This window comes from Eubalaena glacialis, chromosome 19 (assembly GCF_028564815.1).
Source record: "Eubalaena glacialis isolate mEubGla1 chromosome 19, mEubGla1.1.hap2.+ XY, whole genome shotgun sequence".
Taxonomy (NCBI): Eukaryota; Metazoa; Chordata; class Mammalia; order Artiodactyla; family Balaenidae; genus Eubalaena; species Eubalaena glacialis.
Window position 1 is genome coordinate 44,768,573 of NC_083734.1, and position 71,144 is coordinate 44,839,716.

The 71,144-nt window shown below is 42.6% G+C and overlaps 3 protein-coding genes and 1 non-coding gene across 6 annotated transcripts; 3 read left to right on the plus strand and 1 right to left on the minus strand.

Annotated features, from left to right (window-relative positions):
• The first annotated feature begins 7,109 nt into the window (after window positions 1-7,109).
• ORMDL3 (ORMDL sphingolipid biosynthesis regulator 3) lies at window positions 7,110-12,727 on the plus strand. Of its 3 annotated transcripts, none has more exons than XM_061175467.1 (4): window positions 7,110-7,226; window positions 10,545-10,739; window positions 11,457-11,608; window positions 12,031-12,727. In XM_061175467.1, exons 2-4 carry the CDS (start codon window positions 10,566-10,568, stop codon window positions 12,164-12,166), a joined length of 462 nt encoding a protein of 153 aa, XP_061031450.1. In that variant the 5' UTR covers window positions 7,110-7,226; window positions 10,545-10,565; the 3' UTR covers window positions 12,167-12,727. The 3 variants fall into 3 exon arrangements, with proteins under 3 accessions (XP_061031450.1, XP_061031448.1, XP_061031449.1); XM_061175465.1 differs by having other exon boundaries at window positions 7,139-7,300; window positions 10,540-10,739; XM_061175466.1 differs by having other exon boundaries at window positions 7,142-7,226; window positions 10,540-10,739.
• A 2,952-nt stretch (window positions 12,728-15,679) lies between these two features.
• On the plus strand, window positions 15,680-26,546 carry GSDMB (gasdermin B). Its single transcript, XM_061176063.1, is given in 9 exon segments — window positions 15,680-15,917; window positions 18,967-19,144; window positions 20,956-21,127; window positions 21,850-21,938; window positions 24,458-24,614; window positions 24,719-24,790; window positions 25,469-25,535; window positions 25,896-25,966; window positions 26,403-26,546. Coding segments are annotated over 9 exon segments (1,188 nt in total).
• A 13,032-nt stretch (window positions 26,547-39,578) lies between these two features.
• Window positions 39,579-39,651, plus strand: TRNAS-UGA (transfer RNA serine (anticodon UGA)). Its single transcript has one exon. It is a non-coding gene; the product is annotated as a tRNA-Ser (tRNA).
• Window positions 39,652-46,331: 6,680 nt separating this feature from the next.
• On the minus strand, window positions 46,332-52,457 carry ZPBP2 (zona pellucida binding protein 2). The gene is made up of 8 exons (XM_061176287.1): window positions 52,409-52,457; window positions 52,212-52,277; window positions 50,849-50,974; window positions 50,028-50,189; window positions 49,140-49,358; window positions 48,502-48,584; window positions 47,469-47,649; window positions 46,332-46,426 (listed from the first exon to the last, which is right to left on the minus strand). Exons 1-8 carry the CDS (start codon window positions 52,455-52,457, stop codon window positions 46,332-46,334), a joined length of 981 nt encoding a protein of 326 aa, XP_061032270.1.
• Window positions 52,458-71,144: the final 18,687 nt, after the last annotated feature.

Genomic DNA, 71,144 nt, shown 5'->3' on the forward strand with positions numbered 1-71,144 from the left:
CGCCTACCTCTGGACTCACTATGTGAGAAAAATAATCTCCTGCTTCATTCAGTGCTTCTCGACTTGGCTGCACATTCGAATATGGGAGGTTTTGAAAATTATGGATGCCTGGGTCCACCTCAGAGATTCTGATTACATTGATCTGGCATGTGTACAGTGATGGGACTTTTTAAAGATCCATAAGAGATTCTGATGGCAACCTAGGGTCACAAAAATTCCTTTGCTTGGGTTTTCTGTTGCTTTTAACTGAGAGCATTCCTACCTGATACACTAACTTTTCCAGGATATTAGGGAAGGCTTTACCAAGGAGTAGCATTTGAGCTGGGTCTTTAAGGCTCAGTTCATCAGGTGAAGCAGCAGAGTATGTGCAGGGTCAAGGGAGCATGAGAAGGCTTCGCTTCTCCTAGACAGTAGAGCAGAAGGGGTGGTGTCAAAGGCTGCAGTTAAAGTGGAAAGGAACCAGATCCCTGTGGTCTTATACACCATGTAAGATTTAGGACTTGGTTCCATGGCTGATGGATTGAAGGTTATTTATTTATTTATTTATTTATTTTTGGCTGCATTGGGTCTTTGTTGCTGTGTGCAGGTTTCTCACTGCACTGGCTTCTCCTGTTGTGGAGCATGGGCTCTGCGCCACGAGGGAAGCCCAATTGAAGGGTTTTAAAATTACCTTTGATATTTGGATCATGTTGCTGGCTGTGTGGGGGATGTATTGGTGGAAGAGAGACCAGTTACTGCAACAGTCCAGGTGGGAGGTGATGAGGGCCTGGTGGACGCCAGAGCATGGGACTGAAGGAGCTATGCCTGGAGGAGCCCAAGATCATCAGACATTTGTGCCACTGGGCATATCCCTTCCCAATTCCCTTGGGCCTTCGATTCTCTGGACCTCATGGCCTCTGAGATCCCTGCCAGCCTGATGTTCAATGTGTCTATGATGGTGGCGCAGGGAAGAGGCTGAGGCACGTTAGGGCCTGGCTCCCAAGTTCAGGGTCCCAGAAAGTAGGTCCTTCAGGCCCCGACCCTGGGCGGACTGAGTCACAACTCCTTCCTCCAAGGGGAGTAACTCCATGCCCCATCATGGGATCTACCATCCCAGATCCATCATGGGTAGAGGGGGATCGAAAGGAAAGCAGGAGGGCTGGCTACTTTACCCATCATGTCAGCCAGGGACCCATCTAACGCCAGTCTCCTAGGCAGTGTGGGCTGGAGGGGCAGCAAAGGCCTCTGCCATTCCTGTTCCTTGCGGAAACTGACAAGGGTGTATACACCTCCTGCTCCCATCCTCCGATGTACTCTCTCATTTGTTCAACACACACCTCCTGGGCTCCTTAGGCATTGGGGATGCAGAGAGAAGTAGAACAGCCCCCAGACAACGGTGAAGATGGATGTGTGCACAAACACAGCCCCCTGATAGCCTAGGGGTGGGCTGTAGTTGAGGTGTTTGCAGGCGTCAGAGGAGCCTAGAGGAGAAGCAGTGGATTCTGTTTGGACAGTTGGGGAAACCTTCACAGAGAAGGTGACAGGTGAGGGGTGGCCTTGTGGGACAAGTAGGAGTCTACCAGATGGACAAAGGCATTGTAGGCTGAGACAAGAGCAAGAAAGAGTAAGGTGTGTTCTGAGAATGGTTAGGGGCTTGGTGTGACTGTAGTTTGGGATGTATGGGTCTATTACCTCCCTCAGCTAATGTTTACTGAGGACCCAGTATATGCAGGAAATGCAAATATGAGTAAGAAATATGAAGCAAGCAGCCTCCAGGGGAAGCGGATGTGTAACAGATAACTTAAATACAGCACCCTCAGTGTAGGAGAGAAGTCTTTACAAGGCACCTGTGGAAACATGAGGGACACATGGATGGAGGAGTGTTTGTGTCCAGGATTGGCTTTTGGGAGAAATGCCACTTCCTAGTTGTGTGACCCTCGGCAAAATATTTAAACTCACTGTACGGCAGTTTCCTCATTTGTAAAGTGGAGATAATAAAAATACCTACTTTGCAGGGCCGTTTTAAAGATTAAGAGAGCTTATGTATGTAAAAGCCTTTGCCCAGTGCCTGGAACACAGCAAACGCTGATAATGTTGGCTGTGATTGCCACTGAAGGAGGAGCTGTGTTAGGAGGAGAAGGAGGAAGCTGATCTGGGGCAGTGACCGCCCAGAATTTCTAAAGAGGTGGGGCGTGCTAGGGGTAGAAATGCGACTGGAAGCATGTGAGGGGAGCTTTTCTTGAAGCTACTGTTTTTATATCCATTGCCCTTTTGATCTGTAATATTTACAGTTTTCTAAACTGTTTTTTTAAAAAAATTTAATTTAATTAATTAATTTATTTTTTGGCTGTGTTGGGTCTTCGTTTCTGTGCGAGGGCTTTCTCTAGTTGCGGCGAGCGGGGGCCACTCTTCATTGCAGTGCGCGGGCCTCTCACTATCGCGGCCTCTCTTGTTGCGGAGCACAGGCTCCAGACGCGCAGGCTCAGTAGTTGTGGTACACGGGCCCAGTTGCTCCGAGGCATGTGGAATCTTCCCAGACCAGGGCTCGAACCCGTGTGCCCTGCATTGGCAGGCGGATTCTTAACCACTGCGCCACCAGGGAAGCCCCCTTCTAAACTGTTTTTATTTCACGAGAGAAAATCTCAATTGTCTGTATCAGAGAATATGCAGATTGAGGAGTTCCTAAAGAACAGCCCGCTCTTGGTTCCCAGAGGGAGGTTCTGGTTCTCTGGCCTTGGCTCTGGCCCTGGAGGCCCTGGCAGGCTTGGCTCTTTCCCTCTGCAGCCCAAAATAGCTAACCACAGGGCTGGGCGAGGGGAGGAGAGCGGAGTGCCCACTGGCAATGCTGCCCGTCCCGGCACCTCTTCCTGTTTCTCATCAGCTTGGTGGCTCTCACTCAGTGCTCTGTCTGTTCAGCATCACTGCCCCCTCCCTTCTGCTGCCACTACATGCCCAGGGTACCCCCACCCAAATGAAGACAACTGCCAATGAAATAAACAGCTCCTTGCTTCCTCGCACTTGCTCTGGGTGTGACCTCAAAACCTCCCCTTCGGGAAGGAGGGAGGTGAAGTGGGGGGAGCCGGAGGGTAGCAGGAATGAATTGGAGCGGAGTAGGAGGTGGTAAGAATGGAGGGGTGCCATTCATTCCCCCAGGGGTCAGAAGAAGGGGCTCTGTTTCTTGATGCCCCACCTCCTCACTTCCCACCACTACCATCACCCCAGGAATGTACTCCCAGCTTATTACCCTGCCCGTGTTTGCTATCTTGGCCCACACAGTGTATCTATGGCAAGCAGAGGCCACACCACCCTGCCAGATGGAAATACCCCAAGGCTGGGAACACTGTCTACTTGAGCAGACTAAGGAGCTCCCAGAGGGCAGGGAGAGCCTGCAAAGGTGACTCACTCTGTTTTAAAAACACAAACAGTTTTCATAAAAAATTTAAAATGAATAATCTCACATTACACAAAGTTTGAAACTAGAGAATGAAAAAGATCACCCCCAACCCCTCCATCCTAACACAAGATCTGTTTTTATTTTATTGAATTTCCACAGCCTAGTAAAGTAGATGCTCAAATATCACTCAAATGTGGAACGGATTAACAGAAGTTGATACATATATAGAGTACTCACTATGTGCCAGGAATTGTTCTAAATGCTTCACACTTAATGACCCATTTAATCTTCACAACAACCTGAGGTGGGTATCACCATGATCATCAACATCCTTCATTTTTAGGAACTGCAGCACAGAGAGGTTCAGTGACTTGCCTAAGGTCACACAGCTGGTAACTACAGGAGATGGGAGTTGAACCCTGGCAGTCTGGGGCCAGGATCTTACCAGTGTTACTCTATTTTGTCTCATCATAATCGTTAATGCATATGCAGGTTTATAAAAACTTATTATGGACAATTTCAAACACAAAAGAGCAGAGAAAATAATATAAGGAATCTCATGTTCCCATCCCCCAGTTTCAATAATTATCACCTCATGGCCCAACTTGTTTCTTTTATTCCCTTCCTCCATCCCCAGCCCAGATTATTTTGAAGCAAATCCAGTCATCATATCATTTCATCCACACATATTTTAGTATTTATCTCCAAAAGATAAGGAGGTTATTTATTTATTTATTTTATTATTATTATTTTTTAATGTATTTATTTTATTTTTGACTGCATTGGGTCTTCGCTGCTCTGCGCAGGCTCTCTCCAGTCGCGGCGAGCGGGCGCCGCTCTTCGTTGTGGTGCAGCAGGCTTCTCATCGCGGTGGCTTCCCTTGTTGCGGAGCACGGGCTCTAAGCACAGGGGCTTCAGTAGTGTGGCACGCGGGCTCAGTAGTTGTGGCTCACGGACTCAGTAGTTGTGGCTCACAGGCTTAGCTGCTCCGAGGCATGTGGGATCTTCCCGGACGAGGGCTCAAACCCGTGTCCCCTGCACTGGCAGGCGGACTCTTAACCACTGCGCCACCAGGGAAGCCCGAGGTTTTTTTATTGAAAAAATTACCACAGCACCATATCATGCCTTAAAATGTATATTTCATTAAGATCATCAATTTGAATAGTTAGTATTCAAATTTCCTCAATAATTTAATAAAATATATATTTTTTAAAAAGTTGGTTTGCTTGAATGAGGACCCAGATAAGGCTTTTGGTTGACAGATTGCTTAATTTCTTTTAAGTGTAAATCTCTCCCTTTCCTTTTTTTCTTCCAATTTATTTGTTAATGAGGGAATTGTGTTTGTTTTGTTGACTGCACCCCTGGAGAATGCTCAGGCTATTTTTTTTTTTTTTTTTTTTTGGCCGTGCTGTGGGGCAGGGCTTGTGGGATCTTAGTTCCCTAACCAGGGATTGAACCCGGGCCCATGGCAGTGAGAGCCCCAAGTCCTAAACACTGGGCCGCCAGGGAACTCCCAGCTCATGCTATTTTGTATCCTGATCTTTTCATCTAACTTAGCAAACATTTTCCTATACTGCTTATTATATGGCTTCCTACAATGCCACCCAATGGATATAGTACAATAATTTTTTTCTTGGGCATTTGGGTTGCTTTCAGTTTTCCATTGTTATAACTAATGCTGGAATAAAGATCTTCACACATAGTGCATGGTACGTACTTCCCTAGAATATGCTACCAGAAATGGAATCATGGCTCTGAGGCCTGAACAATTGTTCAGCCTCTTGGCACAGATCACCAAGTGTTTGTCCAAGGGGTTATGCATCCCCAGCACCACACAAGAGTGCTGTCACTCATTCTAAGTACTTAGGCCTATTCAAGGCTGAAGGATGTTTGGTGAAGACATGGTAATTATGAAGGCAGAGAGCTAGAGGAGAAAGATGATGACACGGACTCGGGCTAAATTAAGCAGAAAGCGAGCCACAATTTACCACAAACCTAGAGTGAGTCAGTACTCTGTTCATTCCCATTGTGAAAAAAAAAAAACCCAACAAAACAAACCCTTGATAACAGGAGCTATTAATAGGGCATGGCATGTCCAATAATCTTTCTGTTAAGACTATGCATTAGTCAGACCCTTATTTGAGACGTGGATCCAGTCTGGGTCACTGAACTTCACAGAGAGTGAGGAAACTGGCAAAGATCAGAGAGCTTGATCAACTTCGGGGAAGACGGAAGAATCCCAGAGAAAAGTCGAAGGAGACAAGTAGGCTCACTTTGGGAAAAATAAGAGACATTTTTTTTTTGCCTCAATACCGGGGAGGCTTCTAAGGAAAGGACAACACTCAGTTTTTGCTTATTTCTTCACAAGGCTGACTGTAAGGAAAGGGGCCTCTCCCAACCAGCAGGAACTTCTGTAAGACACAGGTAAAAAATTTTCAGACTCTGGGGTGACTATTTAGGTCTTGGGCTGAGTGCTCTTGGGCTACTGGCCCTGGAAATATTTGAGAAGCTGCCTGTTCTCCTGCGATGAGTGGTTCAGATATCCACCTGCTTGGTGCCCACTAGGTGCCTCTGGGGGCCCCACTCCTGCTTTGTGACAGCTGTTCCCTGGCAGCCCCCTGGGGAGGGGTGGGTGAGGTCACAGAGGAGTGCTCCCCAGGTTCCCTGGGCCAGCATTCTCCTTTTTGTCTCCTCACCTTCAGTGTGTGTTTACAGCCAGTCAGATTGGCGTGTCATGACATCACCTGATCCTGCTATTCCAGCCCTGTTGTGCATAGAGTGGACTTAGAAGCTGGGTCGGGGGAGTGGAAACTCCTCAAACAAGGCACTCTTGGTGACATGGAGAGTGGGAGTGACCCAGGAGACCTCAAGAGCCATTTAGTTCAACCTCCTACAGCAATAGCTTCCTACCACGCAACAGTTGCTATACATACATTCCTTTGAATTCCCACAACCTCGGAGGTAGGTTTTCACAGGTATGGAATTGGAGATTAAGACAAGTTATTTGCCCAGGGTGACACTGCTGGTGAAGCAGTGCCTGCTAAGTCTACCTGACAGGAAAATCTGTGCCCTTGCCTTTAGAGCATGCAGAGGTGAAAAGTGCAGATCCGAGAGCCTCCCACCCAAAGCCAAACAGCTGACCTGTGGCTGGGACTCAGGGTCTTGGCTATTCATCAGGTCGTCTTCCCAAGTCCTCTTCCAACTTCCAATGTGGGGAGGCCGAGGATGTGACCTGGCCCAGGCCAGCCTGGGTCAGGTGTAACTGAGGAGCACACAGGCTGTGGACTGAGTTCTCTGCCCTCCAGACTCTCATCCTAACCAACGTTGTGAAAAACCCGCTTCCAGGAGGGTCCAGCACCGGCTGAGCCAGTCGGTTTCTGGAGGGCCAGGGCAGAGACAGCGAGGTGTAGATGAAAAACTCTGACTTGAGGTCAGAATTTCTGGGGGGACCCAGCGGGGGGCTGTGGCAAGTTACTTAAAACTCCAAGTTTCCTCGCCAGCAAAACAGGGCAAGAGTAAACCTCACATGCAGCGCGCAGACGCCGAAACAGGCACTGCTATGCGCCAAAGCGATACCATCTGATCTTTGTTTCTCTTGCTATTGAAAGCTCCGTGCGGCCCCAGCGAGGCCTGGGCTGGAGCAGGGGTTTAAAAAAAAAAAAACACTACAACTCCCAGGAGGCGGCGGGCGGGCAGGCGCTGGGCGGTGACGTAATGGGGGCCGGCGCGGGGCGCTGATTCGGCCGGAGCTGCCAGCGGGGTGGCTGCCGCCGCGGCTTATTACAGCTGCTGGAGCAGCAGCGGCCCTCGCCCCCGGGCAACCCTCCCGGGCCTCGAGCTGCGGCCCCGCACGGTGAGCTCGGACGGGCGGCCTCGAAGTGGCCAAACCGGGAGCCTCCTGGGGCTAGAGGCGGGACGGGAAAGGAGGTAGGGGCTGCTGGGGAGGCGCCCGTGGCTGGAGGGGACCGGGACAGGGTGAGCGGAGGTGGAGGGGGTGCATCAGCCGAGGCGTGGGGGGCGTGCATCAGTCGAAGGGATGCCCAAAGGGGAAAGTGCGGGCGGGAGGCCCGGGATGGGGCGTAGAGGAGGAGTGCTCTGTCTGGGGGTGGGGGGCGGGGAGAGGCTGGGCTTCGGGGATAAAGGTTTGTTCGCTTCCAGGGCTGGGTGAACGCGTGGGGGTGGGGGTGGGGGTGGGGCTCCGGACCGGGCCAGGCTCCGAGTGCGAGGTCCCAGGCTGGGGAACGGAACGGAGGCCCCCCACTTCGGCTTGAAGTCCCACTCAGAAAACCCCAACAATAGTGAGAACTCCGCCTCCTCATTTCACCCTCTCCCCGTGCTAGTGTGGGTTCCCTCCTGTACTCGCCGTTTTTCCATTCCCACCGCTACCCCGAGTCCGGGAGGCAGAGCCGGAGCTGCGAGGTGAACGACTGTGGCCCTGCGGGTTACGGGGTGGGCGGAATGAAAATGGCACTGTGGCGTGCTGCCAGGGACTCCCTGTTGGGGTCCAGGTTGCAGGCTCGGATGCTTTGTGCTCCTCAACCCAGAAGGCGAAAGATTTGCTGCCCTTAGTTGGGGGAGAGATTAGGAAGCGCTCACCTGGCTGCTGGCACTGTGGCCTCGGCTTAGGTGTCTGACAGACCGGCTAGGCAGAGATATTTGTATACGGAGCCAGAGGGGAAGGGAGGGAAGGAGTAGGAAAGAGTTACCAGCAAGAAAGTAGTTAACAGAACAAAGTTGCTGCAGGCTCTGGTTTGAGGCAGGTTGTGAAACCACATCAGGGACTGACACAGGCAGCCACCTGCCAGCTGCCAGCTGTGGCAGCAGAACTTTTCAGGCTCCGCTGCTGTGCACCTACTCTATCTCCAACAGCTTCTTCTCTCCACTTCTCCCCTTCTGGGCCAGGGGCAGTTGGTTATTTCACTAGCAGAGGTGATATGTACTCTTAGTCACACAAAAGTCTCAAGAGTGCTTCTTGCTGCCAGTCTTTTTCTTAGTTTATTGACCTCTTCTGTTTTTTTCTTTTTTTGGGGTGGGGCCTCTTTTGGGGGGGCGGGCTCCTGAGATGTTTTGCTCTCAGGGCACTTAGTGTTCAGGTTGCAGGAAGAAGCTTCCCAGGGCGTCATTTAAGTCATAGGTCTGGGCCCCTCCTAGACTCATCAGGCTTTGTTGGATGCCCTGATACAGCCAGAAAGGATTGTAGGATGATCTGGAACTCAGCAAGGCTCTTAGCACTCCTGGACAAAACACTAGGGAGGGCTAGAGGTCTAGCTACTCCTACACCCTTGTAGGTCTAGGTTAGGGAGAAGTGGGGAGGGGCAGCAGTTTCTGGTCGACTTGGGGAATTCTTTCTCTCTCCTTCGTCAGTAATGAAGTCCTTCAGAGCCCTCACTTCCTAGCCAGTCTCCCCGACCCTCCTGTCCACCAGGCGGAGGCTTTTGTGCAGTAGGTGTCCCAGGAGCTCTGTTAGGGTAACTGAAGCCCTAAGGCCCTGGGAAGGTAAACAACTGAGCCACTCCTGGTTTTCTAGTTCCTTGGGTTTCTCTTAGGCCCAGTGATCCAGCCTAATGGGTTGAGCTGGTGGGCCCCAGGAGCGTCACTACTTTTGGATGCACCCTGGGCCATCTCATGTATGTTTGTATGTTGGGAAAGTGTGTTGTGGGTCACATTTCCCCTGAGGTCTTTAAGCTTGGAGCCATCTGAAAGGAGGAAACTTGTTCCCATTATCCTGGAAGTAGGGAACTGATTCTTGAGAATCGGCTCCTATGCAGACTCTGTGATCCTAGCCAGAGATAGAGGGCAACTGATTCTGAGGGGGTTTGTTGCAGCAGGGTGAGGGAGGTGACCTTCTGGGCACTTCCAGGATGCACTTCCAGGATCTGGGACCCCTTTCTGTATCCCTAGGAAAGATGGAGCTGTTATCATGGTGATGACCTTAGGGTCTTTATCAGGCAGGATCTTCCCTCAGCTAGGGAGGAGAGCCAGTACAAAGGTGTCTTCTGTCCCCACCTCCTGCTGGTCACAGGGCCCTCAGGGATCTGGGGACAGCTGAGCTCTGGACACGGGGCTGCTCGTTCCCCTCCTTACCTGCATCCAGGAATGCACCTGGGCTGCATTGTTTCATGGGCATCAAGGGCAGCCCTCCTGGTTCCTCCTGCTGCAGGGCTTCTGCCCTTAGAGCTGGGCAGGGGAAGGCATGGTGCTAACTTACACCTGGAAACAGGTGCTGGGAAAGGAGGCCCAGGTGAGGATGGGTGGGCAGAGAGAAAAGGGGGGGCAGGAGAGAGGCCACAGGTGTGGTTTTATATCCCTGGGAGAGGTATGTTGATGTGGGCTCCAGCCACCCGTGGGAGCTGTGGATGTTGGCTATGTTCTCTATCCTTGCCTCTCCTCTGGTGGGGAAAAGGGCCCTGGTAGTTTGGCAGCAAAATGGGTGGCATCACGAGGGTTAGCCTGAGTGGCTGCCAAATGGATAAAACATCTGGATGGGTTGTTTTGTGTCACCAAGAAGGCAGCTTCCAGGTCTGGGCAAAGTTTGTCTCTAGTCTGTTTTCTCTTTTCTTCCCTTTCCCTCTCTTTCTACCCTGCCAGTCAGACCCAGGATTGGAGAATTAGGGGAGATGGGTAGAAGCAATGACCCCCAAATATTTTATCCACTACTGACTGTTCTCATCTCCTTTTATTCCTTCTAACGGGAGGGCAGGGGGCTCAGGGGTGGAGATGTCTTATATCAGACCCTCAGCAAGACAGAGTCCAGCAGGGGTTATGCTGAGTGATTCTTAGGGCACAGGCCTCTTCTCCCCTCCCCTGGGCTTCGTGGGAAGAGGGCCCTCTGGAGGGTGAGATTGCGGGATGGGCAGTGGTTTCTTTACTCTGGGGCTGGATGCCTCTTGATGACCTATCCACCCAGGCAGTCCCAGTGCCTGGAAGGGCACTGTCCTGATTGGACTGTGTGCGGAGCAGCCTGGTGTGTATCCCAACCCAGCAGTGAGAAGTGAATAGAGTTAAGTCTACATGGACTTTCTCTGGCCTCCTCGCTTGAGAATCAAAATGGTAGACCTGCTTGGAGTTCTTGGGGAGAGCAGAGCCTCCTTCCCTGCAGGATTTGGCGGGTGTGAGAGGGCAGGGAAAGTGGTGTGACCTGTCTCACCTGTGCTGCTTGTTTGCAGAACAGTGGCAGGAGAGGGGCAGCAGGATGAATGTGGGAACGGCACACAGCGAGGTGAACCCCAACACGCGGGTGATGAACAGCCGTGGCATCTGGCTTTCCTACGTGCTGGCCATCGGGCTTCTCCATGTCGTGTTGCTCAGCATCCCCTTTGTGAGCGTCCCCGTCGTCTGGACCCTCACCAACCTCATCCACAACATGGTGAGGGCCTGTTGCTGCCTGCCCTTGGCAGGGCTGAGGAGTGTGGGAGCCCGCCAGACGTGGGCCAGATGTCAGGGGGACACGCTGACGGCACCTGTCACCAGAGCCCAGACCCCACCCTCTTCTTTCTGCCCCACTCCTCTTTATTGGAATAAAATCTGCAGATATGTCCACACCTCTAGGATGGGGTGACTTGTGGACCTGGAAGATGGGCCATGGAGAGCTGAACTAAGGGCCCTAAAGAGTCCAGAGGACCCAGGTCCTAGCCTGGGGCAGAAATGCCTCTTTCCCGAGTTAGGATCTCAGAGCACCTTTCCCTCTTGCCCCTCTCTGCTCCCTCACTACCTGCTTGCTCCCTGGTATTCTTTTGGTGGGCAAGCAGGGGCCTCGTTCCTTCCCATCTGCTTGCCCCCTGCCAGCTGGCAGGCACAGGGAGCCTAGCCCTGGGCTGGAGGGGTGGCGTCTCCATGCTGGTTCTGTGGCTGACACCTCCCCCTGGGAGTTCTCCTCATGCCAGGCCTGCCCTCTCACCCGGTGGGTCCCCTTATTCTCTGGCCAGGCTCCCAGCTCCTCCCGCCTGACCTCCAGCCCGCATCCCCCTGCCCAGCAGAGGGGGCTCCAGATCACCAGGAGCCCACGTCTGTGACTGGGGCGGAGGAGCTGAGCTGGAGGGCCTTTGGCCTTTTGCGTCCTTTAACAAAGGCCCTCTCCCTCCAGGGCATGTACATCTTCCTGCACACGGTGAAGGGGACCCCCTTTGAGACCCCGGACCAGGGCAAGGCGAGGCTGCTAACCCACTGGGAGCAAATGGACTATGGAGTCCAGTTCACGGCATCTCGGAAATTCCTGACCATCACACCCATCGTGCTGTGAGTGCCTTGGGGAGAGGGGGACGCCAGCAGGAAGGCCAAGGCCTGGGGGACCCTGGGGCCCTGCGAGGCATAAACCCCTCGCCAGCTGTGGCTCTTGGCGTAGGAATGAGCAAAGGAAGGAAAGTTGGGGTGTTCCTGGGTCTTATGCTGGGCTCAGGTTGTGCCTCCCTGGTCCTGTCTTTCCTCGGTTGGGGCTTTCTTCCTGCCAGTGAGTTTGGCCCATGGGCTTGGGGTAGAGCAAGGGGACTGGGTCAGCAGGGGCTTCTTTAGCTGCGCGGATCTTGCCACCCTACTTCTGTTCCGGGGGGTCTTTCCCATAACTCCTCGGCTGTCAGGAATCTGCCTCCCCCGACCAGGGAGTGAGGGAGAAAGGGGTCTTCCAAACAGAGTCTTATACCTGCCCCCACTTTCCCCACCAGGTACTTCCTCACCAGCTTCTACACCAAGTACGACCAGATGCATTTCATCCTCAACACCGTGTCCCTGATGAGCGTGCTCATCCCCAAGCTGCCCCAGCTCCATGGAGTCCGGATTTTTGGAATCAATAAGTACTGAGGGTGCAGCCCCTTCCCCTGCCTGGGATGGCAGCGGAGGGGTAGAAGCCTGTGCTGTGATGCTGAAGACAGAAGGAGCCGCTGGGTACCGCCAGAGATGGGGGTTGCGCCTCTGGGCCCTAGTTTCCCCCTCACTTCCCGCAGTAGCAGACTTGAAATAGTTTGGGGTGGGCCCCCCTGGGGCTCTGACCCCTTCTGATTTTGTTGATCTTTTCCTTTCGCCTCATGGGGGTGCTCCTGGAATGGGCTGGGCTCCTGGGCTGAACACAGACCTGTGAGGTTGGGACAAGGGGCCAGGGAAGCCCCCTGCTCGCTTGCTCCTCCTGGGCCTGCTAAAGCACTTTAACCCCTGTGAGCAGGGCAGAGGGAACGGTACAGCTTCTAGTTTGTTTCACTTTAATTCTTAAGTCTTTAGGATGACACTTAGTGTGTGCTTATATATACGAAAGCAGTTGTGTGACAGGGCCTCATCCCTCCGGGTAGAGAATTGTCTAATTCAAGTCAGACAGCTCGCGTACAGCCCCCCCGGGGTACTAGGTGCGGGTGGGGAGGATAAGGAGATGTGGGGGGTGGGGCTGGGTGTGCATGGCCTGGTCCCAGAGGTGGGGGGCCAGGGCTGCAGCCTCCTGGCCCTGGTGGAGGTGGGGAGGGGGCTGGGGGCAGGGGTGGGGAGGGTGAACTGAGACTGAAAAGAACGGGGCCGCATAGCAGCGGGGGTTCGTGTAAGATGCGGGGGGAGGAACAGACCCAACCTCATTCTTTGGGAAGTGGTCAGGGAAGGGGGCAGGCTTGGAGGGGTCACTTACCCACAGCATGGTGGGGGTAATGGGAAGGGAGGCTGCCATGGGTTTGAAGCTCCTGGGTTGGCATGAGGGGGTGGAGATGGGTGGAAGGGGCCTGTGCGTCATCGTAAGCACAGGTCCAGTTTGACATCCGTCTCTGCAGTGGTGTGAGGGCCGTGGGGACATGGGACAGAAATGACGAATGCTGGGGCCCTTCCGCAGCCCTTCACCCGGTAACCTCCTCGTGCAGACTGTGCCGGGGCGGGGCCTCTTGTGTGGCATGTACCTATGGGGCCATCAGGCCACCTCCAAACGGGTTTGGTGGGCTGCAGGGTCCCGCATGGTCCCTCTCAAGCGGGACAGCGGCAGGTGCAGGGAGTGACCTGCAGGGGCGGAGAGGAGCCTGCGCGTGGGCTGGAGGGGAGCCGCCTTCTCCCCTCTCCAGCCTGACTGGGGTCCGTGTTACTTCTGAGAAGGTGTGGGTGCCAGGGCTCTGAGGGAGCGGTGGCAGCGACGGTGGCGGCGTCACTGGCCCTGTTTTCTGCGTCCTGGTCCCCCCAACCCCCGCCCCACGTATCATAAGGAACTTTGACCTCAAAATCTTTCTAAGCAAAGTGTGAATAGGATTTTTACTCCCTTTGTACAGTATTCTGAGAAACACAAATAAAGGACAGTGTGTTCCTATTTCCCCTGAGTTTGGCCTCTGCTTCTGGGAGGGGGCGGAGAGGGGGCAGCGTGAAGCATCAGTCCGACCCTCTGCCTGGATGGTGGGAGGGCCCCTGGGACCTCTGCTCTTCCTGCCGCCTCCAGCAGAGCAAGCTGGAGGGGCTGGCGGGGAACCGGCAGAGGCAGCAAGCCGGCCAGAGAGCAGCATTTTGCTCTGGGACTTCGCCTGGCTGGTCCTCAGACAGAACTTACACCTCTGGGCTTCAGCCAGGCTGGGCTGGCAGAGGGATAGCTTGTGACACGGCCAGGGAGGAGGTCAGTTCAGCAGTGGCTTCATATAGAAGCCAGAATCCCAAGGGGTGCCCAGTCCTTTCCTCTGAATTCCTCCCCTGTTTCACTTCTCTTCCTTGCCTTGAAGGGCTGCATCTCCTTCTGGCCTTTGTGTCTTCAGAGGAATCTTCCTGCTTCCTTCTCCCCGCCATAAACATGAGTGGGAGGGGAAGAGGACTTACTGAGGCTCACATGGCCAGGAGAGGGAGGAGTCTTTACGGTGCATTCAGTGCAGTGTCATCTGTGTATGTCTATCTATCTCCCACCTGCTCCCTTGGTCCAGGAGGAGGGAAGGGTTGGTTTCTTACCTTTGGCCTGTCTGCCTCCACCCCAGCCATAATGTGGCTTATCTAAAAGCCTGAGAGGTGGGGCACTTAGCTTTCCAGTTTTTTTTTGGTTTTTTGTTTTCAATTCCCGCATTATAATTTCCTGAGACACAGTGGCCAGGAACTGTGCAGAGATCTTACACAGAGGGGACTCTTACAACCTCCATTTTTGGTGAGTAGCTGAGGACAAAAAAAGAGGTGGGTGGCCCCTGAGATGGACCTACGGGCCCTGGGCACAGCCTTTCCATATACCCAGTTGAATTCCTAGGTGGGGAGTGAGTTGAGAGTTGGCCACCATGATGGGGGCAGGGGCGGGATAGCCGCCCTGGGCTAGCCAGAAGGGACTTAGGGGAAGGTGGCCAGGAAGACTGTGAGGGGTGATCTGGCCTCAGGAGGGTGGCAAAGGAGCCTGAAGAAAGGGAAGGAGATGTCAAAAGGAAGGAGATGCAGAATGATTGATGGAAGGGGAAAGAGTAAGAAGGATTTGGAGGAAAGAGAGCCTGAAGGGTCCAACGTGGTGGGGACACAAGAGCGGCTGCTGAATAGAAATGGGGGAGGAGCAGCTGTGTCAGGCTGGCCCGGTGGTGGGCCTGTGGAGGGTCCCGCAGGGCAGGCAAGATGGAGACAAAAGTAGACCAGGAGAGGGTGAAGGGGAGAGTGGGTGGAGGGAGATGCCCCAGGCGGGGTTTTGGGATTCGTTTTATTTTACCAAGTATAAGGGGACCCTTCAGAAGTTGACCAGAAACTGAGGAGACAGGACTTGGGGGTGGGGGGCTGTCCAGAGCACCTAGCTCCAAGCCACTCTTGAGTACAAAGGTAGAGTACAACCTTTTCTCTTTTGTTTCCTTCTGAGGCCAGTTTATGACCATCTCACTGGGAAATGGTTGGTAGGGGCAAGCATCCAACTGCCTTGCAGAACAGGAAGGGTGGGGAGGCCCAGGAGTCAGAGCCAAGCGAGTCATCTGTTGGGGTTGGTAATGTGAGGTCCGGCAGTCATGCCCCTCATCTCTTCCTGGGTCCTCTTCATCAGCACTGGTGAGGGTCTGGCTGGGGATGGTGGGCCTGCCTTCCCACTCATCAGGCCCCTCTGAGCAAGGGGCAACTGTGCTGTGGGAGATGCAGAAAACAGATCTAGCTTTCCTTCTGGGGCAATCACCACTCCAGCTTTCCTCCAGAAGGGTTCCACAAGGGGCAGAGGAGAATCCGGCATTTGTGATGGCCATCCCACCTTAGTGTGTAGTAACCACCACACCTTGTGGAAACAGGGAAGGCAAACCGTTCTGGTTGGCCTAGAACTTTTGAATCTTTCTTGACCCCAAGCTGCCAAAGGTAGAAGATTTAAAAACCTGAACCAATATTTCCCTCCCCCAAACTGCAATGGGCTTCCTTTTCCCAGTTGGTCCAGGCACCATGCTCGCGGTATTTGAGAAAATCGCAAGAGCTGTGGTCCAACACATGGACGCTGGTGGGGATATGATTGCTGTCAGAAGCCTCACTGATGCTGACAGATTCCACTGCTTCTATCTGGTGAAGGAGAGGAGACGTTTCTTTGGATACCAATATGATAAGAGAGACCTCACCCTGTAGGACATCCTGGAGATGGACAAGGGTGAAGGGCTGTTTGATAAGCTGGTTCCTGGGCTCCAAGGTCAGTATGAGGTGGGTGAGAGACTTTGCCCACGCCTACGCTACCCCACTGTCAACACCCCATTGCTATCAACGAGGTCAGCCAGTCAAAAAAGAAACCGTGGTATTTGTATGTACACGTCCATACACCTCAATTTAAGAAATGTACGGGAGAGCTGCATGGGGAGAAGGGAATAGGGGAAATGGAAATTTATTTTTATTGGAAACTCTTCTTAAATAGTCGTCTTTCCTATTTTTTTTCCTTTGTAAATAATTCGCTTTTAAATTAGCTGAGGTCTTCTCATGTGTTTATAATGTTTATCATTTAAATGGATAATTAAATGGAGGCAGTTTGCCTAGTGGTTAGGAAAGGACTCAGTCTTTAGAATTGGGGGCATCTGGCTTCGAAACCTGGCTCTGCCACACTTACCAGCTGGGTAACCTCTGGACAAGTGGTTTTATCTAAGTTTGTTTCCTCATCTGTCAACTCAAGAAGACTGTTGCAAGAATCAAAAGAGAGAAATTACGTAAATCGTTTACCACAGTGCCTGCAAGAAGGAGCGTTCAATAAAAGTTCGCCTCAATCATTCTACTGGTGGCGGTTATTATTATTATCCCTTCCTGTTCCTGGAGATCATGGCCGAATGGGAAGTTGCTGGTGAGCAGAACTCCCTTAAGGGCTCAAAGGCCTTAGTAGAGATGTCTGTTCCATCCCCCTGCTTCCAAGCTCAGCGACTCCTGGGGTTTCTTGGGTTTCAGAAGCCCCAGGATAGGTGTTGATGAACCCTCACTTGGAGACTTATTGCAGCATCTCACGCCTCATGGTGAGGAGTTTTACAGCTCAGACATCTCTGCCAAAGCCCATTTGGGTCTCACCAAGAGATGGAAAAGAATTCTAACACCACTGTATAGTTTTAGAGCACCTGCCACGTGCCTGGTACTGCTGTTACGTGACCAAGAGCAGTGCCCAGAATACTCTGAGGTGGTGGGCTTTTCCACAAGTGGGGTTTAAGTGAGCCAGGGACTTTAGGAAATTTTCAGATTAGTATTTTTCAAAGACTCTGAGTCAATTCTCTGAAACGAGAATTGCCAAGAGTCAATCTACTAAAAGCTAATTCTCAAAAAAAAAAAAAAAAAAAGACAAGTTCACTGGAAACAAGAAAACTTTAAAGCAGGACTAGGATGTTTTGCAATGATCATATTACTCCCCAGGGGCAGGGGCAAGTTTAATTATGGAAAAAAAAATTTGACTAAGAAGTCAGTTAACTTCCTTTAAGGGAAAGTCTATCTGTTTGCATAAAAAAATTCAGACAGAGAGGTGAAACCCAACTAAAAAAAATCCTTAAGAATGAGGTGAACTGGTAATTTAAATTGATTTTCAGCAACTTGGCCTGCTCCCTTTTCAAACAGATTATTATTTTTTTAACTATATGGTGTAGATGGTATACATAGTTTGTTTGTTTGTTTTTAATTAACTAAAGTCCATACTTTATTCAGATTTCCTTAGTTTTTATCTAGTGTCCTTTTTCTGTTCCAGGATCCCATCTAGGACATCATGTTACATGTAGTTGTCACGTCTCCTTTGGCTCCTCTTTGACTTTCCTTGTTTTTGATGGCCTTGACAGTTTTGAGGAGTACTGGTCAGGCATATTGTAGGACACCCCTCTGACTGGAATTTGTCTGATTTTTTTTCTTATGGATAGACCTAGGTAATGGGTTTGGGGGAGGAAGACTGCAGAGGTAAAGTGCTGTTCCCATCACATCGTATCAAGGTTATGTACTATCAACATGACTTATCACTGTTGATGTTGACCTTGGTCATCTGGCTGAGGTAGTGCCTGTCAGGTTTCTCCACTGTCAAGTTACTCTTTCCCCCTGCCCCTCCTCCATACTGTTTTATTGATTGGTTGATTGATTGCTGCACCGCGCGGCTTGCAGGATCTTAGTTCCCTGACCAGGGATTGAACCCATGCCCCCTGCAGTGGAAGCCCAGAGTCCTAACAACTGGACCGCCAGGGAATTCCCCCATACTGTATTCTTTGTGTGCATAAGGTTTGATTTTTCTTTCTCTCTGATAAAGTACACACAAACTTTTACGTTACTCAAGAAACAATTGGGCCCTGAGACATTAGCGTCACACACACAGGACTGATTTCAGGCACTATTTCTAGGTCTGTCATATTTCCACCAGTTTCAAAATGCATTTCTGTAAATCCGGCCCTGCCCCCAAAATCCAGCAGTAGAAGCTCTCCCTGCTCTGCAGGCTCAGAACTGGGAGGTCTGAGAGAAGGGCACTCAGCCTGGCAGCATCTCTACATATGCTCCACTAACTCCAGGGCAGCAACTGACTTGGAGTCCACGCCCTTATGCAAGGCCTTATGCAAGGCTGGGCAGAGTCCACTTGGGTGGGCAACTTTCCAGACTTGCCTCACTTTACACCTGCACAGTTCACACAAACACAGAGACTGAACTCTGCTTAACTTTTATTTCCCAAAGGTCAGGGGCTCCTAATTCTTTCACTTTACTTTTCCTTGTCTCATTTCAGCCTCTCAAATAGTTATATAGGACTAGCTAATATTTACTGAACATTTAGTATGTGTGTGCGCCAGGCACTTTGTTAAGTGCTTAACTGCATTAGTTTATTTAATTTCTTCAAGCACCGGAAGTAGGTACTATTAATATTTCTCCTTCCATAGAGACTTCCCTGGTGGTCCAGTGGTTAAGACAACGATCTTCCATTGCACGGGTTTGATCCCTGGTCGGGGAACTAAGGTCCCACATGCTGCAGGCCGTGGCCAAAAAAAAAAAATTCTCCTTCTATAGATGAGGAAACAGATTCAGAGGTGATGTGACTTATCCAAGGTCATTTGGTAAGAAGGTGGCAGAGTGGGCTCCAGGCATGATGACTTCTGGTGAGAACAGCATTGGCTGGAGAGCCACAGCTGGAAGAATTCCTCAGAAGGGAAGGGGATCGTGGAGGGGAGCCCAGGACGGGGTGCACCAGGGAGGATATTCTAGAGAGAGATCTTTTTGGGTCAGCCTCAATGTGACATTTACCTTTCTCCTTCCAGGTCAAGAGGTTAAGTCCCAAGTTATGGACAGCGCAGACTCAAAGGGAAGTTTGACAGTGAAATTACCCAAAGAAAAAACACTTGAAGTGGGAATAACATTCTCCAGGTCCCCAGAGCAGGGCGTCGAGTTATCAAAGACCCGGATACTCCAGAAATTCCTGGATTCCCTTAAGAACAAGTGAGGCTGGATGCGGGCAGCAAGGGGGAGGGAGAGAGGGAGAAGCCCATTTTGGGCACCAAGGGCATCTGAGGTGGGGGACCCCCGGCTGGTGCAGCCTCCCACTCCCTACTCCCAGCTCTCCCCATCCCACTGCTTCACTCAAGCATGCCCTCCTCTTCTCCACACTCAGGAAGCCTTCTCATTCTTCCAGGATCAGCCTCCAGGAGCCCTTCTTCTGAGGTCCTCAGTTCACTCATTTCCCTGCTGTCCTCCAGGGTGATTGATTACTCTGGCTTGGACCAAAACTGGCTGGTTTCAAGAGGCCACTCTCCTCTGTTTTCCTATACTGTGCTGCCCAAATCTGTATTTTGTGCCTGTTTCACTCTGCCTTGCGGTAAGCCAGTGGTTTCCATGTTCCCTCCCCTCACTGCACTAAGAACAACTTGTGACCAGGGACTGACTTTACTAACCTCTCTGTTTATCCCCAGCACATGACAAGTACTTGGTAAGAGAGCTGAAGTGAAGCCCAATGAAATCAAAGCACCCCCGTTGAACATTTCCTGCACAGGAAGTGCCACCAGCCCACCCCACCAGGGTGGCACCAATCAAGTGCCACAGAAGTTCTGATAGCTGAGGGCATGGTCCTTCCAAGGGACTTAGAGGGATATCACCAGCCTTCCTCCTCAGCAGTCACGTTGTGGTTGGTATTGGTGTCTTCTTCCCTAGCTGCAATTGTTGGAAAGTGTGGATGGGTTGGGGGAAGGGGCCCCACCGCTCTCCTGGGCTAGCCCTCCCTGAGCAGGGTGGATGCCTTTTGTTTTTCCTTTTTGATTAAAAACTGAAAGCCTTACAGTGAAATTGTACTGGTCCTTTGAACTACCCCTACCCACCACGGTATTGCTGGGGAGGGGGCTTTTGTAGTTTTTCTGAGGGAACTCAATTTTTCTAGCATGCCTGTTGTTTCTAGAGTGAAGCTATGTGGAATGTGTAAATAGAGTTGTGTGGGGGAGGGTAGGTAGAGGAAGATCTGCTCAGGCAAGGATGTAGGACTTTCTTGGGGGTCTTTTGGTTGCGAATACCAGAAGTTCCATCAGGTAGGGAGGGAGGTTGATTTATACATATATTTATATTTGGCTGCTCGGGGTCTTAGTTGCGGCATGCATGCGGGATCTAGTTCCCTGACCAGGGATTGAACCCGGGTCCCCTGCACTGGGAGCATGGAGTCTTAACTGCTGGACCACCAGGGAAGTCCCCCATCAGGCTGTTTTAAGTCACCAAATGAATTTCTTTATGGAATCAGAGATGCCTCACGGACCCCCAAGGGTGGACAATTCAACCAGGCCCCAGAGACCAGTGCAGGGAGTTGGAGCCCCTTCTCGGAGAAGGGAGTGTTGTGGACTGGGCAGATACCTATCTCAGTGCCATGGGAAGGGCACAAGCTTTGGACTCATACAGACTGGGGTTTGTATCCCAGTTATACACTTATTAGCTGTGTGAACCTGGACCATTCATGACCTGTCTCTAAGCCCTCAATTTCGTCATATGAAAAACGGATGCAATCCTGCCTACATCATAGCGGGGCGGTGAGGGTTAAATGAAATGACGCGTGAAGTATCTCACAGTGCTGGCACACTGTAATCTTCCAGAAGCGGGTTCCCTTCCCACTTTGCACCCCGTTCCCGCCCACAGTGGGTAAAGTGAACTGGGACGGGGGTGCTGTGGTCTTCCGGTCTCAGAGGCACTTAGTCTCAAATAGAAACGAGCTGCTGGAGAGGGAGAAATGTCCCTGGGAGGTGGGGCCCCTCTCGTTCCCCCTTTACTCCCTCCAGAAAGCTGAAGAGGAAACTGCCCCCTACGTTCCAATCAATCCAGGCGATGAGAGAAGACCTTTATCTAGTGACGGAAACTCTGAAGACCACAAAGACTGTAATCCTGAAAAGTGAAAAGCAATATATTTTGGGGGACCCGATGAAATGTTTTGGTCTCCAATATGAACACAAGGTTAGGATCCTGGGAGGTGGGGACTGTGGGAGAGCCAGCCTGGCTCACCCACTGCAGGTCAGGGGCTGCCAGCCCAGCCGCCGCGCTCTTCAGCTCTTCCTTTAGACCTCTCTGAGCAGTATTGCCTGCTCCTTGGCCTTCTTACGACTTCTCTTCTTGCCCCAAGAAAGCCTGTGTGGCATCACTCAGTCTCTCCCCTGTTACTCTCTAGTGGTGCTCTGTCTTCATTTGCTTCATAGCGCTTCCCACGGTTCATAGTTACACGGGTGTTTTTTGCTTGTTCATTGTCTTCCTCCCTTTCCAGGAGGCAGGAGAGCAGAAGCCACGATGCCTGGAACAAAATAGGCAAGTTTTGTCCTCCATAAAATTTTTTTTTTTGGCCACGCCACGCGGCTTGCAGGATCTTAGTTCTCTGACCAGGGATCGAACCCAGGCCCCTGGCAGTGAAAGCGCCAGGTCCTAACCACTGGATGGCCAGGGAATTCCCCATAAATATTTGTTGAATGAAGTGGAAACAACATGAGTTTTGGGGTCAGATGCGGGTTCACATTTCAGCTCTACTGCTGTGAAACGGGCTCATCTGCTGACCCTCTCAGAGCCTCGGTTCTCTCATCTGTAAAATGAGGATAAAAATGTCTACCTCCCAGGATTGTTTGGGAGATCAGGCAAGATAACTATGTCAAGCACCTAGGGATCAATCAACCTGAGCTCCTTTTTCCTAGCACCAAACGGAAGTGACCATCACCCCTGAGAAGGTCCTGGGCTATCGAGTAAAGCAGCTCGTCTTCCCCAACGCAGAGAGTATGGGTACGCAAGGCCTGGTGGGGCGGGGTGGATGGGGGAGCCTGAACACATGAGTAGGGTGGCGGTCGATTCAACTGGGGTCTATGTCAGCATGGAGGGGCCCTGGTGAGCTGGAAGGTGGGGGGAAGTTCCAGGGAATGAGAAGAAGGGTGATGAAGGGTCCTTGCTCAGACACCACTGACCCAGGATTTGCCCCAGCATGACACTAATTCTTCCCTAGAAGTGTTAACTCCCATCTCTCTCCCAGTATTTTTTTTTCTGTTGGAGGGCAGGGTGGGAAGGTTGGGGAGAAAGAGGACCTTACAGAGAGAGAACTGAGCTTTCTTTTTAAAAAATTTTTTCTTATTTTTTAATTTAATTTTTAACATTATTTATTTATTTATTTATTTTTGGCTGCATTGGGTCTTCATTGCTGCACGCGGGCCCTCTCTAGTTGCTGAGAGCGGGGGCTGCTCTTCGTTGCGGTGCGCGAGCTTATTACAGAGCACGGGCTCTAGGCGTGGGGGCCCCAGTAGTTGTGGCTGGTGGGCTCTAGAGCGCAGGCTCAGTAGTTGTGGCGCACAGGCCCAGTTGCTCCGCGGCAGGTGGGATCCTCCCGGACCAGTGTTCGAACCCGTGTCCCCTGCATTGGCAGGCGGATTCTTAACCACTGTGCCACCGGGGAAGTCCCAGAACGGAGCTTTCTGATAACTGGTCTTTCTCTCTTTCTCTTTGTACAAACTGGTTTAGGTATTAGCTTTTCTCGGGCAAAAAAGAAAAATCCTTTCCAGAAGGTGAGTGAGCTTCTGGGCCTCCTGTTCATCATTCCAGAATGGGCAAGGATACTATTTTTAAAAAGAGGATAACAAATGGCCTGGGATTATAGAGTTCTTAGTGCTAAGGATGTAATAGGATGCACCCAGGTGGGAACTGTGGTAAGGGCAGGAGAAAAATCTGCCTGTTGGAGAAGTAGGTTGGATTGCATGTTGACCTAGGGTTTCCAGGCTCCGCCAACTTTGACTTGCTCTGTGCAGGTCAGTGTGCTGGATCCTGGGCTCACAGCCCTTACTGAAGGGTTACTGGCCTAGGAAGCACACTTGAATTGCCTGGCCCGTTCTCACACAATAGCACTAGCACTGAAAGGAGCACTGCACTAGGAGTCAGACGGTCTCCGGGCCTAGTCCTGGCCCTGCCACTCGCTAGCTCCACAGCCTCCTGAGCCATGGTTATGCTGACGTTAAAATGAACGAGGATTAGACCAGGAGATCCCTATGATTCTGAATGTGGCTTCCTCTGGAATTTCAGAGTCTTTCCCTGAATCCAATAAGGGTTGTACTGCCTATAAGGCCTTGTGAAGGAGTAGAGAGAAGTCTAGATGGAGTAGCAAATTCAAGAAAAATTTCTGGAAGTTGTAAAAGTTGCAGGTTCAGTCCTGGCAAGGTCTTGCTAGCTCAAAACAGACTAAAGTGCCATAACAGAGGAGTCAGGGGATAGATTCCAGTTCCTGCCCTGATCCAAATTTGCTGAGCGGCCCTCTCTGGGCTTTCATTTCTCCTTCAATCATCTAGGCATAATCCTATGCCTGCCTATCTCTGAGGGTGTAGGAAGGGGTCTGTAAATATAGTGCTTTGTCATTTACACACAATGATGAGGATGCAGGCTCCCTGGCATGGGCAGTGAGGGCTCAGAGTCCAGAACTGAAAACTTCCACCACTGGGACAAGAAGGTCCACAGGTGGGTGGAGGTGACCTGAAGACTCTCTGAGATTATTCTTCCTCTCTGCAGAGAAAGATGGCGGTTCATCTTGGTTAGGTAAGGATGGAATCCAGCTGTGTTCAGGGTAGCTGCACTCCTCACTCTTGAGCCCTCTGGCCTCAAGAAGTGCAGCTCAGGTGGGGCAGCTGAGTGTGTGTGAGTCTGTGTGTATATGTGTGTGTGGCAGTGGAGCTCGTTGGTAGGACAAGGGTAGGGCAGTGCCCAAAGCAGGTTTCAACTTCAGTCTGGAGATTGCATCTGTCTCCTCTAAACACAGTGATTCTCATTGGTTGTAGACATCACCTGGGGGGAACTTTGAAAGTAGTGATACCTGAGTCCCACCTCTAGAAATTCTGACTTAAGTGATCTGGGGGTGTGGCCTGGTCTGGGTATCGGGTCTGGGCACTCCCCAGGGGATTCTCATGCACAGTCAAGGCTGAGAACCACTGCTCTAACTTCCTCTAAATCCTCACTACTCCTGCTGGGGCCCAAAGCTTGCACTTTGAGTGGAAAGGATGACATAAGCTTTGATTTCCTGCAGATGGAGAAGAATTGGGGGTTGGTACAAGACTGAGGGTGAGTTGGGGAGGTGGAAGTGGGGTCAGCGGGAGGCAATGCTGGTGGGTGTCTGGGAAGAAGCATGCTTCATTTTAACAGGAAAAGACTAGAAGAAGGGAAGATACAGAGAGGTGGTCTCCAAAAGAAAGATAAAGAATGGGGTCTGGGGGGCCTTGGTAATGGAGCTTGCTAGGCTGGGTGGGTGGGGTTCTTAATTTCTGCCTCTACTGGGAGGTCCTGGAGTTTGGAGGATTTCCCAAGCGTGAAGGAGAGGATGCAGGACATGGTGCGAGTCCTCCAGGATCCGACTGAGGAGGAGCGAAAAGAGGGGCTAAGCTGCTTCACCAAGTGCCTCAGCAAGGATGAAGAGCTGCAGGGTCTAGAGCGAAGAGTAAGAGGCCCAAGGAAGAACTGGGGCAGAGAGAGGGAGGAGCCAGTGGGGAGACAACCTGCTATAATGGGACCGGGCTTATCTCCCCCATCTCCTGGTCCTAGGTGTCTGAGGTCCGGCGTTCCAGGGAGCTACAGATGGAAGACCCAGCAGGTTCTGTCATATGCAGCCTTTTTTTTTTTTTTTTTTTAATTTTATTTATTTATTTATTTATTTTTGGCTGTGTTGGGTCTTCGTTTCTGTGCGAGGGCTTTCTCTAGTTGTGGCAAGCGGGGGCCACTGACTATCGTGGCCTCTCTTGTTGCGGAGCACAGGCTCCAGTCGCGCAGGCTCAGTAGTTGTGGCTCACGGGCCTAGTTGCTCCGCGGCATGTGGGATCTTCCCAGACCAGGGCTCGAACCCGTGTCCCCTGCATTGGCAGGCAGATTCTCAACCACTGCGCCACCAGGGAAGCCCCATATGCAGCCTTTTTAACGCCGCTGGGATCTTTTTTTTTAAAAAAACAATGAATTTTATTTTTTTATACAGCGGTTTCTTATTGGTTATCTACTGTATACATATTAGTGTATACATGTCAATCCCGATCTCCCAATTCATCCCCCCACCCCCCCACCCCCGCTTTCCCCTCTTGGTGTCCATATGTTTGTTCTCTACGTCTGTGTCTCGATTTCTGCCTTGCAAACAGGTTTGTCTGTACCATTTTTCTAGATTCCATATTTATGCGTTAATATACGATATTTGTTTTTCTCTTTCTGACTTACTTCACTCTGTATGACAGTCTCTAGGTCCATCCACGTCTCTACAAATGACCCAATTTCGTTCCTTTTTATGGCTGAGTAATATTCCATTGTATATACGCTGCTGGGATCTTGATAGAGGAGCACACAGAAGCCATTTCGGATTTCCTGGATGACTTGATGGGTGAGGAGGGGTTTGGATGTAAGCTGGTGTGGAGGAAATGCTGAGCAGAGGGGCCTGTGGGGAATCAAATCTTGGGAGGAAGGGGGTATACACTGCCTTTTACATTTTGTGAGGCATAGAACTTCACACTTCAGACACTAGCCATCTTTCCCAGGCCAGGGATTGAGGGAGGACCTCCTCTTCCCCTACGACCTCCTGCAGGCTAAGAGGAAAGCAGGAGCCCTTTGGAAGAACCCCCATCTAGCACTCCTGGGGGCTCTCTGGAACCTCTGATGCTTGTCCCAGGTCTCACCAGACAGTGAAGCCCCGTCCCACTACGTGCCTCGCCTCTCTACCAACCACCCTCTTTTTTGCCCCCAGAGCTGTCTGAGGAGGGGCAGCTTGTTGCTGAGGCCCTAGATAAGGGGACCCTGCCCCTTTTGAAGGACAAGGTAAGACAGCCTGGGCTGAGGGCCCAGGTCCTAGTGGAAGTGAATGCCCATGCTCTCAAGGGATCCAGAAGTCCCAGTGACCAGTCCCTTCCTACTTCATAGTCCTCTGCCAGCTGTCTATTCAGCTGGTTTGTGGCAATTCCCTGGATATATAGTTTCCAGGACAGTTTGGGATGGGCTTTTTAGGCTCTGTTGCTTGCCTATGGGCAAGAAAGGGGGTGGAAAACTGTTAGTCCCAGGAGGGCAGTTGGCCCCATCTTGACTGATCAGCAGCGCCTGTCACTATGTTGAGAGTTTGAGGGTCTCCAGGCAAGAGTGCCATGGTGGATTGCTACGTCTGCCGTGGGCTCAGGATTAAGGAGTGCGGCCAAATATTTGCCATTTCTGGTATATTTCCTTGTTTCTAGATTTTACAGTCTGGTGAGTTTCCTTCCAGGTGGAGCCTATCCTGGAGCAGAACCGGGGTGAGCAGCCCCGTGATGTGGGCTGTGACCCTGAGGCACGGACTCTCTGTGCCCTCTACGTTGTTGTCTCCATCCTGCTGCAGCTGGGTGAGAAGCCTACCTCTCTGTTTTCCTAATACCGTGTCAGCTCTTTTTAAAAAAATTATTTATTTATTTATTATTTATTTTTGGCTGCGTTGGGTCTTCGTTGCTGTGCGCGGGCTTTCTCTAGTTGGGGTGAGCGGGGGCTACCCTTCGTTGCGGTGCGTGAGCTTCTCACTGCGGCGGCTTCTCTTGTTGCGAAGCACGGGCTCTAGGCGTGCAGGCTTCAGTAGTTGTGGCACACGGGCTCAGTAGTTGTGGCTCGCGGGCTCTAGAGCGCAGGCTCAGTAGTTGTGGCGCACAGGCTTAGTTGCTCCGCGGCATGTGGGATTTTTCCAGACCAGGGCTCGAACCCGTGTCCCCCGCATTGGCAGGCGGATTCTTGACCACTGCGCCACCAGGGAAGTCCCTCCTGTCAGCTCTTTAAGCATTCTCCCCACAAGCCTCTGGGTGCTCCCCTCCCCAGTCCATTCTCACCATCCCTATTCCCAATCACCAGAATGTCTTTAAAACAAGCCGCTATTTTTTGATACATCCCATTCACCACGATAATGTCCAAAAATCAGCCTGGATTGTATGATTAAAAGTGGCAGATTGATCATATTAATTTCCTCTCCCTCTTGAAATCTCACTAAATGACAATAAAGCGATGGAAAAGATAGAAACCCACAAGAATAAAGAGAATTAGGCAGCAGATAAGGGATTTCAACACATCTTTGGAAGCAAGAAAGCAATTATAGGAGTGAAAGCTAGGAGGCATGGGACTGAGGGATGCGAAGGAGTGTAGGAGGACACTGCTGGTTTTCATCATAAGCCTTTTAGTTCTATGTAACATTTTTCAAGACAATGTAATTAAAAGCAAAAGAAATATATATTTGTTGTAAAGCATTTCAGATATTTCTCAAAGTCAAAGGTAAATGTAACCTGTGATCTCCCTTCTCCCTTTAATATAACCACTATTAACATTTTGGGGTATGTGAACATTTTTTCTATGGAGCAGTTTTAAAAATGGTAACTTAAACATGAAGCTAGGATGATATAGCATACATTTGTTTTGTATCTATCTTTTGAACTAGTTACTTTTACGTTTAAATTTGTAAAAATATTATATGCAACAGGAACTCTCATAAGCGCTGTCGGAGTGTAGCTTGGCCCACCACTTTGGAAAACTGTTTACCAGTATCTACTAAAGCTAAACATATACCTATGACTCAGCAACTCCGCTTCCTTGGCATATACCCAAGAGAAATGAATGCACGTGTTCACCAAAAGATTGCATGCACAGAAACGTTAAAATAAGAGCCCCAAGCTGAAAACTATTCAAACGTCCAATAATATTAGTATGGATACATATATTGAGGTATATTTATGCAATAAAAGAGAACAAATTGCTGCTACACATAACAACATGGATGGTTCTCACAGACAGAATGCTGAGCAAATGAAGCCAACACAAAACACATGGGTCCTCCGAGAAGTAGGTGCCGAAATGGAATCAGATACGCAAGAGACTTATTAGGGGGAAAGCCCGTGAAGCATAAAGGGAGAGGGAGCAGGAATCGGCATGGAAAACCTTCAAATCACAATGAAGGTCTAAAACTTGGGAATGGAGAGCAGGAGGGAAAGACTAAGTAGGAAGAGTCTCAGATGGCAGCACAGTCTGAGGGTCTCAGCCAAGCCAACCTGAGCAAAGGTGGTCTGCCGGAGGGCTCCCCATCAGGCAGAAGGGCCAGGCTCCAGTACCTCATACTCAGCCTTTGGCTGGATGTAGCCCCGGGGAGCTGGGGCTCAGAAGACAGATCTACAGCAGGGTAGGCTAGAGGTTCTCGGTCAACTCTGCTTCCCACAGCAGGTTCTCCTAAAGAAAATCCGGGTGGTACCCTCCATGGCCACCACAATACTGTATGATTCCATTTATATGAGGCTCAAGAACAGGCAAAACTAAGCAATAGGGGTAGAAGTCAAAATAGTGGTTATCTTAGTGGGTACAGTAGTGACTGGGAAGGGGCATGAGGGAATCTTCTGGAGAGCTGGAAATATATCAAGATTCATTGAGCTAACATTTAAGATCAGTATATGTTACTGTAAGTGTATTATATTCAATACATCAATAAAAGTCTTTAAAAAACACACAGTATATAACTCCATGTAAATGAAGTGAAAAACAAGCAAAACTACATGATGGTGGTAGATGTCAGAATAGTGGTTATCTCTGGGGCTTCCCTGGTGGCACAGTAGTTAAGACTCTGTGCTCCTCAATGCTGGGGGCCCGGGTTCGATCCCTGGTCAGGGAACTAGATCCCACATGCATGCTGCAACCAAGAGTTCGCATGCCACAAATAAAGAGTCCACATGCCGCAACTAAGGAGCCCTTGAGCCACAACTAAGGAGCCTGCCTACCACAACTAAGACCCAGCGCAGCCAAAAAAAAAAAAAAAGAAAAAGAACAGTGGTTATCTCAGTGGGTGCAGTACTGCCTGGCAAGCGGCATGAGGGAATTTTCTGGGGCACTGGACATATTTTATATCTTGATCTGGATAGTAGTTACATGGATGTGTAACCATGTTTACATGTGTAAACATTTATTAAGCTAAACACTTAAGATCTGAGCACTTTACTGTGAGTTTTTATCTCAATAAAAACTTTAAAAACATAATATATGCACGAGGACATATTTGAACAGTACAGAAGAATATAAACAAATTAAGTAAAAGTTTCCTTTCAAACCCCTGAATCCTATAACCTAGTCCCACTTCCTTGAGACACCCATATTAACAGTTTTAGTTTTTATTACAACTAAACATGATATTCTTATATTTATTCTTGATTTATTTATTTTTTAAAGTTTTTTTTTTCTTTTTTTGGTTGCATTGGGTCTTTTTTTAAATTTTTTAAAATTTGGTTTATGGCTGCGTTGGGTCTTTGTTGCTGCACGTGAGCTTTCTCTAGTTGCAGCGAGCGGGGGCTACTCTTCGTTGCGGTGTGCAGGCTTCTCCTTGCCGTGGCTCCTCTTGTTGCGAAGCACGGGCTCCAGGTGCGCGGGCTTCAGTAGTTGTGGCATGCGGGCTCAGCAGTTGCAGCATGTGGGCTCCAGTAGTTGTGGCATGCAGGCTCAGTAGTTGTGGCTCGCGGGCTTAGTTGCTCCGTGGCATGTGGGATTTTCCTGGACCAGGGATCGTTGCGGCATGCAGGATCTTCCTTGAGGCATGCGGGATCTTTCGCTGCGGCACGTGGGCTTCTCTCTAGTTGTGGTGTGCAGGTTTTCTCTATCTAGTTGTGGTGTGTGGGCTCCAGGGCACGTGGGCTCTGTAGTTGTGGCACACGGGCTTAGTTGCCCCACGGCATGTGGGATCTTAGTTCCCCGAGCAGGGATGGAACCTGCGTCCCCTGCATTGGAAGGTGGATTCTTTACCACTGGACCACGAGGGAAGTCCCTTGATTTATTAATTTTATTTTATTTATTGTTTAAGATTTTTTTTTGATGTGGACCATTTTTAAAGTCCTTATTGAACTTGCTATGATATTGCTTCTGTTTTATGTTTTGGTTTCTTGGCCCAGAGGCATGTGGGATCTTAGCTGCCCGACCAGGGATGAAACCCTCACTCCCTGCATTAGAAGGCAAAGTACTAACCAGGGAAGTCCCTGATTTATTAATTTTAGATAGTATCTATTGACTCCCCAGGATTAAGGATGAATACTGTGAAACAACAGACAATGAACAAGAAGTTCAAAGTAGGAAAAGTGTTATAAAAAAAATACAGGGTACTATGAGAGTGTTTAATAAAAGGTAACAGGGTGGTCCCCTCTTACCTCTGACAGTCCTTTTCCCTTTTCCTTAAATGCTGAGTCCAGCCATGCCGAACTATTGATCTTTTATTTGAACATGTCATGTACTTTACAATGACATGCTTTTTTTAATACAGGTTGCTTTCTCCCTCTGCCTGGATTACCTTCCCCCACCTTATCCATCTTTTAAGTTAAGGCTCAAATATCCCTTCCTCGGTAGTTATCCTAGTTTCCCAAAGAATTTGGTTACTTCTTCCTCTGTATGGCCCAGAGCATGTTGAATACATTTCTATTAAGGCATCATCATATTGTACTGAAATTATTAATACATATGTCTGTTCCACTGATGTGAAAGTTTCTAGAGAACAGGGTTTACTTTAAGTTTTACTTTTCTTTACTGGGGCCCAGTAAACATTTGTTTTCTTCAAAAGTGCCTTTGGGGCTTCCCTGGTGGCGCAGTGGTTGAGAATCTGCCTGCCAGTGCAGGGGACACGGGTTCGAGCCCTGGTCTGGGAAGATCCCACATGCCGTGGAGCAACTGGGCCCGTGAGCCACAATTACTGAGCCTGCGTGTCTGGAGCCTGTGCTCCGCAACAAGAGAGGCCGTGATAGTGAGAGGCCCGTGCACCGCGATGAAGAGTGGCCCCCGCTTGCCACAACTAGGGAAAGCCCTCGCACAGAAGCAAAGACCCAACACAGCCATAAATAAAAATAAATAAATTTTTAAAAAATGTAATAATTATTAAAAAAAAAAAAAGTGCCTTTGAGTTGGGGGAAGTTTGGGAGACACACCCAGAATTTCATGAGGGTGGCTCAACCAGCTGTCACTAAGAATTTTTTTTTTTTTTCCTGTCCTCTCAGAGTGCCAGCAAGGGACTACCTGTCTAAGGGAGATTAAACTAACCTAGAAACCTGAGGCTCATATTTGATCTGCTGATTTCTCTCTCTTTTCATCTCACAGTTCTGATTCTAGAGTGAAGTTCAATACATTAATTGCGTAAGTCTGTAAGGAATTTCCTGCTCCAGAAGCTGAAACTGGTGATAGAGATGGCTTTGGAATGGGGACAGTCGGAATAGTCATTATCTGAGCTTGGAGGGATGTGGGAGATTCCACTAACTCTTACTCATTCTTCAGAACTCTTAGCTCAAGCAATACCCCCTTCTGATAGTTTCTATATCTCTCTGAGTCAGGGACCCTGTTAGGAAGGAAACCATTTTGGAGAAATGCTAGTTTAACCACCTTGGGATAGATAAGATCCTTTAGAGTTGGATGTAAACAGGTATCGGAGAAGAGGGAAAACTACCTTGCAGGTAACAAACTGAGAAATTTATTGATTTTGCTCCTAAGATGGAGAAGAGGAACATTGAAAGGAGAGAGGATGGAGAAGGAGAGAGGCTGAGACTGGATGAAGCAGTAAAAACTTCTAGATATGGAATAGGTGAAAAACATTCAAGAATGGTGATGCCAATCTTGTTTCTGGTAGTAGTAAGCAAGGTTATTTATTATCCCTGGTAAATATATGGTTACATCTAAATGAAGAGTAATTGTATATAAAAATAATAAAACAATATTAATAGCATCCTGGGGGGTTAAATACATGATAACAATAAAATAAAATAAAATAATATAATGAATTTAAAGTGTTCTAAAGGGTTTTATCTTATCTGGGAAAACAGAAAAGATATTGTTTAATTTTAGACTTTGATAATTTAGTAAGTATGCTATAATTTTTAAGGTAACCATCAAAAGAATAGGAACAGACTAGTGGCAGGAAAAAAACAGAGAGATAAAAAGATTATCAACAAAAAGAATACAAGAAACAAGAGAAAGAGAAACCTACAACAGGTGAAACAAATAAAAAGCCTAAAAGAAAATGGTGGAATGAAATCCAAATGTATCAGAAATTACATGTACAGGGCTAAATGAACCAGCAAAAATGCAATATTGTCAGAATGGATAAATTTATCTATTTGCTGTTTATGAGACATATCTAAATAACATACAAATATAAAGTATTGAAAATAAAGTGATGGAAAAATATTAGCTATGTAAATACTAACCAAGAGGAAACTGGTGTAGCTATATTAATATTAGGCAAAATAAACTTGGGGCATAAGGCATTATTAGTGGCAAAGAAGGTCACTTCACAATGATAAAAGTTTCAATTTACAAGGAAGATACAACAATTCTGAATTGCTATGTACATAATAATATAATCTCAAAATGTAGAAAGCAAACATTGACAGATCAGAAGACAAAATAGTCAAATATGCAGCCATAATGAAGATTTTAACACCTTTCTATTAGTAATTTATAGAATAGCAGCTAAAAATGTCAGTAATACAGATGATTGGAACAACATGATTAACAAACTTGACCTGATGGACATATTTAGGAAGCTATACCCAACAACAACTGAAGAATATACACCTGGAACATTTATAAACATTTTCCATGTGTTGAGGCATGAAATAAGTTTTAACATAAAGGACTGAAATTATATATAGCATCTTCTCTGACCACAGTAAAATTAAGCTAGAAATCAATAACAAAAACATTATTAGGGCTTCCCTGGTGGCGCAGTGGTTGAGAATCTGCCTGCCAATGTAGGGGACACGGGTTCGAGCCCTGTTCTGGGAAGATCCCACATGCTGCGGAGCAACTGGGCCCATGAGCCACAACTACCGAGCCTGCGCGTCTGGAGCCTGTGCTCCGCAACAAGAGAGGCCGCGATAATGAGAGGCCCGCGCACCGCGATGAAGAGTGGCCCCCGCTTGCCGCAACTAGAGAAAGTCCTCGCACGGAAACGAAGACCCAACACAGCCAAAAATAAAATAATTAATTAATTAATTAATTAATTAAAAAAACATTAATAAATATCACCATATGTTAGGAAAGTAAGGCACGTTTTTATTTTTTTAACATCTTTATTGGAGTATAATTGCTTTACAATGGTGTGTTAGTTTCTGCTTTATAACAAAGTGAATCAGCTATACATATACATATATCCCCATATCTCCTCCCTCTTGCATCTCCCTCCCACCCTCCCTATCCCACCCCTCTAGGTGAACACAAAGCACCAAGCTGATCTCCCTGTGCTTTGTGGCTGCTTCCCACTAGCTATTTTACATTTGGTAATGTACATATGTCCATGCCACTCTCTCACGTCGTCCCAGCATACCCTTCCTTACCCCTCCCCGTGTCAAGTCCATTCTCTACGTCTGCGTCTTTATTCCTGTCCTGCCCCTAGGTTATTCAGAACCTTTTTTTTTTTTTTTTTTAGATTCCATATATATGTGTTAGCATATGGTATTTGCTTTTCTCTTTCTGACTTACTTCACTCTGTATGACAGTCTCTAGGTCCATCCACCTCACTACAAATAACTCAGTTTCGTTTCTTTTTATGGCTGAGTAATATTCCATTGTATATATGTGCCACATCTTCTTTATCCATTCATCTGTCGATGGACACTTAGGTCGATTCCATGTCCTGGCTATTGTAAATAGAGCTGCAATGAACATTGTGGTGCATGACTCTTTTTGAATTATGGTTTTCTCAGGGTGTATGCCCAGTAGTGGGATTGCTGGGTCGTATGGTAGTCCTATTTTTAGTTTTTTAAGGAACCTCCATACTGTTCTCCATAGTGGCTGTATCAATTTACATTCCCACCAACAGTGCAGGAGGGTTCCCTTTTCTCTACACCCTCTCCAGCATTTATTGTTTGTAGATTTTTTTGATATGGCCATTCTGACTAGTGTGAGGTGATACCTCATTGTAGTTTTGATTTGCATTTCTCTAATGATTACTGATGTTGAGCATTCTTTCATGTGTTTGTTGGCAATCTATATATCTTCTTTGGAGAAATGTCTATTTAGGTCTTCTGCCCATTTTTGGATTGGGTTGTTTTGTTTTTTTGATATTGAGCTGCATGAGCTGCTTGTAAATTTTGGAGATTAATCCTTTGTCAGTTGCTTCATTTGCAAATATTTTCTCCAATTCTGAGGGTTGTCTTTTCGTCTTCCTTATGGTTTCCTTTGCTGTGCAAAAGCTTTTAAGTTTCATTAGGTCCCATTTGTTTATTTTTGTTTTTATTTCCATTTCTCTAGGAGGTGGGTCAAAAAGGATCTTGCTGTGATTTATGTCATAGAGTGTTCTGCCTATGTTTTCCTCTAAGAGTTTTACAGTGTGTGGCCTTACATTTAGGTCTTTAATCCATTTTGAGTTTATTTTTGTGTATGGTGTTAGGGAGTGTTCTAATTTCATTCTTTTACATGTAGCTGTCCAGTTTTCCCAGCACCACTTATTGAAGAGGCTGTTGTTTCTCCATTGTATATTCTTGCCTCCTTTATCAAAGATATGGTGACCATATGTGCATGGGTTTATCTCTGGGCTTTCTGTCCTGTTCCATTGATCTATATTTCTGTTTTTGTGCCAGTACCATACTGTCTTGATTACTGTAGCTTTGTAGTAAAGTCTGAAGTCCAGGAGCCTGATTCCTCCAGCTCCGTTTTTCTTTCTCAAGATTGCTTTGGCTATTTGGAGTCTTTTGTGTTGTTTCCATACAAATTGTGAAAATTTTTGTTCTAGTTCTGTGAAAAATGCCACTGGTAGTTTGATAGGGATTGCACTGAATCTGTAGATTGCTTTTGGTAGTATAGTCATTTTCACAATGTTGATTCTTCCAATCCAAGAACATGGTATATCTCTCCATCTGTTTGTATCATCTTTAATTTCTTTCATCAGTGTCTTATAGTTTTCTGCATACAGGTCTTTTGTCTCCCTAGGTAGGTTTATTCCTAGGTATTTTATTCTTTTTGTTGCAATGGTAAATGGGAGTGTTTCCTTAATTTCTCTTTCAGATTTTTCATCATTAGTGTATAGGAATGCAAGAGATTTCTGTGCATTAATTTTGTATCCTGCTACTTTACCAAATTCATTAACTAGCTCTAGTAGTTTTCTGGTAGCATCTTTAGGATTCTCTATGTATAGTATCATGTCATCTGCAAACAGTGACAGTTTTACTTCTTCTTTTCCGATTTGGATTCATTTTATTTCTTTTTCTTCTCTGATTGCTGTGGCTAAAACTTCCAAAACTATGTTGAATAATAGTGGCGAGAGTGGGCAACCTTGTCTTGTTCCTGATCTTAGTGGAAATGGTTTCAGTTTTTCACCATTGAGAACGATGTTGGCTGTGGGTTTGTCATATACGGCCTTTATTATGTTGAGGTAAGTTCCCTCTATGCCTAGTTTCTGGAGGGTTTTTACCATAAATGGGTGTTGAATTTTGTCGAAAGCTTTTTCTGCATCTACTGAGATGATCATATGGTTTTTCTCCTTCAGTATCTTAATATGGTTTATCACATTGATTGATTTGCGTATATTGAAGAATCCTTGCATTCCTGGGATAAACCCCATTTGATCATGGTATATGATCCTTTAATGAGGCACACATTTTAAAATAACTTAAGAGTCAAGGGGGGCTTCCCTGGTGGCGCAGTGGTTGAGAATCTGCCTGCCAGTGCAGGGGACACGGGTTCGAGTCCTGGTCTGGGAAGATCCCATATGCTGCAGAGCAACTAGGCCCGTGAGCCACAATTACTGAGCCTGCGCGTCTGGAGCCTGTGCTCCGCAACAAGAGAGGCCGCGATAATGAGAGGCCCGCGCACCGCGATGAAGAGTGGCCCCGACTTGCCGCAACTAGAGAAAGCCCTCGCACAGAAACGAAGACCCAACACAGCCATAAATAATAAATAAATAAATAAATAAAATTTAAAAAAAGACAAAACTGTAGTTCCCAGAGGCTCTCATTAAAAAAAAAAAAAAAAAAGAGTCAAGGGAGAAATAGTAATGGAAATTAGAAAAAAATTTTAGCAATAAAAAATACACATATCAATCTTGTAAGATTAAACTAAAGCCATTGTTTTAGAGAGAAGAATATGTATGTATCACCTTAATTCTTTATGTGAGAAAAGGAGAAAAGCTAAAGAAAAAAAATCAAAGAGTTAAGTATCTATGTCAAGGAGCTAGAAAAAATGTTAGCAAAATAAATCCAATTAAATTGAAGGAAAGGGGCTTCCCAGGTGGCGCAGTGGTTGAAAATCCACCTGCCAATGCAGGGGACACGGGTTCGAGCCCTGGTCCGGGAAGATCCCACATGCCGCAGAGCAACTAAGCCTGTGCGCCACAAGTACTGAGCCTGCGCTCTAGAGCCCGTGAGCCACAACTACTGGAGCCCATGTGCCCCAACTACTGAAGCCCGCACGCCTAGAGCACATGCTCCACAACAAGAGAAGCCACTACAATGAGAAGACCGTGCACGGCAATGAAGAGTAGCCCCCACTCGCCGCAACTAGAGAAAGCCCGCGGGCAGGAACTAAGACCCAACACAGCCAAAAATAAATAAATAAATAAATAAATTTATTAAAAAAAAAAAAAATTGAAGGAAAGAAAATAAAGGGCACAGCAAATAAAGTAGGAAATAAATAAAAAAGAGGTTCAATAAAGACAGACATTGGATCTTTGAAATGATTAATAAAATAGACAAACCTCTGAGAGGAGTGATAAAAAGAAAAATAAAGGGAAAAAGAGTATATATAATCAATTTCAAAAATGAAAAGGAGACAGTACTATAGATGCTACAGGCATAAAAAAGATAAAAGGATATTAGAACAACATTATGCCAATAAATTTAAGATTTTAGATGAAATGAGCACTATCCTAGAAAAGTATAACTTGCTAAAACTACATCAAGAAGAAATAGAAAATATGAAAAATCCTGTAACTACAAAGGACATTATATCAACAGTAAAATATCTTCTCACAAAGAAAATTCCAAGCCCAGATGGTTTCTCCAGTACATTCAATTAAGCATTCAAGGATAAATAATTCCAAGCTTATACAAACTCTTCCAGAGAATAGAAAAAGAGGGAACACTTTCCAAATCGTTAATAATGCTAGCAAAATCTAACAAGAACAAGAGAAAGAAAAAATGCAGGCCAGTCTCACCCATGAAGTTAGATGCAAAAATAGAAAATAAATAGCAAACCAAATCAAGAAATAAAAAATAATAATACATTAAGACTAAGTTAGATTTATCTAGGACTTCAAGGCTGGCTTAACAGTGAGAGATCAATTTACGTAATTCACCACATTAACAGTTTAAGAAGAAAGATGACATGATTGCTTCAATAGATACAGAAAATGCACTTGATAAAATTCAATTTCCATTCATGATAAAAATTCCTAAATGGACCTAGAGATTACATATGAAGTAAGTCAGACAAAGACAAATATCATATAATATCACATATGTGGTATCTAAAAAGATGACACAAATGAACTCATTTACAAAACAGAAATACAATCACAGACATAGAAAAGAAATTTATGGTTACCAAAGGGGAAAGAGGTGGGGGAGGGATAAATTAGGAGTTTGGGATTAACAGATACACACTACTATATATAAAATAGATAAACAACAAGGACCTACTGTATAGCTCAGGGAACTATATTCAACATTTTGTAATAACCTATAATGGAAAAGAATTTGAAAAGAATATATATATCTCTGAATATATATAAATGAATTACTTTCCTATACACCCGAAACTAATACAACATTGCATATCAACTATACTTCAATAAAAAGTTGTTGGTTGTAATACCATACTCCTTATACGTGGAATCTAAAATATGACACAAATGAACTTATCTATGAAACAGATTCACGGATATAGAGAACAGACTTGTGGTTGCCAAGGGCGGGGGTGGAGGGGGGGTTGGAGAGGGACAGATTGGGAGTTTGGGATTAGCAGATGCAAACTGTTATATAGAGAATGGATAAACAACAAGGTCCTACTGTATAGCACAGGGATTTATTCAATATCCCGTGATAAACCATAAGGGGAAAGAATATGAAAAAGAATGTATATATATGTGTAACTGAATCACTTTGCTGTACAGCAGAAATTAACACAACATTGTAAATCAACTATACTTGAATAAAATAAATGTTTTAAAAAGTTTTTTGTTTTGAAGGAAAAAAAGTGCATTAAAAAATTCCTAGGGACTTCTCTGGCGGTCCAGCTGTTAAAACTCAGTGCTTCCACTGCAGGGGACGCGGGTTCGATCCTTGGTTGGAGAATTAAGATCCCACATGCCTCAGGGCGTGGCCAAAAAAAATAAATGAAAAATGTTTTTAAAAATTCCTAGAAAACTAGGAATAAAAGATATGTCTTTAATCTGATATACGTATCATAAAATATCTATAGTAAACATGATATTTAATGGCGAAATGTTATAAGCTTTCTCTCTGAATCAGAAACAAGACAAGGATGCCTACTGTCACTGCTTCTATCTATTTGACATTATATAGAAGGTCTAGAAAGTATATGAAGCCAAAAGAGAAACAAAATATGTAAGGATTTTTTTTAGAAAGAAAATTGCATTACTTTCAGGTGATCTAATTTGTATACAGAAAGTCCAAAAGAATCTATAGATAAATTATTAAAATGAATAATTTAGCAATTTGCTGAAATTAATATATATATAAACCAATTGTATTCTTATGTACATCAGCAACAAAAATAAAAACGAAATTTTAAAATACCAATTGTAATAGCACCAAAAATATGAAATACCTAGGAATATATCTAACAAAAGGTCTGAAAGAGTTCTAACACATGAAATTATAAACTCTTATTGAGAGACCTGAGGAGACTTAAACAAAAGAAGGAATACTATATTGAAGGATTAGAAGACACAATCTTGTACAATTGTGAAATCTTCCCAAATTAATTTATGGATTCAATGCAATCCCAACAAAATCTCAATATTTCCGTGTGTATATAACTTAATAGGGTGATTCTAAAACTTATATGGAAGTGCAAAGAGGCACAAATAGCCATGATGCTCTTGAAGAACAAGGTGGAAAAACTTGCTCTACCAGATATCAAGATGGATTATTAAAGCTATCATATTTTGGTGTAGCATTAGAGCAGGGATAGACAAATAGAAAACTAGAGGAGGCATCTCAGACATAGATTCTCATGCAAAAATGGACACCTGCTACGTGACAGAAGTATCACTGCAGAGTACTGGGGAAAGGCTAGATTTTTCAACAAGTGGTGCCAGGACAATTGAGTAACCACATGGATGAAAAATTATATTTGATGCCTACCACACAGCATATATAAAATTAATTCCAGTTAGAATTTAGATCTAAATGTGAAAGGCAAGTCTATAACTATATTAATATTAAAAACATTTGTTTATGGGGATTCCCTGGTGGTCCAATGGTTAGGACTCTGAGCCTTGACTGCTGAGGGCGCAGGTTCAATCCCTGGTCAGGGAATTAAAATCCTGCAAGCTGTGTGGCGTGGCCAAAAAACAAACAAAACAAAAACAATGTTTGTTCATCAAAAGATATCACAAAGAGGAGAAAAGACAAACCACACCGTGGGAGAAGATATTTAAAACATGCATAACTTACAAAGCCGTAATATCCAGTACAGGGAGCTTGTACAAATCAATAAAAAAAGATGACTCAATACAAAAACAGACAAAAGTCTTCTGCAGAACTTCTGGAAAAAGAGAATCCTAATGGCTAACAAACATATGAAATGATGATTAACCTGATTAGTAATCAGGGAAACACAAATTAAAACCTCCAGGAGATACCACTACTCACTCACCAGCCTGGAAAAAGTTTAAAAGTCTGACAAGACCAAATGTTGGTTAAGTATCTGAAACAATGAGAATGTCCAGTGTTACTTCCATTGTTACATTGTTTACTGTTGGGAAGATAAATTAGTACAATCACTTTGAATAACAGTTTGTCATTACAAATGGAAGACTGACCTACCCTATAACCCCAAAATTCAACCGCTAGGTATAAACTCTAGAGAAACTTGTGCACATATGCATCACATGGGATATACTTTAAAGAATTTTACTTAGTAGGATGTTGTAACAGTCAAGAACCAGCAACAACTTGAGTGATCCCCAACAATAGAATGGATAAAAAACTGTGATATAGTCACATAATGGAATACTATACAGCAATGGGTATTAATAAACTAACTCTACATGAGATTAATCTTTAGAAAGAATCAAGGCATAGAAGAATATATTCATTATGATTCTCTCCATAATATTCAAAAACAGAGAAACTATATGGCTTAGGGATCCAACTTTGGTGGTAAAACTCCAAGAAAAGGAAGGAAATAATTATTATGATTCATCCTCTTTGGAGGAGGGATGATACGATCAGGGACAGGCACATGGGAAAGGAGTGGGTTTCTAGGAAGCTAGAAATATTTTATTTCTTCACCTGGGTGGTGGGTAGCTCAGATATTTATTTGGTAATTATTTGTTAAACTGTAAATTAGTGTTCAACGCACTTTTCTGTATGCATGTTATATTTCACAATAAAAGTGGTGAAAAAAAGAGAATGGTGATGCTTACTGTTTCATTTTAAGCTTTTTTGTGTGTGTTGAGGCAGTGTAACCCTTCCTCCATCTGCCTTCTGAAATCTTCCCTCAAACCTACCACCTAAATATCCAAGGGACAGAGGATTCTAAGCTGCTATCTAGGTCACAATGGCACTTAATCGGAGTACTTTATTTGTCTCAGACACTAGTCTGTGCCCTCCCTGGTGACAGAGACGGAGACTACTGAGCATAGTACCTATAATAAATAAAAGCTTATTGATTGAATGTATGCAAATTACGGTGAAAGCTATGGATTCCTGGGGGGCTGTGTAGAATCACTTCCTTATTTATCATAGGCCCCACAAGCTAATACAGAGCCTAAAAATTGTTGGTGTTTTATGGTTTACATAGTTCTTTCATACAAATTATATGATTACATAAAGTTACATTTTAAGAGAGGTTGAACCTGGTATTAGTTTCCCCATAGCAGGGATGAGAAAACGGTCTTTGTCAAAGATAGAAAATGATAGTCAGGACTAGAATCAGAAAGCCAGGGTCTTTCCATTGTAGACTGCAGATGTCTTCCTCACTTGCTTTCTGCCATTCAGGGGAGACATATTTTGCAAGATGCTTTGAAAACCATTGGACATTAGACTCCAACAACTGGGCCATAAGAAAGAGGAGGGAGGCACATGCACATATCTCCAGCCTCAATTTAGTCTTTCCTCTGCATTTAAAAATTTGGTTGACTTCCTTCTGTGTGAGCCACATTCCAGAAAACTTCCACAGAAATGAGGTAGGGTCCAGAAGTCTAAATTAGAGCTCTCCAGTCCAAGCTTTGTGACCTACATCTGCAAGAAAAGGACTTCAAGCTCATTTGGACTGAGGTGTGTTTCCTCTACCCTCTGAGTGGTATGCAACATTTTCTATTCAATGGTTGGTGGTTAAAGCCATTTTCTTTTCTCTTTGCTTCCTGTTTCCTTATCTTCTTTGTTTTCCAAACACTTTCACTGCTGTCTAATTGTTTCCAGATTCTGATACTAGTTATCAATGTGTTACCCTGGGATGACCCAAAGTGATAGCACAATATCTGTTTATCCAAACTTCAACTCACATATCTAGCAGTCTCCAAAATAAACACTGCCACTAAGGAACTATACTTTGGCACCAATCATGTTTCTGCCACCTCAGGGTCCTTCAGACCTGCATAATTCATTATTGTGCCAGAGGGCTAATCTGTCAGATCATACTAATCTGTCAATCCATCTATGTTCTTCTTTTCAAAGGACTGAAGAAGCTTTTGAAACTGAAGAAGGAAATCAAGAAGGGCCTCAGAAACATTTACCAGATGCATGACCTATGGGGTAAAGAAGGCTTGCCAAGGGTGAACAGTTAAGATGAAAATATGGCAGCAACCTAAAGAGTAAAAGGGTATTGGAGGATGAAGAACAAAATATAAAAGGAGAAAATACCTTCTGACTTAGGAACAAAAGAAATTCATAAACTCAAGAGCAGTGTCTACATGCTGTGGGATTTTCTAAGGAGAGGGGAAGAAAAGTCAAACTGAGCTGACATCATCAAAAAGCAGCAGGTTGGGGCTTCCCTGGTGGCACAGTGGTTAAGAATCTGCCTGCCAATGCAGGGTACACGGGTTCGAGCCCTGGTCCGGGAAGATCCCACATGCTGCGGAGCACCTAAGCCCGTGCGCCACAACTACTGAGCCCACGTGCCACAACTACTGAAGCCCACGTGCCTAGAGCCCGTGCTCCGCAACAAGAGAAGCCACCGCAATGAGAAGCCCGCGCACCGCAAGGAAGAGTAGCCCCCGCTCGCAGCAACTAGAGGAAGCTCGCGCGCAGCAACAAAGACCCAATGCAGCCAAAAATAAATAAATAAATAAAATTAAAAAAAAAAAAAAAAAAAGGAGCAGGTTGTTCCCTTGGCAGGCTCCTGCAGCATGTGCAATATCTCCATGTCCTGCAGTGCATGGTGGCCAGCAGCTTCACCAACAACCCCTCTTCCTTGCGTGGTTTTGTAGCAGAGTGAGAAATTTCCCCATGAAGAGCCTTCCTTGGCACCCTAGAGGGCAGATCTCTGGAAAGTTCCGGAGAGTGAATTTCCAGCCTCAGTGACTTTTCTGTCATCCAGTGACCCATGGTTGTGCCCTCTTCAATAAGGTCTAGATCTCAGCCCTTGGAGCTGGTGGCTCTTTCATGGACACTCGGTCTCAGTCCCAGTGGTAGGAGCTGCTCTTTATATCCGCTACCCCTCTATTCTTTAGGGTTCTCTATATCTCACTATCCAATTCCTTGTTATTCTACTCCTGTTATGGTTGACAATTCTTTATATTAAACCTTCCCTGTTCAAATTACTTTGTGTTTTTTGTCTCCTGATTGGACCCTGACTGACACACATACCTACAATGTTAACACTAACACTAAATAACCCTAATACTAAAACCAGATAATGATATCATAAGAAGGGAAAACTACAAACTAATATGTCTCATGAAATAAATACAAAAATCCTCAATAGAATATTAGCAAATCAAATCCAACAATGTATAAAAATAACTATATACTATGACTAAAAAGGATTTATTCTGAATATATAAGGATGGTTCCAACATTTGAAAATCAATTAATGTAATCCATCACATCAACAGACGAAAGATAAAAAAATCACATGATCACATCAATAAATGCAGAAAAAGCATTTGGCAAAATCCAATACCCATTCATGATAAAAGCTTTCAGCAAACTAGGAATAGAGGAGAACTTACAGAACATCATACTGTAAGTTCTAGCTAATGCAATAAGACTAGATAAGGAAATAAAAGATATACAGATTAGGAAGGAAGAAATAAAACTGTTCTGTTTGCAGATGACATGACTGTCTAAGTAGAAAATCCCAAAGAATTTACAAAAAATTTGGTGGAATTAATAAGCTATTAGAGAAAGATCACAGGATATAAGGTTAATATACATATGGAAACCAAGGGGGGAAGCGGTGGGGGGTGGGTGTGGGATGAATTGGGAGATTGGGACTGACATATATACACTAATATGTATAAAATAGATGACTAATAAGAACCTGCCGTATAGCACAGGGAAGTTCACTTCACTACAGTAGAAACTAACACAACATTGTAAAACAACTATACCTCAATAAAAACAATTAAAAAAAAAAAAGTTAAATGCCTTCCTAAATACCAGCAATGAACACTTGGAATTTGAAATTTAAAATACAAGACCATTTACATTTGCGCAAAAAATTAAATATTTAGGCATAAATTGAAGAAAATATGTACAAGATCTATATGAGGAAAACTACAAAACTCTGATGAAATAAAGAAAATCTAAATAAAGAGATATTCCATGTTCCTGGATAGGAAAACTCAAAATTGTTAAGATGTCAATTTTCCCCAACTTGACCTATAGATTCAATGCAATTCCAACCAAACTCCCAGCAAGTTATTTTGTGGTCATCAACAAACTAATTCTAAAGTTTATATGAAAAGGCAAAAGACCCAGGATAACTAACACAATACTGAAGAATTAAGAACTAAGTCAGGGGACTGATACTAACCGAATTTAAGACTTACTATACAGAAATCAAGGCAGTATGGTATTGATGAAAGAATACATGAATTGATAATTGGAGTAGAATAGAGAACCCAGACATAGACCCACACAAATGTAGTCAACTGATTTTTGACAAAGGAGCAAAGGCAATTCAATGGAGGAAGGATAGTCTTTTCAACAAATGGTGCTGGAACCATCCATATGCAAAAAAAAGAATCTAAACATACAACTTATACTTTTCACAAAAACTAATTCATCTTAGACTAAATGTAAAACATGAAACTATATAACTTCTAGAATACAACAGGAGCAAACCTAGATGACCTTGGGCTTGGTGATGAGTTTTTAGGTATGACACCAAAAGCATGATCCATGGGAAAAAAATTGGTAAATTGAATTTTACTAAAATTAGAAACTTCTGCTTAGTGAAAGACACTGTGAGAAGAATGAAGAGACAAGCCACAAAATGGGAGAAAGTATTCGCAAAACACATATCCGATAAAGAACTTGTATCTAAAATATACAAAGAACTCTTAGAACTCAACAATAAGAATGACTAATCCAATAAAAAAATGGAGAAAGATCTGAACGGTAGATATACACATGACAAATAAACATATGAAAAGATGCGCAGACCAGATGTCATTAGGGGATTTAAAATTAAAATGACAATGAAATATCACTATATACCTATTAGAACAGCCAAAATCAAAAACACTGAAAATACCAAAAGCTGGTGAGGATGAGGAACAACAAGAAACACATCCATTGCTGGTGGGAATATAAAATGGTAGACCAACTGGGGACACAGTTTGGCAGTTTCTTACAAAACTAAACATAATTTTACCATACAATCCAGCAGTCATGCTCCTACGTATTTACGCAATTGATTTGAAAACTTATGCCCATACAAAAACCTGTACACAAATATTTATAGCAACTTTATTCATAATCACCAAAAACTGGAAGCAACCAAGATGTCCTTTACACACCCATATGATGGAATATTATTCAGCAATAAAAAATGATCTATTAAGTCACAAAAAGACATGGAGGAACCTTAAATGAATATTGGTAAGTGAAAGAAGCCAGTCTGGAAAGTCTACATACTGTACAATTCCAAGTTTATGACACTTTGGAAAAGGCAAAACTATAGAGACAGTAAAAAGATTACTGGTTGTCAAGGGCTCTGGGGTAAGGGAGAGAGATGAATAGGTGAAGCATAGGGCATTTTAAGGGTGGTGAAACTATTCTGTATGAAACTGTAAGGGTGGACACATGTCATTATGCAGTTGTCAAAACCCATAGAACTGTAGAACACAAAGAATGAACCTTAATATAAACTATGAACTACAGTTGATAACAATGTATCAACATTGGTTCATTAATTGTAACAAATGCATCACACTAATGCAAGATGTTAATAATAGGGGAAACTGGGGAGGGATGAGGGTGTGGGCTGGAGTGGGTATATGGAACTCTGTATAATCTCTGCTCAATTATACTGTAAACCTAAAACTATACTAATAAATTCTATTATTCTAAAAACAAACTGAAAGCAAGGAGACCCAAAGAAATAACTTTTTTGGTTCTAATTATAAAGGTAATATATATGCCTTTATATAAGAGTGATATCAAACAAAGTAATACATGGAAAGTACAACGTTTTTATTATATTATACTTTGCTACTCTTCTTGACCTTAATATAGTCTTAGGTACATGGAAACAGATTGTTTGTAAACAACAAAACATATTTCAATAAAACTCATCCACTGATACTTACACTTTCCTTTGCACACTGGAGATATTAAATGCCTTCTTAGAAATGTCATGTCAACTATCTTTTTAGGGTTTCTAAAAGGTATGTTTTCCAATGTTTTGGTCGTACTGATCTTACTTACTGGAACTATCTATGACACTCCGGGATGTGAACAAATCATCTTATGTTCGCCACCTCCACAAGCAAGTAACAATGCTTTCACCTCTAGTCTTCACGTTGCAGTTTTTGTTTGAAGTTTTATGGGCAAGATTTAGCTCCGTAGATTTGGATAGAAACGCAGGTCTGACATGTAACATCAACATCAGGACTAAAAGTCCCAGGACCACAAACCACTGCAGAGGAAAACACAGTGGAGTAGATTATTATAATTTCAGTTAGAAGTATCTTATACCAATAATACAAATTGCCATTAATGTCACACCATTGACATTCTATATCTATGTTATACTACGAGTAATGTTCAGCCAGTTAAGTTGTGGAAGATTATTTATGAGGTTTTTTTTCTTGGCTGCACTGAGCGGGTTGCAGGATCTTAGTTCCCTAACCAGGGATTGAAGCCGGGGACACGGAAGTGAAAGCGCAGAGTCCTAACCACTGGACTGCCAGGGAACTCCCCATTTATAAGTTTTAAACATTGTTATCTGATGATCTTAAAGCCAGAAAAAAGTTAGAATCTTAGCTATTTTTTCCTTTAGCATCAGCATTTTACAGTATCTTCTGCATTGCTTCATTTATGAGTTCCTATTTCTTGTTTTCTAGTTCCTATTTACAATTTCTAGGCAGGACCATTTTGTTTTCTTTCATAGTATAGTAGCTTAAGTCAGAAGGGCTTCCTTGGTGGCACAGTGGTTAAGAATCCACCTGCCAATACAGGGGACACGGGTTCGAGCCCTGGTCTGGGAAGATCCCACATGCTGCGGAGCAACTAAGCCCGTGCGCCACAACTACTGAGCCTGCGCTCTAGAGCCCGTGAGCCACAACTACTGAGCCCGTGCACCACAACTACTGAAGCCCGCGCCTAGAGCCCGTGCTCCACAACAAGAGAAGCCACTGCAATGAGAAGTCCGCGCACCTCAACAAAGAGTAGCCCCCACTCGCCGCAACTAGAGAAAGCCTGCACGCAGCAACGAAGACCCAACGCAGCCAAAAAAAAAAAACACTACAGAAATATTTTGTAATACAAAAGATTACATTAGCAGAATTCATATACATGAAGATAATTATATTTAGAAATTTGGGCTTTGAATTTTTACTTCCCTTTAACTAAACGTATTTTTTTGGTAAAGAGAACCACTATAAATATTCAATTCAATTATGCTAAGTGAATTCTGACTATATAACCTAAATAATTAGATATTTATATTTTATAATTACCACAACAGGTAGCGCAATTGCTGTGGAGACCTTCATTTTTTCCAAAGCCTGGACGACAGCTATCTATTCGTACTATCAGAAAACTGTGGTCCACAAAATGCATAGCTGGTAGAGTTTTATTAAAGTCATGGTTGAAAATATATGCTTGGCTCCGGAAAAATTCTTCTATTCGATTTCTTGCCTAAGATTTAAAAACACCAGAGAGAAGTACAATTACTAAACTATGAACCAAATTTCTCCTCCTGTATCAGAGGCAATGAAACGTAATACAAACATGCCATTGCTTTACACAACAGATGAATTCCTGAAAAGTTGCATGTTAATACTAAAATTAGTTTAGCCTTGACCTTACCAATTATTGTCAATTTTTATGCACAACAGTTAAGAAAAACTAAATTGAGGTTAAAAAGCACTTGTTTTGAATTATTTGCATCATGTCTATTCCACATGTAGATAACTGGGAGTTCATTATTTCTAATTCCAAAAAGCCAAGCAAAATGGAAACCAAAACTTTTCTCTAATCAGCATTACAGACTAATGGTATAAATTTTATTTTTTGAGCATGGGGCTTAAATAATAACTAATAACAACCCATAAACCATGCACAATATTAAGGGTATGCGCTCAGGGATAGAGGAGGAGAGTGAAGGGATTTTTTAGACTATGTCCTTAGCCTCTAAGGAGGCAGAGGAGAGAGCAACTATTTTGATCAGTGCAGATACAATTTTGGAAGAACCACTGTTTTAACCTAGGTTGACATGATTGTAAGGTTGTTCTTCAAGCTGCTGCTTAGTTACATTTGGAGAACAAAGACCAGTGATCCATCCTTCTGTCATAGGAAAAATACATAATATTAACCTGGGGAGCTATATAACATTCCAGATATACTCTTCCAAAACATTTTTAAATAGCCAAGATCTCAACAATCTCAGTTTATAAAACTGAAACCAAAAATCAATAATACTTCATATTTCAGTTTTTAAATAGCTTTGTATACTATTCAAATACTTTCCCCTTACACTGAAATTCTCACCTGGAGGATATTATGGTTAGTGGTATCTTCACAGTCAACAGACTCATTGCATTTACCTTTCCACCCTGGTGCAAAAGGATTAACTGGAGGGGGAAAAATAACATTTTCACAGAAAGATTCCAAAAAGTTCCAAACATTCCAATAAAGCTCCAAATGCTGAATTCAGTATGCATGTGTGCATGTGTTTAATCTATGTAATTCTAGTAATAAAGTAAAGGTGCACAATTTGAATGATTTATACATTATGATTTCACTCCATCTGGGGGCTAATGGAGGTAACTACAAGGCTTTAAAATGAATAGTAATAAATTTGGTTTGGTTTCTCCCTTTTGTTAAGTTCTCAAAAATACAATTTAAAATTCTATAAGAAGTTATAAGTTAAATATTAGCTACATAGTTAAAGCCCATATTTATAAAATGATATTAAGTTCTAAAAGACAGGCAACAATATATCATAGTTGAAGGCAAATAATGTGTTAATTTTTAAAACCACAACCAGGTTAAGACCAACAACATACTTTAGTGCTTAACAAACATTTAAGGCCTACTATTTATAAGCTTTCTATAATAATATGGTAATTAATTTTGTAATTAAGATTAAACACATAAAATTAAAGAAATATTAAAACTTTTTTTACCTTGAAAGGCTATAAATAGCTCAGGAATGAGGCCATGTTTTGGGACTTTAACAAAATGGCATTTATATGATGGTTCTATGACATGGCATGACAAATCAGAGATTAAATTATCCAAGATTTTCTTCAGCATTCTAAAAAGCAGATCATTATACTTTCCTACACAAGATTTTGTGGTAAAACGTACAGCCATCTGATATGAATAGTCAGGTTCCCGGTAGGCTTTAAGAAAGATGAGAATAAAACAATTGTGCCTAGCATTAATTTCCAAATAACATGTAATATTAAATCCCATCAATCTTGCAAACCAGCACAGAAACTTAATTTATCTAATAAAATGGGGTTTTTTGGGGTATTTTATTTTATTTTTTCTAATAAAATGTTTTAACAGTTTATCCTCACAAAAAGATATAAAACTAATAACTTTAATGAAAAAGGTTATTTTCATATGATATATTATCCACTCAGTACAAGAGATTGTATGGTTTCTGTGAGCTGGCTATATATACAAGTTAAAAGTATCAAGAAAAAAATAAGATTTTGACAGTGAGGGTCTTAATTTACAGAAGTGTTGCTGTCAGCACAGTCCAGTGAAAAGGATCATTAATTTGCTTTTATGGAATTAAACACCAGTTTTTAAATTACCTGGCAAAGTTGTGATAATGTAGATTGTGCCTGCATACCTAGACAGTGGGAAGTGGGAGGCTGAAAGAGGATTATTTAGGACACACTATCTTGATGTCAGTTTAAGTTTGCCTAGTCAAATACACCCAAAATACTCTATAAGTCATAATGATTATATATAAGACTCATTTTCACTAAATGAAGAAACCATATACTTAATTCTGATCCATATTAAATGTTTAAGTTAAAATGTGCCTATATTCTTACCAAAGATCATAAAGTCATATCTCTGCTTTACTACCTTTTCTTCTTGGGTTTCTGCTTTGACAGTCTTATAAGAAAGAGTGCATGTGTAAAGTCCAGACAAAGGCTCCAGAAAGTCTTTCACCATCAGCTTTCCTGTTTTAGTTATATTTATTCTATTATTTCCTAAACAGAAAGAGTAAATTACTTGGTTATTTAACATGTAACAATTCAAACATTATTTAGTAAACTTGGGGTTACAAATAAATACAAAAATTTAAAAATTAATGGACTATTTTAACTTCAAGAATTCAACAAAATCTTAACTCTGTCATATTACTCAATGGAAAACCACATGAGATAAGTACACTTTTGAAATATATTTTGGTTTTCTTTAATTCATTTCTTGGCATCTAATTTCAATTGATTTATGCCAGTAATTCTGTAAGTGAGATCACACTGCCTTATAGTTCTATGCAATTTCTTCACGTAAGACAGAAATTAACAATGCTCATATTATAAGACACCCTCCTAACATCGTGAAAAATTACATATTAGTTACCTCATCTCCTATCACAGGTGCTGCAAGGATAAATTTTAGGTTTTATAAAAACTTCTGAACTAATACAGCTTTGGGAAGTAAGGTACAAAAATTACTGCTTCAGCTTTTGCATAAGGAGAAAATAAGGCACAGACCAAGATATAATATGATTGTCTAAATATGGAGTAAGTGAATCTGTAGTTAAAATTAAATTTCAATTGGTTCATTCCAATAAATGACAGTGCTTTTCTTAAAAAATGTTCTCATCATTAAGAAAAGAAGATATTAAAATCGAATAACTTACCTGTTAATGGCTTTTCATTAGGCCCAACCCATAAGTAGGTGGGGTCCACTGTTTCTTTTTCAGCGAGTTTCAAATCCATACAGACAAGGATTGGGCTACTGTGATGTAAATTTACATATACTTTCACTGTGACAAAATAAAACAATATATAACTACATTATATAGCAAAATTAAATTAAGAAACACATTTCCTACCATTTTGTCCCAAAGTTACTTTGATTAGTTCTTTTTGGATTTCACTATTTTAAAAATCAGCATATCATTATAACATTTGGAATGCTGAAGTCCGTTCTGCTTCTCATAGACTCTTAAAACTCTAGACTGCTACAGAGTCAGTATTTTTTCTTTTTTCTGTGATATTATAGTGTTATTTATAAAAATGTACATAATACATTTTATTTTTTTTAATATTTATTTATTGATTTTGGCTGCCCCGCGTCTTAGTTGCTAAAATGTACATAATACATCTTGATGTACAGATTCAGAACTAACTAGAATAAAAAAAAATGTGAAGGGTTAGTGGAATGAATTTAAAGATCAGAAAAGGATCTTTTGGTTGCAAAACTATTTTAAAGATGATCATTGTCATCCCCAAGGCAAACATGATATTTAACTATAAATTTCCTCTGTTAGGAACAATAATTAAATGGGACAGACGAGGAAGATTTTCTGCAAAACCTATTCTGTTTCGGATTTGATGGAAGCAGCAACAATGTGCTTGCAACCAATACAGTCCCACAAGATATTAATTTTAAAGCCTACTGAATGCCAGGCTCTGAACATATAAAGAAGACACCGTCCTACAATTTGGTGGTGGCAGGGAAGGGGAGGGCCGCCAAACACGGAGAGATTCCAAACCTGACCAATGCTATGAACCGGCCCAAAGTTATCTAAAGTTAGCCTTGTGACTAATTTTCCTTGGCGGGTGTGAGAAAGTTTCATCACAGTGACAAATGACATTTGAGCTGAGCCGTAAAGGATATGTAGGAGTTCTAGTTAATAAGGGAAGGTATAAGGGCATTCCAAACAGAGGGACTTCCAGCCCCGGAAATCACTCCTCTGAGGGGGCCTCGCATGTTACAAAGCAGCGGGGACACCTGGAAGTGAGGTGGCATCAGAGAAAGAGATCTGAATTGAATCTTAGCTCCTAACGAGCTATGCAGCTTTAGGTAAGGTGATACAACTGAGGCGTAGTGGCGTCGCTGTAAGGATGAAACGATGCAACAACCTTCGGGAAGTGCAGAGCACACAGTATACGTTCAATAAATGTTTGCTCCATTTCCCTCCTCGGGAAGAACCTTAGCAGAGCCACGGAGTCCCCGGCTCTTCGGGCAGACTCTGCGGGTGAAGAGGTCCTTATTACCTGGGTGTCCCGGCTTGCCATAAATGAAGCCTTTCTCAGTGCGCTCAGAATTACGCTGCCATCCAACTGCGGAGGAAAGAAACCACTGACTTTTTACGTAGAAGAGAAGCCAAGGCTCAGAGAGGGGCGGGGCGGGGCGGAGGAGGCAGGACGGAGAAGATGGGAGAGGCCAGGGGACCTGGCGGGAGGATCCCCACCTCCTGTGAGGTACCAGAGCACCGCGGAGAGTAGGACCCACGCTCGCATCACGGCTCAGGGGCTAGCGTCGCGGGAGGGTTAGGCGTCGAGGGGCGGGCTCCTTCCTACCTCAGCCCCAGCGCAACTCCTCCCCATCTCCCCTCCACCGAGAGGAGCAAACGGACGGGGATCGACTCCCCTACCCGTCCGTCGCTACGGCGGTAGCGGAAGCGCAGGAGAACGCTCGCGTGAACCGGGGCCTCGCGCGCGTGGGCCGAGCTGGGCGCGTGGGCGGGGCTGGGGGCGGGGCGCGGGCAGAGGGCAGGGCCTTGGGCAGGTGCGCGGGAGGCGAGCGCCCCGCCCCCTCGCGCGCACGCGGCTGCCGTCGTGCGCATGCTTCTGATGCTTCGCGCCTCGAGTCTGGCGCCGTTCCCCCGCGATGTCGGTGGCTCGGTTTTCTCTGAGCAGTCCCTGAGAGAAGAAAAGAGTAGAAGAAAAGAAAGCAAGGCTTCGCGTTTCGGTCACTTCCTTAGTCTGGGGGCTGAAGAGATCGACGAGAGGGACATGGCGGTCCCAGTGGGATTGGGCGGGTAGGGAATGCGATTATCTGAGGACCTGAGGAGGGAGAAGCTTGTGAAAACTTACACTTCACAGGAAGCAGAGAGCCCCGCGTGGTAATTTCCTATGCCTTTCTTCTCACGAACTGTCTGAAACTGTGTGCACAATCTTTTTCAAACTCTTATTAACTGTATTCTACCCACAAAATGAAGAACCGCTAGTGCACCAATAAGGCATCTCCAGGCCTTCACACTCTAGAGGAACCTTTAATCTTCATCTTCAACTTCGAGTATCACACGGCGTTGAGAGACCCCGCTTGCAAATGTATCCAGGGTCGTGAAGTAAGACTGCTTTAAAGAAAGGGCCCAATTGAAAGGCGAGATCCCCAAATGCTTTTCCTGCGGGGAGGGATGCTAAGTCAAGATCAGCGAGCTCCGAAGGGGACCATGCCAGCGTCTTTGATGGTTCCTTCTTGGCTACTAATTTGATGGCCTGGAAAGCCCTGTGTGTTGTCTGTGTCTTAGCAGCGGGACACCCTCAGTCGTGGTTTTGAGTAGGCTGGTGGGTAGAGAGCCCAAGGTTCAGACAGGGTGCAGAATGATTATTTGGGGTGAGATCAAGAGTTTTCAGTTTTATTTCCTTTGAGCCGAGTCAGTACTTGGACTATCTCAGATGGTCCGGGAGCAACCTTTGTCAGTGATTTCAGTTTTAGTCACTGTTAATTTTACCTACATAGCATAAGCCATGAAATGTGATTTGGTGAGTCAGATCCACCCATGTCAGTTACCGTGTCTAGATTCATGGTTTAGTCTCAACTGTTCCCTTCTTAAAGTGATGATAATGAAGACAAATTTAGGCATCATCTCTGATTCCCTGGAAGTTTGTCATTTCAGTTTTAGTCAAAGTACATTATAAACCCACAGTGTTTTATTACCTTCCCAGTTATAAGTAATTGATCCTTGTAAACGCTGTGTGATCAACTCTGAATACTATGAGAAGAGACCTAACCAAGTGAGTAGTAGTTATTTGTTCAAAGTATCCATTCACTCTTTTAGAAGTTTTAGATTTAAGGAAAACTGTGAAGATAGTACAAAGAGTTCTCACGTACACCCACCTATTTCCTTACTATTAACATCTTACATTAATTATCGTACATTTCTCACAATTAATGAACCAATATTGATACCTTACTAAATAAAGTCCATACTTGATTCAGATTTCCTTAGTTTTTACCTAATGGCCTTTTACTGCTCCAGGATCCCAATCAGGGTCCCACATTACATTTAGTCATCAAGTCTCCTTAGGTTCCTCTTGGCTGTGACAATTCCTCAGACATTTCTTGGTTTTGATGACCTTGACAGTTAATTACAGTTTTTATGACATTGACCTGACCTTAATTGGTCACTTTGCAGAATGCCTGTCTATTGGACTTTTTCTGCTTTTCTTTTTTCATTATTAGACTGGGGCTACAGGTTTACGGGTGGAAAACTACAGAGGTGAAGTGCCATACTCACCACACTGTATCAAGGTACAAACTATCAACATGCCTTATATCATTGTTGATGTTACCTTGATCACCTGGCTGAGGTAGTGTTTGTCTGGTTTCTGTAATATAAAGTTACTCTCCTCCCTCTCCCTTTTCATACTGTACTCTTTGGAAGGATGTCACTATGTGAATCCCACTTTTTTTAATCTTTTTTTTTTTGCCACGCCACGTGACTTGCAGGATCTCAGTTCCCTGACCAGGGATTGAATCCGGGCCACAGCAGTGAAAGCCCAGAATCCTAACCACTAGGCCACCAGGAAACTCCCATACGTGAATCCCACACTTAAGGAGTGGGGATTTAGGCTCCATCTCCTTGAGGGCAAAATAGCTGCATAAATTATTTTACCTGTTTACTTTTTATCTATCCCCTTAAGTGTCATTCTCTTGAGTCTGAAATACTCAATTCTGAACTAATTATTTACAAAGTAGTAACACATTCCATTGCTACGCATAAAGAACATTGTAATGGAAGCTAAACGTTTTCTAAAACTCTTTAATAACCAAATAACTATTCATCCTTACACCATCCCTGTGAAAATTTACAGTTCCTCTTCTGCTACTTTTGATGTGCTATTTTTGCTTTTAGAAACTAACAAACAACAAATTTCCCCTTTCAATACTAAAATTAGACCTAGTGTTTAGAGTATTTCTCTGAAATTGATATTATCCTGTAGAACTCCAACCCATACAAGCTATAGAGATGCCATCGTGGTGCCATGATCTTAAAACAAAGCCAATACAAGTTATTAACTCATTTAAAAATTATATACCTATACCTATATCTATACATATCTCCTATACCAAGGCATATTTAAAATAAACTAAAATTCATAAAATTACAACATGCGTTCTTTAACTGGTAAGTGTGGGTTTATTCTGATATGGCCTGCTGATGCACAAACTCCCAACCTTAAGTCTCAAATATATTTATATATATCAACAACATAAGTTTCTAACAAGGGTGAAAGTGGTCTTTCTGAGAATCATTTACATGTTGTCCAATTCAGCACACTGTGTAACTTTATGAGGACTCACCTGAACAATGTCCCTTCGACCTCAATGTGAAGAAAGATTCTGTTTTTGAAAAATTATGTGGTCACTTCCCCTTTCCTCTCCCTATAGTCAAGTGTGTGCTTGACCTCTATAAAGTGGCAAGGATGTTGGGAAAAGATGTTAACTCTGTGTCCTAACATCTTTGAGTTAATTTTACTCTTATTGTGTCTCCCCAACTCCTTAGCACTGACACATTATATATGTATTTTTGTAAGCTGTTTCAGATCCTATTTGGAGGAAGACAAGGTAGCAGAAAATAAACACACATAAATAGAGTGTGTAGTATTTTGTGAGTGGTGGCAAATAAACCAAGCAGTTCCCAGAAGGGAAAACAAAGTGAGAGAATTGCTTCCAAAAATGAAAAAGTTGAGTTGATGAAAGTGCCAAAATTCTTTGGAACTGTCTTAGAACTTTCTGAAAACTTGGACCAAGAACTTTTATTATGTGAAATGAAAAACTGAAGAAGTAAAACATATACATCGAATGAAGTGAATTCTCATCGATGGCACTCATGGCTATCATCCCTGAATCTAGACCAAAAGTTCCAGATTTTGCTCAATTTAAGACAAACCTCTTTTAACTTATACTTGAAAGAAAGCAATCCAGATCCTCCCTCCCGCCATGTGATATTACTCTCCCATCCATTATCCTTCCAAAATGGACATTTTGAGACAATTTACAGTCGCACCGTTTCCATCCTATCGGTGTTCTTGGCTTTGACATTCAAAAGGAGGCTGGAGGCGCGGTAGGTACCTCCGGCGCTCCGCGGTGAGCGTCCTTTAAAGACGCCGCCAGCCAGCGCCGCTGTAACCCTGCGCACCGGCCGGTCGCCGGCTCCTGTCCCTTTCAATCTGCGCCGAAGCGGCGGCCGGATCCCGGGGACTCCCCGCGCTGGGAATCTCCCGCCAGCTGCGCGCTGCGTCCCGGCGACTGCAGGAGCACGTGGAGAGGCCGGGTAGCCAGACCGGCAGCTCCAGCCCAGCCCGGCGGCGAGATGGAAGGTGAGCCTCCAGCCCGCTTCTTTTCTAAAGGGTCTTTAAAACGCTCTACCGGTGCACGCAGCAGAGAGAGTTCCTTCTGAATCTCGGTTTTGCTTCTATTTATTTCTTTTGTCAAAAGAAAATATGAGGCATTTCAGAGGGCAAAGCGTGTCGGTTCTCATACATCTCTCATTTGCTCCCCTTCCCCCACCCCCCAGCTTTGGACAGTGATAACTTCTCCACAATTTTATTTCTTAGGGGTTGTCAGGGGTCAACTCTAAGTCTGCAGAGGAAGAGTACTTATGGGGTGTCCCTGAAATGGCAGCAAACCTGAGTTGGAATAACTAATCCTTTTGCATGATTTTTTCGTCCATGGCTTCACTGTCTATTGGAATTAGGCTAACCTGAGTGACTTCTTTAGAATGAAAGGTGACTTTTTTCTTCTAAGGGTAAAGGCTGTCATATGGGAAGGTAAATTTTAAAGTGTTGGCGCTTGTGGTTCCCTTGGAACTCGATCTTCTAATGATAACTTCTTTACTCAAAGCAAAAATCAGGCTCACATTGTTTCATTTGAATTAATTTTGAAAGTCATAAAACTATCCTCGCTTCTCAAAAATTATTCAGTATGTACTTCCTTGGGATAATTAAAATTTCACACTACTATTGTAAACTTTTCAGTGGTCTTTTCAACAAGTGTTTCTAAAACCTTGAAAATGGCAGACGCATCTCAAGTTGGGGGGAGGTGGTGACAGAAAATCAGAATTTGTGAGAAATGTATTCATTCTATTAATAAATGAGATACTGACACCTAATTAAAATGTTAACTTGATAAATATTACGAATAGCATGGACATTTTCTTCATAATAATCAAAGGCTCTCTTATTGCCAATGAACCTTGATCTTTGGCAGCTTTAGGTCTAGGGTATATGAAGTTATTAAAACTTGACTGAATACTTTAGGACATGAGATAAATTTTGTTTCACAGTATAATTGAGTGCAATACTGTGGTCTTAAATCCTCAATTTGCACGTGGGTATGTTTATAATTTTTTAAAACTGGCTTGGCCCTTATATACATTTTTTTCCCTCTAAGTAGAATGCCAAATGATAAGTCAATGAACAGTATGTATGTAGAAAATTTTAAATGACCATTATTGAATAATACTTCGTGTTTTCTCTTATGCAAAACTTTCTGTTTTAAGTTTTTAAAAATTATCAAGGTTTAAAAATAACTCTGAAAAATTTGCACTTTGACTATTTGAAAAATGGTTTATGACGTGTAATTTTTAACATGTAAAGATTTCATTGGCCAAGAACAGGAAAAAAATTAGGTTGCTGTACACTATGAAAAAATAATTTTTAAAATTCTCATGCTTTAATTATTACAAATGAATTGCTGAATTTGTTTTTGTGAAGTTATAGATCAATACTTTAACACTATTTTTTCCTAGTCTTAATCATTTCACTTCTCAAGAATAACATACAGAATACTGTAAGACAGTGGAAACTGGAATGTTTCTCTGTAAATGTTAATACTTCTGAATTCATTTATTTAATGTGAAATAAAGAAATTATTAACTAAATAGCATAATTTAAGATATTAAAGCCCTAACAAAGGCTTTTAGATAAGTCTGAATAAGAAGGGAGTGAAAACTTGTGTAGAATTTGATTTGGAATGAACAGACTATAAATGGAAAGAGGTAGAATATAGAACTGGATCAGTGATAAGTTGTGAGTTTAGACGAGTAGATTATATTCATAGGTCCATACAGATAGATGTTATATGGTATGCTTAATGCAAAAACTTCAACACTTAAATCAAAAAATAAAATTAACAAAAAGGTTAGTGATGTGAATTTGGCTATTCTAACATCAGTTCCTTGAGGACCAGAGTATTTGGTGTAGCAAAATATCTGGTTCATTATAACCACCCAAGATTGGCTAATCTGGCTCATGTATTTGATATTTAAATAAAGTACTTTCATATTATCTTGATATTTTGGTCTCAATCTAGAATTTGACCTATAGTGTATACCTCTCATTTCTTGGCAATATAAGCAAGTAGAGTACTTTATGGAATACTTTTATTTTCTGCCTAATTTGGGGGTCAAATTAATATGCTATAGTTTATTGTGAAATGTGAGGCTATATAGTCAGTCATTCCTTCAGCATATAAAATCTTTTTTAAAAATTCATTCATTTTTTTCATTCATTACCAGACATTTATTGAGAGTTTCTATGTGTGAAGATGTCAGATGAAACAAGCTTTTGAAATAGAAAGCTTGTCATGTAAAAATGAAAAGACTTAATGCATATAATAAATCAAAAACTATAATTTTTTTCTTTTCTCACAATTTGTGATCCTAAATATTTTTTATCCAGAGATTCTTTATGTTACTAAATTTTGTTATTTGTGCTGTAATAATATCCCTTCTGTCTGATATGGTTGAGAAGTGGGTGGTTCACAAATAATGAATTTTACAGGTATTGGCATATTTCTCATTTAATATATGACCTTTTATTTCAACAATATTGGATAGAAATCTTTCTAAGAGTATTTATTACACAGCCCCCTGCTTTATAAACAAGGTCCACAAGAGAAAACTTTATCTTGGTGACCCAGGCTCACTATTTTGACCATCAGGTAATGTATTGTTCTATAGTATTTTCTCACGGGGTTTTGAACTGTGTAGAGCTGAATGCCCCTACACTAAATATTCCCAGGTTACTGTGTAATTTTTGTTTCCTTCTTGATGTCAGCTTCTCACCACATGGCTTTTGTGGTAGCCATTTTTCATTTCTGGGTTTCTTTCTATGCTCTGGATGGTTGGGATTTACAGATATATAGCCTCCAGATGGTGGAGTTTACTAGCCCTGTATTATGAACATGTGAAGGTTGAAATGGTAAAATTCAAAGGAACAAAAGCCACAGAAAGGCCATGGGGTCCAGGTAGAACACAATTTTAGAAAATTCCCGTTTGTGCTTCCTATAATCCAATATGCTATTTCACACTTCCATGTCTTTGCTAAAACTTTCACCCCATTCTTTACCTAGTTATGCCTACTCATCTTTCGAGACTCTTTTGAGGCATTATCACTGTGAAGGACCTCCTCATGACTTTCCCTGGTGGTCATTTTTTTGAAAAGTGGTCACCACTTTTTCTGGTGGTCATTCTACTCAGTCCCGTCACCTCCCTCCAGCTAGGCTAAGGACCTTTCCTTACTGTGCTTACTTCTGCCAGTTGTATTGAAATTATTTATTGATTTAAGTGTTTATTCCCCCACTGGTCTTTAAGCTTCTGAGGGCAGAAACTGTGTCTTATTTTTGTATGCTCAGTGCTAAGAACAGTTTCTGGTTCATAAAAGACCTTCAGAGTTTGTTGCATTCAGTTTTTAAAATGGTGCTGAAAAGTAATTTTCATTATGTTTATTGTGAAGCCTTTTATTTAATTAATTTTTGTGAGTAAGGGATTGGTGCTAGCAATTCTTCGTTAGAACTCAGAAAAGTTTTAAAGTACTTAAGTGGTATAACAGAAAGAGAAAACTTAGAAAAAAAATGTTATTGATTTTTAGGCTAGAATATCACTTAATGCTAAATCTTATCTTTACATCAGCAGATTTCAGGATCACATATTAGTCCATTAAAATGTGGATCAAATATGAGGGGAAATTTGCTTTCTCCATCAGTAAGATATATAGATGGTGCTATAAAATTAGCATACATCTTTCCAGTGATACCTTTTTTAATACATTGTTATAAGCTTGTCATCAATGTATAAATGTATATATTTGCACTTACTTAGGACTAAAAGATTATTGGTAGATCTTTTACCAGACACCCAATATTAATAGGCTGCTGATTCAAGCTGTAGTTCTAGACCATGTATGAGAAGAGCTGAGTGATTAACACAGAAACCGGCCTGTAGTAAGTGCCCAAGAAATGCTTTTTGGGTGTGCTAAATATTCATTAATTATTGTGAAAAGAGACTCTAAACATCACAAGGACATAGAGTATACTCTGCTATCAAGCCTTTGAAAAATACAACTCTCTCATTAACTGGTACATTCATAGTAATTAGAAATCATAAGGATGACCCTAAGGCCTTTTGAATCACTTTTTTCAAAAGATGAAATGATGAAACAATAATCATATTTCTATTATATGTGGATTATTTGAAAAGTGATCTATATATAACTCTATTAATTATTATTGCTATATAAGCTATCAAAATATTTTAATCCCCAGTGATCCTGAATGAGATCATTTTTTCAGCCTTAATTGAACTCTGCTTTTTGCATCCAAAATTAAAGTTCTTAGAGTCCAGAGTGGTGTAGGGTAAATAGAAATAATTTGGAGTTGATACCATATTATATTGGATATGTGTCTCATCTAGGAGATATAAAAAACTAAGTGTTTAATAAGGGATATGAAACAGAATAAAAGCATTTTTGGAGCAGTACTTTTTACTCATTGTCAAAAATTCAAAATCAGCTTACCTCCTGACTTATATCAATGGAATTGGCAACATATCACAAATTGTATTTATTAACAAGTGTTCTTAGAGATAACATTTTTGGCACATCAGGTTATTTGTAGGTTTATAAAAGAAACTTTTTTAAAATAAGAGAAATGGAAAACATTTCAATAGCATCACTGATGAAACAGCGCATAACAGTATTTTCTACTCTTAACTCTTAATTATCTAAGGATTATTTATCTAGGTGTCTTGCTTATTTTGGTCATTAGTACACCTGTAGCCCCGTCTAGACTGTCAAGTTCCAAGGTGTAGGGATCTTTTTATCACCAGTGATAACTAGTACCCAGCCTGGTCCATAGCACATAGTAGGACTGTAGTCATATTTATTGAATAAATTAATGAATGAGTTGCCTGCGTGTTTGGTCATTTGACTATTTATTTGTTCAGCTTTTATGGTAAAGATAGTGAAGAAAATAGTGACATGGAAACTAGTTAATTTTGCTGGTTAATTCGTCAGAGGTGCTGTTAAAGGTTTGATAGAAGAGTTTGGAATGTTGGCTAAATCCCACAGGATGAACACTATTATCTTTTTCTAATCCAATATTGGCTCTACTCTGGGCAAAATAATGTAGTGAAATCTAACTTTTGGGTTTGTTTAAAAATTTTGCTACATTCTTTGCAGTGTTTCAGTGAAGCACTGCAATTCCCATAGTAAACTATTTCTTCACAACAAATGTGTTGCTTCTTAAAGTTGAGAATAACATATTTTACTTAATTTGAGTTCTGTATCACAGCACTATCAGTTTATTTGCAAAGTATTATCTATTTGAGAGACTATTGACATATCAGAATATTTGGCACATCTGAACAATTTTACAAGAGCAAGTATGCACAGGAAAAAAAATACCAGTGCAGAACCACAATCTTACTCATGACACACTTATAAATTTTTAGTATTTTCAAAGGGTTGGTTAAAAAGTTTTATTTTTAGGTCAGAATATAAATTTTTATATGGATAATCCTCAGTGCATTAATATTTGGTAAATGATATGCATGAAAGTCAAATGAAATTTAAATCAAGCCTCTGATGTACATTTGTGGTGCTATCTACACTGTATACAAGCATATAATCAACTATTAATGAGCATTAACAAATGGTTCTTTAATTACAGAAATAAAGGCAGATGATGGGAAAAATGATTAGTTGCTAAATATTAGAAAAATTAGTTTTTCAGACTGTAGCTATTATATTTTACATCAGCTATGATACAACTCCACGTCTATAAAAAATATTTATAGGTTGGTGAGCATGATCTTTTTTTCCTGTCCACAGAGTCTATTTTTTTCCTGTGCATATTTGCTCATGTAAAATTATTTAGGTAAGAATATCACTGGAGAGACCACTGCTAGGTCTACCTACCTGCTGACCCTTTCCTTCCTTTGCCACAGATCAGTACCTGGCAGCCTTTTAGGAAGCTGTTCCTCATTCTAGGTTGGAATCTCTCTCTTTTCTGAAACTTAATAATATTTTATGTCATCAAATGACTGCTAGAACCTAACTGCATTTTATGTACAAACATAAAGTATTCTTGCATGGTTTTAATACAATCTAAATTGTTTAAGAATGCAACTACTATATAAATTAAGAGAAGATTCTTTCTTTAGTTCGGAGCCAAGACTTTTGCCATTATTGATGCTGCCTGTATCTTGCATTTTTTGTCTCTTGCATTCATGATGATTCTATAAACACATCTGACCACCTTCTTATTATGTCTTCTAGAATAATTGTGCTGGTACATTTATGTATTAAAATACAGATTATTTTATTATCATTTATTTCGCCTTTATGTTACACTTAGGGCTTTATTTTTAGACAACTTGGATATGTGGATAGGTTATATTTAATTTACGATAGTAAAGAGGTATTATAAAATATTTTTTCTGAAAGAGGGGGCACTTGGTCTTGGTAAGGCTGAGAACCACTCTAAGTTTATTGTACTACGAGAGACCAGCCACAGTCTGAATAAGATGATGTGTACGAAAATCACCTTGCATCTACTAGACACAAAGTTAGGGTCTGTTTAATTCATAAATCATTTACAAGGATCCTTTAGACCCTTGCTAATCTGTAAGTATGGTCTATGGACCAGCAGCATTGGCAACATCTGGAACATGTTACAAATGCAGAATCTCAGGCCAGACTTGCTGAATCAGAATGTTCATTTTAACAAGATTCCTAGGGCATTCTTGTGCACACTAAAGTCTGATAAGCATTGCCTGCAGTTTGAAAAGTATTAGTGAAACTTATTATCACTCTCATAGCACATGTTGTATTAGTAGTGGATCATCTTTTTATATGTATTTAGAATATTTTTTTTATTGTTTAAATGCTGGTTTTAAAAGATAGCTGAGCAATGAAAGTTTTAGAACATTCAATTTTGACTTACCTTGTAATACAACATTTATAACACAATATAATTCAAAAGCCAGAAATCTTTATTCATTCATTCCTCATTCAAAAATATTTATTGAATGCCTGTTATGTGTCATGTATGCAAAATATTGGCAATACAGTGGTGAACAAGAGAGCAGTGCTTTTGCCCTCATGGAATTTACAGTCAGATGAAGAAGATAGCTTCCCAAACAAATAAATCCCCAATGAAATAATTAAAATTATTTGAAGTGCTATGAAGGAAAGTGCTAAAATGGAGAATAATGGTCGGGGCAGGGTTGGTGAACCTCTCCTCTGAATAAAAGGTCTGGCTAGAGATAGAAATTTGGTTATCCTCAGCCCATAGATGATATTTAGTGCCATGGGAATGATTAGAATCACCTAAAGAGAGAATGTATTGTGAGAAGGGGGCTCGGGTTTGAGCCCTGAGAAGCATCTTATTTAGGTGGTCAGATAGAGGAGGAGGGGCTAGCATGAGAGGAACAGCACGGCAAGAGGGGTGAAAAACCAGCAGAGTGTGGTGTAACAAATTCAGGAGAGGGGAGTGTTTCATGAAGGAGTGGGTGGTTAGCTATGTTGAATGTTGCTGGAAAATCAAGTAAGGTGAGGACAAAAAGTGTGGGTTGGTTTTGGCAACATAAAACTTGCTAGTGACCTTAACAAAAGTGTTTTTTTGTGGAGCTGTGGGGATGGAAACCAAATTGAAAGGTTAAAGTGGGAATGGGAATAGAGGAAGTAGAAACATTGTTATAGACCATTTCCCCCAGAAGTTTAGCTAGGAGGTAAAGCGGAGAAATAAGTGGGGAGAAATGTGGATGTGGATCGAGAGATTTTGTTTGTTTTTGTTTTCCAAAGATGAATGACACAAACTATCTGTAGCCTAAGTTTAGTGAAAAAAAATCAAAGATCAAAATTGAAACATCTTTTTTTAAAAAATAAGTTTATTTATTTTTGGCTGCCGTTGGGTCCTTGTTGCTGCGCATGAGCTTTCTCTTGTTGCGGCGAGCGGGGGCTACTCTTCGTTGCGGTGCACGGGTTTCTCATTGCGGTGTCTTCTCTTGTTGCGGAGCATGGGCTCTAGGCGTGCAGGCTTCAGTAGTTGTGGCACGTGGGCTCAGTAGTTGTGGCATGTGGGCTCAGTAGTTGTGGCTCGTGGGCTCTAGAGCACAGGCTCAGTAGTTGTGGCACACGGGCTTAATTACTCCGTGGCATGTGGGATCTTTCCAGACCAGGGCTCGAACCCGTGTCCCCTGCATTGGCAGGCAAATTCTTAATCACTGCGCCACCAGGGAAGTCCTGAAACAGATCTTGAAATCTCAATTCTCAGGAAAATTTGATTGAAGAATTATCTATCACTGAAAATATCTTCATATTTATTTGGTACATAACATGTAAATAAATTTCCTGTCAGAATTTTTATGTGGCGCCCAATAAGTGGATGGTTGGTATAGATATAATCTATAAAGAAGCTATAGAAGACTCATGAGAAACCCTTGAAATTCAGCCTTTTTTTTAAAGTGGGAAGATAATGCTATAATTGCATTTCTAAGGCTTGGGATTTTTTTTTTTTTTGGCCGCGCTATGTGGCTTGCAGGATCTTAGTTCCCCGATCAAGGATTGAACCCCGGGCCTCAGCAGTGAAAGCACCGAGTCCTAACCACTGGACTGCCAAGGAACTCCCCTGGGATTTTAGATATTTGAAAATGTTTGTGTTCAATAGATTTTTTTTAAATTGAGTAATTTATACGATGAAGTATACCTTTCTTACATATATAGGTTGATTAATTTTTACTTATATATATTTTTACCTGTACTCCTTCTAGGTCAAGATATGAAACATTTTACACCAGAAACATTTAACACAGCATTGTAAATCAACTATACTCCAATAAAATAAATTTTTTAAAAAGTTATGGAACATTTGCATCACCCCAGAAGATTCCCTTGTGCCCATTTATAAAACCTCCCTTTACCCCAAGTAAAGCACTATTCAGACTTCTGTCATCATAGATCAGTTTTCCTGTTCTTGAATTCCGTATAAATCATACAGTAGGTACTTTTTTGGTGTCTGGCTTCTTTTGCTCAACATACCTTTGAGATCCATCCATATTGTTACATTTGTTAGTAGTTCATTCTCTTTTATTATTGAATAGTATGAATATACCACAATTTGTTTATACATTGTACTGTTGATGGCCATTTGATTGTTTCCAGTGTTTGTCTATATGATGAACATTCTTATACATGTCTTTTGGTGGACATATACATTCATTTCTCTTGGATGTATATCTAGGACTAGCATTTCTGGGTCATAGGGTAGGTGTGTATTTAGCTTTGATACATACTGCCAAACAGTGTCCTAAGTGGTTAGACCCAGTTTACCTTCCCACTGGCAATGTCTGAGAGTTCCAGTTGTTCCACATCTTGTCAACACTTGCTATTGTCAGTCTTTTTAATTTTAGCCATTTTGGTGGTTTTTCATTGTTTTAATTTGTATTTTCCTGGTGAATAATGATGTTGAGTACCTTTTCATATGTTTATTGGCTATTTAGATATTCTCTTTCCTGAAGTGCTGTAAGTCTTCTGTACGTTTTTTTTTAAAGTTGGATTGTTTGTATTTTTCTTATTGATTTTGTAGGCATTTTAAAAAAATTTTAGAAACATAAACTTTGTCAGATGTGTATTGCAAATATTTTCTCTGAGTCTGTAACATGCTTATTTATTTTCTCAATCTATTTGATAAATAGAATTCTTGATTTTAGTGAAGACTAAGTTATCACTTTTTTTCCTTTTGGGATTAAGTGCACCTTATGTCCTGCTTAAGAAATCTTTGCCTATCCAAGGCCATGAAAATATTCTCTTGTGTTTTCCTCTAGAAATTTGATTGTTTTAAGTTTCACATTTAAGTCTATTACCCACTTCAAATTGATGATTCTTGACATCATAATAAGAACATCATAACTGTTTTTGACATCAGTTGTTTTATAACAGAAACTAGGCATTTTACAGTTACAAAATGAAAATCTTACTTGGAATATGTTGGATTCAACCACTTATGCACAGTTTTTCAAAGTATCAATGACATGAAATGCCCATTCTTCCTTTTCTCTCTACATGTTCATTTGCTGGCATGTGATATCCATGGTAAAATATAAATATACTTATTTTTCTACAACTTTAGAGTAACTGACCTTTCAAGGAAAATAACACTAGATATTGAATTTGTTGTTTTAGACCTGTGCCCCACAGTCTATAATTTCTTCACTAGAATTTAATCTAGGGAAAAAATGGAATATTTTGTAAAAAAGGGTAAGGTAGGAAGTATTGAAATGGTAACGTGGGCTGTATTTGATCCGATGTTCTTAGACAAGTAGTCTTGATGTTTCTTAACCTTTACCTTAATCCAAGGAGGAAGGGAAGGAAGTATTTCATGGCTGGAGAGACTACTCTCATTTTAAGGCATGCCCCCCCTTTTTCTTTTTCTTTTTAAAATTATTTATTTATTTATTTATTTTGCCCCCCCTTTTTAATATCTTCCTTTCATCTCAGTCATAGTCACTTGAGGTGTTTGAAATTAATTGGGTCTAAAATTTCTTCTAGTTCTGACTTTCTTCTAAGATTTATAATCTATATAGGAAAGCACCTTAAAACATCATTTAAATTCTTTGAAACAAAGGTGAAACTCAAGAAAGGAATCCTGCTTCTCTTCATAATGTGCCACTGACATTGTACCTTTGGACACTTACATGATTTTATATTTTTTGTCATTCTTTGTGTCTTAAATTTTGTTTGTAAAATGGGGAAAATAATAAATGCCATTGCACGTGTTTATCTTCCAGAGATGCTATGAGATAATACGAAATCTCATTTGCACTCCTGGGCTACGTGCTTGATGCCACATTTTTGGAGGACCACAGGCAAACAAAACCGGGTTCAGAAGAAAGCTGTCACCATGGTTAGGGAACTGAGTGGTAGCATTTGCGTAATAACTTATTCTGGATGTTCCCAGAAAGCTGAACTAGGATCTGAAATGGACAGTTTAAGAAATTTGAGTTTCACTACATTTAAAGAGGAACTTTTTAAACCATTAGAGTTTTTCTGAAATGGAAAGGTATAACTTCTGTATACTTGGAAGTGTCTAAGCAGAGACTTTACAACCCAAATAGGGAGATATTGGAGGAAATTCAAGTATCAAGTGGCAGGGGAAGGAGAGGTAAGGTAGTTAAGATATCTACTCCAATTCTAATATTCTAATTTCATTGGTTATAGGGATCATTTTTTTTTTTTATATACAGAACTGTTCTTGTGATGGTAAGATTCCAGGTATGATTGCATGTGGTAGTAATAAAGGGAACTCATGAAGGATCTTTCAGAAATAGAAGCTAACACTTCTGTGCCACATTTGTAGTCCTGAATGTGAATGTTTCAATTATGCATACATTTTTGTAGTCAGCGACTCAGTTTCCAAAGCTTTTTGTTAAAAAGTAAAAGTGGACATTTTAGATTTTAAAAAGAGGTATGGGGATAGAGGAATCAGTTTATTGTTATGAAGGTAAAGGAGAATGTCAATATTCAAAGACGGCTTTCTGGCAGCTGTCAGGCACCAGTGCTGCTGACAGCTGGCAAACTCAGTACATGATTCTTTCTGAGATTGACATTTCGATCTCCTTTAGCATCTACACTTCCTACTGGGAAAACAGACCAGCAAGTGGAAATCTGATCTCTGAAATTAAGAGTAGAATTTTATTAGCTGGTATTCTTAATTGAATGATGATTACTTAAAGTATCAAAATAAAGACAAGTTTATAACCATTTGAATTAAAAATATGGTTGCCAATTTTGTTGCTAATGTAAATATTTGATTTTGTTGGTAGATAACTTATATTATTCACACGTGAATTTTGACAAAATCTCAATTAACCAGACTCCTGCCATTTCCAAGTTTAAATTTTGTTTGTAATCTACCCCTTTTCATTTTGCAGCACATAAAATACTAGAATCTCAGAGAAAAATCTTGGTATCTTTTAAAAAGAATTCTAACTAGTGAATTTTCAAAAATAGCATCTTTGTTGAAGGAAAGAGAATCTGAAGGAATAAAAACAAATTTGTAATTGTCATCTCTCAGTAAGCATGTGATGAGGCTTGTTTTCAATTCTGGAAGAAAACAATTTGAGATTGCTAGTAAAGCTTTGAATTTATAGAGTGCTTGGGATCCTACAAAAGAAATAACCTTTAACTTTTATAGTCTAATATATTTGTGAGCTATATCAGTAAGAGAATAGTTATACCTTTTACAAGATTTGTTATTTAAGAGGTAAAGTGTCAGTGGAAAACACTAATGATTTAATTAAACCAAAAATATATCAGGAGTTAGTTATTTAGTTACGGGAAGAGCAGGGGGGAAATTGATATGAAAGAGTGTTAACTAGGGTTTTCTGCTTGATTGTAATGTTGGCTTTTAAATGAGGTAAGAAAAATGATTTTATCTAATGATATCAAAAAATCCCAATGTATATGCTGAGTTTATATTTACACATACAGAGGTACATTTTAAAATATTTTATCTGGATGTTTGGCGTCATGTGGGGTTTTTTTTAACCCTCTGAAAAGTCACATTAATTTTTTAATCAGTGAAATTTGTAAAATGCTTCGTATGAAGGGTGCTGTTTAGATCCTTTATCTTTTTGATTACTGCATTAATGGAAAATGCTTTTGCCTGAAATTCCAATTGCAGGAGTTTTGGAAATATTGATAGAAGATGGTCATTGTTAAGCTGTTTCCTAGTATAATATCTTTAGAATTTTGGTTGATATTTAATTTTTATACATGGTTTGATCTACTTGTTTTTTCCTGATCCAGAGTTTTAATGTTTGTTTTAAATAAATAGCTTTGCAGTGAGTGGTACCCCAAGCAGCAATGAGATATTCTAAAATCTAGAGCTGTGCTATTCAATAGAACGTTCTACAGTGATGGAAATATTCTTTATCTGTGTTATCCAATATGAAAGCCCTTAGCTACGTGTTCTATTGAGTACTTAAAATATGGTTGGGGTGACTTCCCTGGTGGCGCAGTGGTTAAGAATCCGCCCGCCAACGAAGGGGAGCCAGGTTTGAGCCCTGGTCCGGGAAGATCCCACATGCCGCGGAGCAACTAAGCCCATGCGCCACAACTACTGAGCCTGCGCCCTAGAGCCCGCGAGCCACAACTACTGAGCCCGTGTGCCACAACTACTGAAGCCCGCACGCCTAGAGCCCGTGCTCTGCAAAAAGAGAAGCCACCACAATGAGAAGCCCACGCACTGCAACGAAGAGTAGCCCCCGCTCGCTGCAACTAGAGAAAGCCCGCGCGCAGCAACGAAGACGCAACGCAGCCAAAAATAAATAAATAACTAAAAGACCTTTTAAAAAAAAAATCTTAAAGAAAAAAGTGTGGTTGGGTAACTGAGAAACTAAATTTTTAATTTTTATTAACTTAAATTTAAACTCAAATTGGCACATGTAGCTAGAAGCTATTGTATTGGACAGTACAGTATTAGTGCTAGTATTAATAATAGATTTAGAGCAGGTCTTGTAAACTTTTTCTGTAAAGTACCAGATAGTGAATGTTTTAGGCTTTGCAAGTCATATAGTCTCTGTTGCAAGTACTCAACTCTGCTGTTGGAATACAAAAGCAGCCATAGACAACGCGTAAATGAACGGATTTGGCTGTGTTCCAATAAAACTTTATTTATTAACACTGAAATTTGAATTACATCTAATTTTCAAGTCGCATGAAACAGTATTCTTCTGATTTTTTTCAACCATTAAAAAATGTAAACATCATTCTTAGTTCACAGGCCATACAAAAGCAGGTGATAAGCTGTAGTTTGCAGAACCTTGACCTAGAGTGTTTATAAGTAGCAAAGATAGAGATATAAAAATTCATGTGTTAATTCAACAAATATTTATTGAGTGGCTATCATATTTTGAGAGCTGAAGATACAGCAAAATAGCAATAAAAATTACAGTCAACATCCATGTTTTCATGGAGTTTACATTCTGGTGGGGGGAGACAGATTTTAAAAATGAACAAATATATGTCAGGTGGTGAAAATGAAATTTTTTAAAAATAAATTTATTTATTTATTCATTTTTACTTTTGGCTGCCTTGGGTCTTCGTTGCTGCGGAGGGGCTTTCTCTAGGTGCAGTGAGTGGGGGCTACTCCTCACTGAAGTGCATGGGCTTCTCATTGTGGTGGCTTCTCCTGTTGCGGAGCACGGGCTCTAGGCACACGGGCTTCAGTAGTTGTGGCATGCAGGCTCAGTAGTTGTGGCCCGTGGGCTCTAGAGTGCAGGCTCAGTAGTTGTGGTGCATGGGCTTAGTTGCTCCGTGGCATGTGGGATCTTCCTTGACCAGGGCTTGAACCCGTGTCCCCTGCACTGGCAGGTGGATTCCCAACCACTGCGCCATCAGGGAAGTACAAAAATGAAATTTTATGAAGAAAAATAAAGAGAAAAGAAAGTGCCAATGGAGGATGACATTTTATTATAGGGTAGTTAGGTAAAGCTTGTTCGATAAGGTGACTTTTGAGCACACACCTGAATGAAGAAAGGAAGTGGGCCACGTGGCTATCTAGGGGAAGAACATTTTGGTCAGAGGGAAGGATAAAAGCAAAGGTCCTGAGGCAGGAGCATGCTTTACCAATTCAAT

Excerpts from the sequence above, each read along its gene's own strand:
- ORMDL3 (XM_061175467.1), top strand. The coding sequence starts at position 10,566 with ATGAATGTGGGAACGGCACACAGCGAGGTGAACCCCAACACGCGGGTG. Across the intron at positions 10,740-11,456 it reads CCAACCTCATCCACAACATG|GGCATGTACATCTTCCTGCA; the intron begins GTGAGGGCCTGT and ends CTCTCCCTCCAG. Across the intron at positions 11,609-12,030 it reads ACCATCACACCCATCGTGCT|GTACTTCCTCACCAGCTTCT; the intron begins GTGAGTGCCTTG and ends TTTCCCCACCAG.
- ZPBP2 (XM_061176287.1), bottom strand. The coding sequence starts at position 52,457 with ATGCGAGCGTGGGTCCTACTCTCCGCGGTGCTCTGGTACCTCACAGGA. Across the intron at positions 49,359-50,027 it reads ATATGACTTTATGATCTTTG|CCTACCGGGAACCTGACTAT; the intron begins GTAAGAATATAG and ends TCTTTCTTAAAG. Across the intron at positions 47,650-48,501 it reads CTAACCATAATATCCTCCAG|GCAAGAAATCGAATAGAAGA; the intron begins GTGAGAATTTCA and ends TTTAAATCTTAG.